Source organism: Macaca nemestrina, chromosome 8 (assembly GCF_043159975.1).
Source record: "Macaca nemestrina isolate mMacNem1 chromosome 8, mMacNem.hap1, whole genome shotgun sequence".
Taxonomy (NCBI): domain Eukaryota; kingdom Metazoa; phylum Chordata; class Mammalia; order Primates; family Cercopithecidae; genus Macaca; species Macaca nemestrina.
In genome coordinates, this window is record NC_092132.1 from 15896940 (window position 1) to 15969028 (window position 72089).

At 39.2% G+C, this 72089-nt stretch overlaps 1 long non-coding RNA gene across 2 annotated transcripts; it reads right to left on the reverse strand.

Moving 5' to 3' along the window:
* Positions 1 to 11981: 11981 nt before the first annotated feature.
* On the reverse strand, positions 11982 to 29679 carry LOC105492803 (uncharacterized). Of its 2 annotated transcripts, none has more exons than XR_011606448.1 (3): positions 29505 to 29679; positions 15134 to 15199; positions 11982 to 12061 (listed from the first exon to the last, which is right to left on the reverse strand). It is a non-coding gene; the product is annotated as an uncharacterized lncRNA (long non-coding RNA). The 2 variants fall into 2 exon arrangements; XR_011606449.1 differs by lacking the exon at positions 11982 to 12061 and adding an exon at positions 13461 to 13539.
* Between the last annotated feature and the right edge of the window lie 42410 nt (positions 29680 to 72089).

Consider the following 72089-nt stretch of genomic DNA (forward strand, 5'->3'; position numbering starts at 1 on the left):
ATAATTTGACTTCCTCTTTTCCTATTTGAATATCTTTATTTTTTCCTCTTGCTTTATTGCCCTGGCCAGGACTTCCAAGACTATGTTGAATAGGAGTGATGAGAGAGGGCATCTTTATCTTGTGCCAGTTTTCAAGGAGCTTGCTTCCACCTTTTGTCTATTCAGTTTGATATTAGCTATATGTTTGTTGTATATGGTTTTTATTATTTTGAGGTATGTTCCTTTAATACTTAGTTTATTGAGAGTTTTAAACATGAGGGAATATTGAATTTTATTGAAGGCCTTTTCTGCATTTATTGAGATAATCGTGTGGTTTTTGTCTTTAGTTCTGTTTATGTGATGAATCACATTTATTGATTTGTGTGTGTTGAACCAACCTTGCATTCCTTAGGATGAAGCCAACTTGATCATGGTGAACAAGCTTTTTGATTAGTTTTTTTTTAATGCCTATGTAAAGACAGTAGGAAGTGCTTACCAAACCTGAGCACAAAGCAAGATGGCAAACCCCAGCCTCATTGAAGTAGATTAGGATCATGTAATGGATTCTGATCTATGGAATTTGAGATGTGAAGTCTACCACTTCCACCCTGGTCATTATTTCCCTGAGTGATCCTTTTTTGCTCCCTTTCCATTTTGCAGCAAACTTGGAAATCATGTCTTAGAGATTAAGGAGCCAAGAGATAAGACAAGCCTGGATTCCTGGGTGATAGGGTGTGGCTGTGTCCCCACCCAAATCTCATCTTGAGTTGTAGCTCCCACAATCCCCACATGTTGTGGAGGGTCACTGTGGGAGGTAATTGAATTATGGAGGTGGGTTTTTTCCATGCTGTTTTCATGATAGTAAATAAGTCTTGTGAGATCTGATGGCTTTATAAGGGGCAGTTTCCCTGCACACATTCTCTTGCCTGCCACCATGTAAGACATGACTTTGCTCCTTCTTCACATTCTGCCACGATTGTGAGGCCTCCCCAGCCATGTGGAACTGTGAGTCCATTAAACTTCTTTTTCTTTATAAATTATCCAGTCTTGGGTATGTCTTTATTAGCAGCGTGATAACAGACAAATACACTGAGTAACTGGGGATTGCAGAGCACTAGCGAAACTACATGGGACTGTGACTTGAATGAGAAAGAAACTTTCACTGTGTTAAAACAAGAAAAATTGAGAGATTGTTTGTTATAGAAGTTAGCATGCTGCAAGTATTTGAATGACTTTTGTCTTATTTTTCATATCTTAATGTCTCAATTTTAATTTTAATCAAAATAATGCATAGATGTAATAGAGGTCAAATACCATTAAACATTTTAAACAATGATATCTTGTGCCACAAATTACTTTTTGGTAGTAATTTTTTTTTTCATTCCCTTCCACAATCTCTCTTTCCCATATCCTACTAACATGTGTTTTCTCCTATTATAAGTATACAAATGGTTTTGCTGCTAAGGCGGAAATGTACAATAAACTTGTCTCCTTACTTGTACAACCTTTTATTCTTCCCTGGTCACTGACTATCTCTAATCCTGTATCATTTTCCCACATTGCCTTGGTTTTCCTATGGTCCTAGTATGATACACATATGATATATAATATACCATGTATGTATATATGTATGTATATACATATATATACACATTTGTGTGTGTGTGTGTATATATATATGTGTGTGTGTGTGTGTGTGTAAACACTTCTTTTCTGAAGGCCAGAACATCCATACTACAGGCCTACTCATAAGCTTAAAACATCAATTAAAAAAGTTATCAAGACCTCTTTCCCTAAGCCCCTTGTTTTTGCAGTAGAATTTGGATTATTTCTCCTTAGGCTAGCTACAGAGATATCTTCCTAAGATTTCTCTACACTTTCAACCTATGTGGGGTCTCCTGTTTTGTGGATCACATGTCTTTCTTTTCTTGCTTGTATTTACCTGTGTACTCCTGCATCCCACTGAATTTCTTTAATATAATCATTTTGAAATTTTTTTAGGCATTTCGTTTTTTTTTTCCTTTGGGATCTATTACTGGAGAATTATTGTGTTCCTTTGGAGTCATCATCTCTTCTTTTTAAAAATGATTCTTCTGTCCTTACATTTATATCTGTGCATTTAATGTAACAGTTGCTTCTTCCAGTTTTATGGGTTGGTTTTTGTAGGGACTTTTTCCTGTAGATGTATCTATAGTATTGGTGGGGTAGGATGCTTTGGCTTTGATTTTGGGTGGGCACAGTAGTATCATCTCTGTATGATTTATTCACTGTAGTCAGTTTCAGTGGTATCTGTAAGTTTCTCAGTGGCCTAGACTACAGTTGTAAATGGAGGCTATGGTGGGTCTTTGCTGGGGAAGAGGACACCAGATGGATGGTCCTCAGACACCAGTGGTGTTGGTAGAGGGCCAGCCTTCTGGTCCTTGAGTCCTTGGGCATCATACTTGGGAGCCAGTGGTGGGTCTGAATGGGTCAGCCCTTGGGCCTCCTGGCAGCATGGTGGGGTGCCAGCAGCAGGCTGGGCATGCAGATACTTGAGCCCCCAGGCAACCTGTGTGGTGTTGGCAGTGGCAATAATGGCTGCAGGACAACCTTTGGGTCTGAGTCACAGGTGGTGGTGGTGGGCTGGAAAGATCAGTTTCAGGGCCTCCCAGAAGGTGCATGTGGGTGCCAGTGTTGGGCAGAGTGGGCATGTTCTTGTGCCCCTGAATGGCATGTGCATGTGCCAGTGGCAGCAGGCATGGTGGACCTATCTTTAGGCTATAGGACAGTACATGCAGGTGGTAGCCATGGGCAGGACAGGCCTGTCCTGCAGTTTCTGGAAGACATGTGTGGGTGCTAGCAGTGGTAGGGTCAGTCCCCAGGACCCAGATGACATGTGTAAATGCTAATGGCAGTGGTGGTGGCAGTGGTTGGGGTGGATCTGTCCTCTGGGGACCTGAGGGGCATGTGCAAGCACTGTCAGTGGCAAATGGGGCAGGTTGATTCCCAGGTCCCGAGGACCTGAATTATTTATTATGACTCGATATTAATTTTGAAGAGCTTTTTATTGTTTTCTGAGTGTTTTCAATTTAGTGGCAAGCTGTTCCTGTTTCAAGGAACCAATATATTGTATAATCTTTTTCCAGATAGTCTATTAGAGTGCCAGAGGTTAGTATTTAGACTTTCAGTTAATTCTCTATTTAAATAATCTTACCCAGTCCTAGTTTTGCCTGATGGTCTGGAGTCCAGAGTGATCCTCTTTGGTTTGGTTATCAGCCTCTGGTCTTCCTTTGCATAAGGTGGGGGGTCCTGAAGGTTCCACCACACTATATTCAGTCTTTCCTCTGGTTTTCCTGTATTTAGAATAGAACTAAAAGACCCAGGCCTTTTATCATTCCTGATGCTTGTGAATGTTGAACCAGAAATTTTACAGGCCAAACTGGCCCACTTATTGGTAGTATTTCTATCTATATACAGTTAGGTTGTAACTTTCTCTAATCTGCGGAGTCAGATAGTATCTGACTCCTCTACTCACCTTCACTTTTTCCAGATCTTAGCTGAAATTGCTGATATGTTGTTTCCTCTCTTGATCAATGTGTCTTGTGTTCCTTTGCTTTCATTTTGTCTGAGTTTTATGAGAAATGAGGGATGTTTGTAGTCTATTGATCATTTTTAACCTAAAGTCCCCCTCAGGAATATAACTTTTTTGATTTACTTTTTAATGCAAAAGGGATCATCCAAAGGGGTTTTTGAAGGCCAGGAATACTTTAGGTTCTTTGTCTTCCGGAATTGCCGAATTGTCCCTCTAAATCAGCCTTTAGGAGCCAATTGGTTTGTCCAAGCCATCTTGAATAAACAAGACTTTTCATAACGTAGACTCTGAGGCAAGGCCAATGTCTGGGCATGTGACCTGTGTAGTATTGCAGGGCATTGCTCTCAGAAACGTTCTGAGCTGGTTTAACATTCTGTTGTCTCTGTCTTAAAACTTCTTTTTTAAACGTAGTGTCCCGTTTTGTTTGCTCGAGGCCCCACAAATTATGAAATTGGCCCTAATCTGAAGTGTAAAATTATGATGTTTAAATATAATTTATAGGATCACGAAGTCTCAGGGCTCTCCAGCTTAAGTTTTCTTTCTGTAAATTGCTTGCCTGTAGCCATGTAACTGCTGGCTCATTTTTTCCTTCCCTCCCTCCCTCCCTCCCTCTTGCCCTCTTTCTTAAAATAAAAAAATACATAACACATATATAATATAATATATAATATATTAAAAGTTGTATTTGTGTATATTTATATAATATATAAAAAGTTATATTTATATATATTTATAGAATATATATTTAAAACTATATATATTATATATATTTACTTTCCAACTTCTAATTCAAGGGATACACGTGCAATTTACATGAGTAAATTGCATGTCATAGGGTTTTGGTGTACAGATAATTTTGTCATCCAGATAACCAGCATAATAGCCAAGAGTATTTTTTCAAGAGCAGTTTTTCAGTGCTCATTTGCAAGGATGGGTAGCTCACTGTCTTCTTAGTGATTCTTTCCTTTCTGGACCTACTTCACTGATAGAAAGTTCTGTCTTATCTCAATATGAAATATTTATCTTTCATTTAATCTATGTTCATTCTGTGTTTTATATAAAAAATTCAGCAAAGTAGATGTGACAAACAAGTATGTATTTCTGTTTTTATTCTAAAAGACATACACATCATGACAATGTTGGAAAATGTTGAAAAGCATAAAATATAATTACTGTTCATTTCTCTATCGAGAAATAACCATTTTTAACCTGTTGGAATATTTCTTTTTTATCTTTTTGTATGTATAGCTAGTAATAGTAACAATGATAAGGATAGTAGCTGATTTATTTAGTGTTTTTAATGTGCTAGAGATTGCACTAGTTGCTTTAAAAGAATTACTGCACTCATTAGACAAACAAATATAATTAGAGAGAAATGGGTTTATTTTGCATAAACATAAAGATTTTAATGTATATGTAGTTCTTTGCTTTTGTTCCACTGAGTATTCTATTGTCAGCACTTTTCAAAAATAAGAAAACATTTTAAGTTTGTTTTTATTTTATTTTTTATAATTTCAACTTTTATTTTAGATTCAAGTGGTACATGTGCAGGTTATTACATGGGTGTTATTGTGTGATGCTGGGGTTTGGGGTACCATCACTTAGGTATAAGCATAGTATCCAACAACTCTTCAACCCTTGCCCCCCTCCCTCCATCCCTTCCTCCCCCTTCTCTTAGTCCCCAGTATCTGTTGTTGTCATCCTTATGCCCATGAGTACCCAATGTTTAGATTCCATTTGTAAGTGAGAACATCTGAAATTTGGGTTTCTGTTCCTGTGTTAATTCAATTAGGATACTGGACTCCAGCTACATCTATGCTGCTGCAAAAACATGAGTTTTTTCTCTTTTTTACAGCTGTATGTATGTGCCATATTTTCTTTTTCTTTTTCTTTTCTTTTTTTTTTTTGAGAGAGAGAGTCTTGCTGTGTTGCCCAGGCTGGAGTTCAGTGCAGTGGCATGATCTCGGCTCATTGCAAGCTCTGCCTCCTGGATTCGTGCCATTCTCCTGTCTCGGCCTCCTAAGTAGCTGGGATTACAGGCACCCGCCACCATGCCTGGCTAATTCTTTGTATTTTTAGTAGAGATGGGGTTTCACCATGTTAGCCAGAATGGTTTCGATCTCCTGACCTCATGATCTGCCCGCCGTGGCCTCCCAAAGTGCTGGGATTACAGGCGTGAGCCACAGGGCCTGGTCCGTATTTTCTTTATTCAATCCACCATCGATGGGCACATAGGTGGATTCCATGTCTTTCCTATTGTGAATCATGTTGCAGTAAACATATGAGTGTGTGTCTTTTTGGTAAAATGATTTCTTTTCTTTTGGATATATGCCCAGTAATGGGATTTCTGGATCAATTGATAGTTCTGTTTGAAGTTCTTTGAGACATCTTCAAACTGTTTCCACGGTGGCTGACCTAATTTACATTCCCACCAAAAGCGTATAAGTGTTTCCTTTTCTCCGTAGCCGTGCCAGCATGGATTGTTTTTTTGACTTTTTAATAATAATTTTTCTGACTGGTGTGAGATGGTTTTGATTTGCATTTCTCTGATGGTTAGTGATGCTGAGCATTTTTTAAATATGTTTGTTAGCCACTCATGTGTCGTCTTTTGAAAGGGTCTATTCTGTCTTTTGCCCACTTTTTAATGGAGTTATTTGTGTTTTTTTCTCATTGAATTGTTTACATTCCTTATAGATTGTAGTTATTAGACCTTTGTTAGATGCATAGTTTGCAAATATTTTTTCTCATTCTGTAGGTTGCCTGTTTATTCTGTTGATGGTTTCATTTGCTGTGCATAAACTCTTTAGTTTGATTAGGTCCCACCTGACAATTTTCATTTTTGTTGCAGTTGCATCAAAAATAAGAAAAAAATTTTAAAAACATAATTACTCTATGGACGGAAAATGATGAAGGGTCATTTCATTTCTTTTACAGAGTGGCAAGATGTGTGACCTTGGGAAAGTCACTTTCTTCTTAAAATTTTAGCTTTTTCTTTTGTAAAATACGTATCTAGTACTTCCCCTTCATCTGCAGTTTGACTTCCTGTAGTCTGAAAATATTAAATGGAAAATTTCAGAAATAAACAACTCTTAGATTTTAAATTGCACATCATTCTGAGTATTGTTATAAATATTCCATTTTATTATTAGAGTTATTGCTGTTAATCTCTTACTGTGCATAATTTATAAAGTAGACTTTATTATAGATGTGTATACATAGAAAAAACAGTATATATAAAGTTTGGTACTGTCGTGGCTTTAGGCATCCACTGGGGGTCTTGGGAGGTATCCCCCACAGATAAGTGGGGCCAACTGTAATCTAATATCTGCCTTGTCTACGTTTCAGGATTATGAGGGTCAACAACAAAAATAAAAACAACAACCTTTGATTGCTACCATTGAAACCCTATTCTGTTTTAGACTTTCACACATGTTGTTATCATTTACTATGATGATTTTACTAATTCAATAAAGCAGGTGAAATACTGCTTTCTATATGAGAAAATTGAGGCTTGAAGGTGTATGTGGCTTGCTGAAGGACATAGAGGAGCAGCTGGTCAGCTGGGTGATAAGCCCAGAGCCCATGTCTTATGGAATTCTGGACATAGGAGAGCTGCCTCCCTTCAAACGGCATGTATTTGCAGCAAACATTTGCTCCATTCATTTCCTAGGATGAACTTTCAAAAGTTTTCGTCCTTTGGACAACCTCTTCTCTTTCATGTTGTTTGGTTCTGGAATATATGTTACCTGTTGCAAGAACTCTGGGGCTGCATTTAAGCAGCATGCATGGAGAGATATATACCTTAAAATGGACTGGTAATTATTCAGGATTTGCAACTTTTAAAAGGCTGAAAAAGGGAGTAAACAAATTTATCCTTCTGCCTCTTTTTTTATCTCTCACCACAACCCCAGTATTCTTGATATCTTCCTCAAAATCCGTCATGAAATACAACTTGATGTCTATTCTTTGTGAGGCTGTGATGGATACAGAGTTTACTCCTAAATCTTCCCCTCTGATTTTACTTTTAAAAGGGCAGAGATCACTTTTCTCTTGAAAAATGAAACCTTCATTCAATACCTTTTACTTAGTCAAGTCCCTGTTATGGCTTTGGTGTCCAAAGTTCTCTTGGAGAATATTGTACGTTCTCACTTTCTCAGCTGGGTCTAGCCTTACTTTGGGCAATAAAATAAAATAAAAAATAAAATAAAATAAAATAAAATAAAATGTAAGACGTCATATAGACCAGTTCTGAACAGAAGGTTTAAGAACGATTGCATGGTCCTTTTGTGCCTTTATTCATTCTACCCATAGACCATCAATTCCCAGGTAAGGGATGCTCCTTCAGCCTTTGTTCTGGAAGGAAGAAAATGAGGATCAGAGGACAGTCCATTGTGATGGGCAGATAACATGGGTCAGAAATAAATCTTTATTGCTCTAACCCACTGAGATGTTTGGGGGCTTATTTGTTACAGTTGCATGGTTTCTACCATGCTGACTGATACAGTGGGTTATGCCTATGACTTTCCTTTTATTCAATCAGAAATGAACAATCATTTGTTATTACTCCAACTCTTCAAATACTTGTGACTGTGCACTGCAGAATGCTGTATGCTATAGCAATGGTTCTTAACCTTGGCTATCCATTAGAATCATCTAAGAAAGTTCTATCTGTTTTGTTTAATGTGAATCCTCTGGCTCCATTTAGGACCAAATGAGTTGGAATTTCAGGGTGTAAGTCCCCAAGCATAGAACTTAAAAAATTCTATCAGAGTTTGTATAATGAAGTCAGGAGTGAGAACTATTGCTCTAGAGGGAAAGAAGTCTGGATTCTTCAGAGATAAAGGCAGTCACTGAAATAAACCATCCACTTGACAGTAAAGTGGTAGATCAGAAAAATTCCAGGGAAAATGAAAAACAATGATGTGACTGACACAAATGAAGAAAGAAAAAGTGAGTGCCTGTCTTTAGGCCAGTTTCGCAGTAAGAAGAAGACAGTCTGAGAGCCACTGAGGCATCTGGCATGGAGTAAGGAAGGTAATGGATTTTATGCCATTGGGGAATAGAGTCTCTCAGAAATTCGTTCTAACCTAAGTTACAAGGAGTTCCGTAACATCGAGAAAGGCCAAAATAATTTCTCCTTTTTACTTGTTCAACCATCATCGTACAGCTAGCATCTACCTATAGGAAATTAGTAGCACAAGGAGAAAAATAGGTTTTCCAACTCCATACATTAACTGTTATTTTAGTATTGTATTATATTAAAGATTAATCATATAATTTTGTATAAAAGTGCAGATTGCAAATTTCCAGAAGTTCTTGTTAGGAAAATGGAGAACAAAATTTTACAAGTAAAAATATACTATGGATATTGCTATGTTTGCAAGTAGGGGTACAAATGCACTAACATTACCATTACCAGTTCATTGAGAACCAAACACTAGGTTAGACATTGTGACATATATAGTGGCTATAAAATTCAAAGTGACTCTACAAGAAGATCAATCAAGTCAGGGAGATAAGATAGCCCTGGAAGATCAAAGTGTATAGCCTTTTACTCTTTAGTAAATTACATCCATCCATCCATCCATCTTTCCTACATTTATTGAGCATTCAATGTTCATTCATTTGATTCTTTTGATCAACACTTATTGAGAGCATACACATGTCAGGCACAAATGCCAGGTTAAAAAAAATTCCCATTATATGCTTATTCCATGAGATATACTGAAAACCAAATAAGATAATGTAGACAGAAAGGCTATATGTGTACTTTTTTTTTTTTTTCTTGAGGTGGAGTCTCACTCTGTTGCCCAGGCTGTAGTGCAATAGCATGCAATCTTGGCTCACTGCAGCCTCTGCCTCCTGGGTTCAAGCAATTCTCTTGCCTCAGCCCCCCAAGTAGTTAAGATTACAGGTGCACACCACCACGCCTAGCTAATTTTTTGTATTTTTTAGTAGAGATAGGGTTTCATCATGTTGGCCAGGCTGGCCTTGAACTTCTGACCTCAGATAATCCACCAGCCTTGGACTCCCAAAGTGCTGGGGTTACAGGCGTGAGCCACCATGCCCAGCCTTATATGTATACTTCAACGAGCTATTTAGACATAAAGGATTGTTATTATCCAGTCTGTAATATCACTGCTCTGTCATCCAATGTTCTGGTATTTTTCAGTTTGTTGACAGGCACAAATATTTCCCAGGACTCCATAGGCCAGCAATTTAAAAACTGGAAACATTCATAAATATACAAGTTGACTAATTAGTCCTTAATTAGTTAGCAGATTGCATATTTTAATCACCCTAAGATATATTGGTTAATGTCATGAAATGAAAATAAAAGTTTGGCTGCATTATATTAGGTCAAAATTTACATAAAGACTTGATTAAAATATTTAATGGCACCTGCCAGTCTGAGGCATGGCTAGCCAGACAGTCAGTGGCATTTATGAGATCTTGCCACTCTTTGGCAGTTTGGGCATCAAATTAACAGGTTATCTCTTAATTCGATCAAGGAAAACTGGAACATTTTAAACACCCATAATATTGCAAGATCTTAAACACCCATAATATTGCAAGATCTTTACTGAGCACTCTATAAAGAAATGTAAGCATTATCAGCCCGTGTTGCATTTGAAGAAACTGAATTTTCTATGCATTTGAATAGCATAGAAAGGTGAAGAAACTAGCCTGAGATCATTCAGATGAAACATAGGTTGACAGCAGTTATGCATGGCCTCAAAACCCTTTATTCTAGGCCTCTGTTTCACCCCAATTGCCTGGATAACTAGACAATAGTTCTGCTGTCATTTTCACTTTTACTATGTTATGATAGATCTGGGAATTGTTACCTTTGTTTGTTTTTAATCCATAGTCTCTGTGGCTTCCCCAACAATACCAGGGGAAGTCTAAAAGAGACGTTGATTGTTTCCACATAAATTCCTTTCCAATGTCTTATAGGAGACTTAGTCATTCTCCCCTTTGAACTCTTATATTTCTTGGTTCATTCCTCTCTAGTAGCATTTCTAGATTTCAGAATGAACATTGACATTAAAGCTCAAGGATGCTTTGTTTTTGAGGTCTTTGAGCTAAAGAAGCTCCATGAAGCTTGAATAACCACTGACCCAACATTAACCCCTAGAAGACAAATCTTATCCTGGTTGATTTGTTATGAATTATCCCTAGAGCTTCTGCCTGAGGGTCCTGGCTTACAAGGTGACTGAACCCCTGTGTTGATTGTTTCCTTGTTTCAGAATCTGGTCCTTGAGTTTTCACATTTGGAAATTTGGCTTATACCTAAAATGCACCACATGTTAACGAGATTCATTGAGAACAATGCAAACACCAAGATGCCCATTTATTAATTTAAAATGAAAAGGAAAAAATGTCTTGACAGCATAAGATTTTTTTGAGTCCTCTGGTGAACATGTTTCTTGCTGAAACCACGGGCAAATAAATCTGAGGATTCCCTAATGCACTTAGGGTATCTTAATGGCTCTTGGTATCAAGGTACATACATTGGATAGACTCTCTTTAAAATGGAGTGATACCTGTTAAGGGGGGTTAAGTTATACTTAACCTTCTAATCAAAAGGCACTTTGTTTAAGACAGAGCTGGAAACTCTCAATTACTGCTGTTGGTGCTTTGTGACCTTGTATTTACACAGAACTGATTCAGGTGGCAAGGAAAGTCAAGACAGGACAATCCTAAATTACTTCTGGCATCTCACACCTTACAAAGTCTGCCTGCCTCTAGGCTGTTGCTTTTCAACCTCCAATTTCGTTAATATTTTGTTTGCTATTGGTCACTGAACTGGTCTTGGATCTCTCAGCTCTTCCCTTGGTTCTCTCTAGGACTATGTATCTGACATACAATTTTAGTTAATATTTTTTCTGACCTTGATTTCAGCCCCAAGAAGCCAACTTCCCTAAAATGGTCCAACTAAGTGGGAGTACCCCTGATTCCACCTTGGTGGAAGAGGTAAAATGTTCATTGTCTTCTCTCTCCCAAGCTTCCTCTCACACAAAATCCATTTTTATTTCAGCATTTTTCTCAGATACATTCACATCTTTGATTTTCTTGCGTTTAAGACTTTCTTGCCTTCAGGTTTTCTTGCAGTTAAGAGGACATGTGAGTAGATTGCCAGGGTCTTCCTTCTGTATTTTCCCTGAGAAATGGTTCAGTTGAACATAGGCTTCTGAAGATATCTGATCTCATTCATTACATGTTGATTTTATTTGGTTATATCTCAGAGTTTAGAGATGCTCTATTTTTTCCTTTATGCCACTTAATAAAAGAATAGTACCCTTGGGGATATTACTTTATAATTTATAAAGTATTTTCATGCCCATTCTCTCATCTCCTCTCAATAGCCCCTGGAAAGGAGATTACTGTGGAGTAAATACCTCATTTCAGTAATTTTTTGGATTTTCCCCTTACATCTGTGCTTTTGTGACTTGGCTGGAAATATCAGAGCAACTGACAGAGGCCACATAGTGTCTCTAGACAAGGAGACTGAGAAAAGACAAAAGAAACATTAAAAAACAAAATTAACAATAAAAACAAAAGCAGACTTTACAGAAGGAAGAAAGCTGGGCAAATGGCCGGGCTGTGCACATGTTGCATCAGCTTCAGAAAGAAATCCTCTTGGCCAAAGCATGTGGATCAGAATCTTTGCCAATGGGCTGCACAAATGAGGATTTGGATGTACAAATGGCATCACCCAGTGAGCTACTGGCATGTTCCTGTACTTTTCATGCTCCTGTAAATTCTCCTCAAAAGGTGAATTATTTTTAACAATCAAAGCCTGGCTTTGATGGTAGCTGCCATGAGGCAGGCCTTAGCCCCTAGGTCTGCACATGGACCCTCCTGCTTGCTCTGATCACTCACACCCACTCACATACCACACCTCAGTCCCCATCCAGCAACTGCTATATCCTCCCATTCCTGTGGCTTCTTTTTCTCTAGGTGGGATTTCTCCCAATTTGGGCCCCTGCTCAGCTGCATCAGTTGGCAATAGCTATTGGGAATGGGTGTTCAGAGCCTCCAGCTGCCTCCCCAAGGCAGCCAGTACTCCACTCTTCTTGAAAGCTCTGCATGTCTGGCTTGTCTTTCTCATTGTGTCTCTCTTTTCTCTTGCTCACAAATATATTACTTAAAAATAAAATTGAACAAACAAAGAACCTCCCTGCTCACATCATGTTCCTTTGATGCCAGGCCTAGCATCCCAGGTGCGGAAGTTTGAGCCTCTCATGATGCAGCAATGAGTGCCCACAGCATGTGGCCTGAGCATTTGTCTTGGCAAATGTCATTGCTTGCTGTGTGTGGTGCTACTGGGGTGTGAGTCTTCTGACTTTCAGCCTCTTGAGGTCTGGGTCCATGTCTGCATGTCTTACTGAATCTGATACTTCTCACAGCACAAGGCAGAGTTCCTGATTCAGGTCATATGTTCTGTATATTTGCTGCATGCATAAAAGAATGAATGAGTTATCTGAGTAACATTGTGCATCTAAGCAAAGTAGGAGCTGTGATATTGAACAAATGACTTGAATGACTGCTTTTTTCTTATGCATTCTTTTATTTGGAAAATATTTTTAAAGCAGAAAATCATGAAGAATAATAAAAACAAAGTGTCTTGCACCCGTTATTTAAAACTGAATTGGTAATGGTTTTTCTTCATATCTGCTTTAGATCTTTAATAAATGAAACATTTCATTTAATAAATGAAATAAATATGACTGTATGTCCTACATCCCTTTCCCGTTGTCTTCCATGTCTCCTCAGAGGTAAGTATTATTAACTCTATATAGAGGTACATAGTATACATAGCCTTCTCTATATGTATTTTATCTTTTCTTATACTTTTATGTACAAATATGTGTATCACCAGTACATAGCAGGAATCAGCAGCTTATGGCCTGTGAGGCAAATCCAGTCCATGACCTGCTTTAGTAAGGATTGCAAGCTAAGAATTGTTGTCACACTTTAAAGAGCTGTAAAACAAACAAACAAACACAAATAATATACTACAGAGTGTGTATGTGGCCCACTAAACCTAAAATATTTACCATTTGTCCTTTATAGAAAAGTTTGCCAAATCTGATATATAATATTAGCTTTGTTTTAAGCTATAAAAATGCATCATATCCTGTAATCATTCTAAAATTTGTTTTAATTTTCAGCCCTATATTTCCTGAATTTTGTCCTTATGTATATATACATTCTGCTTTAGTTCTTTTCATGGCTGCATAGTATTCCATCATATTGATATAACACACTTTAAAATTCATTCGCCTATGTCATTGACAGTTATATTGTTTTTTTCTTTTTTATTATGAAAAAAATGGCAAGAAATAATCTGATACCTTGTGTACATGAAAATTTTTTAAAGAATACATTCTTGGAAATGGAGTTATCAGTTTATAGGGGTTGTACATTCTCAATGTTGCTGGATGGAACCAAACTATTCTTGGCAGGAGTTGTAAATATTTCAACAATGTCTTAGTCTGTTTTGTGCTATTGTAACAGAATACCGAAAACTGGGTATTTTACAATGAACAGCAATTTATTTCTCACAGTTTTGGAGGCTGGGTAGTCCAAGATTGGAGGCCAGCATATGATAAGGGCCTTCTTGCTTTATCATCTCATGATGGAAGAGCAAAGAGAGAGTTGGGAGAGAGACAAAGTGGATCAAATTCATTTTTTTATAAGAAAACCATTCCCTCAATAATGAATCCACTCCCACAATAATGGCATTAATTCATTCCCGAGAGCAGAGCTTTCATGACATAATCACCACTTAAAGACCTCACTTCTCGACACCTCTGCATCGAGGATCAAGTTTTAACACATGAGCCTGGGGGAACACATTCGAACAATAACCTTCCATTTGAGATACATTCTTAATCTCTGCAAGCTTTAGCTCTTCCATTGACCCAGCTAATGGACAGGCTAACCCCTTTCCTAATGACCTTCAGTGCTCTATTTCCTCCATGTAACAGACCAAACATTACAAGTAAAATCTCACTGAAGAGCTGCAAATTGCAGGTAAAATGAGAGTATTGTCGCTTTAAAGAGGTTATGTGCAAGAATATCAAGAAAGGTTCTCTCTAGCCTGAGTAGAAATAACAGAGGCAGAAGGCTCTCTGAGGGACTTTGTCAGGAGGATGCCGAACGGCATTCCACTTCAGAGCAACGTCTAGTGACAGGTGTTCTGCTCTGTGGCAATTTGGCCCACTGCACACTTTCCCCAGGTGCTGTCGGTGATTGCTGTGGTTGGGGACCACTTCCCTCTAGGTTTGCAACTCTAGGGACAAAGACTGACAGAACAGATCCCCAGTGAAGTCAATTGTGATTGCACCAAAGAATCTGTTGAGTATTTACAGTGTAACTCATGCTGACCCATGGGCTGGAGCCAAGGCAGGAGAAAGGAACCCATGATATAAAATCCTTGTTTTGAGTTGTTAGCGGTCTAACTATTGCCTGGTATGAGAACCAATAGGTCCTTAGCTCTGTTGGGATCTCCTTGATTCTTGTAACATAAGAGATCATCTCTCATGTTCTAAACACAAAGTGAAATAAACTCACAGGACTGGGTCCAAGCTGTAGGTCCTTTGGGTATATTTGTTGGTTGCTCTGGCCATTGTTCGTTACCTGAAAAAGGAAAAGATTGGAGCAAAGGCTTTTCCTTACTAAATACATATATTCCTTATTATGTACTGACTTCTTCATTCCCTGCCACTACTGCATATTGAAGGTCTACCACCTCTCATATGGACTATTGCAATAAGCAGCTAATTGGTCTATCTGGCTCCAGTCTCTCCCTGGTCTACAATGCTGCCAGAGGGATGACTCTCACATATGAAACTGAAACTTGCAGAATCCCATTGTCTCCACCTGAAGTCCAAACACATAATGCAGAGAACATAGGTTTGATATCTACCTCTTGGCTCTCTAGAATCAACTCAACCTCTTCTCCTCAGACTCCTGGGCTCTTTGTGGTTTCCGAAAGGCACCATGCTATTACTTCTTTCCTGCTTCTTCTGATACTGCTACTGTTAAGGAGTTGAAATTAGATTAGGGACTGTCTCATATGCATTCTTATGAGCTGAGAACCTGGAAGAATAGTTGGTACCTCGTGGATGCACAAAATATATTTTTAAAATGAATGAATACATGAATGACTTTTCCTGGATAGGTTGGCTCTCCTTGGAGCTTAGGCCAAGTGCATCTTTGCTAAATGAAGCTTTTATTTGGATGGCAGCATCTTGGTGAGAAGCTAATCAAAGGCTAGTCAGTCTTCCCAAAGGAACCTTCCATTAGAAGGGGCTTGAAGGAGAAGTAGAGCTATGTGTGGAGCTGGAGAGGCAGCTACGATGCAGAAGAAGGGGTCAACTGGGAACTCCAGGGCCAAAATCTGCACTAATGAGTGGAGATCTGCAGTGTTTTTTATAATGTGACATTGCTTCTGGGCTAGGTAAGAGGAGGAACAAAGACAGGCTTCTTGGATATTATTCCCAAACCTCTGCCAAAAGTTATTAAGGAAAATGAAATTCTGATCAGGAATTTCATCCCGCATAGCAGGATTTCTTACCTTATATGCTAAAAGTGGGTATCATGAGAGAAGAACTGGCCTAGAAATCAAGAGATGTGAGCGCTAAGCTCACATATCCCAGTGGCTGTCCATGTGATCATGCACCAGTCACCTCTTTCTCTGGATTTCCACTCAGTCATGCCTTAGTTAAAAGGGTGGAACTAGATTGGGATCTACAAGTCTGTGACATCCATGTCCTCTCTCCCCTCTCCCTTGTCTTTGGGGTAGACATTATTAACTGGTGTGGGTCCTGTTCCACTGAGAATTCTTCTAGGAAGCCACTATCAATTGATCACAGATGGCTTCTGAGATGTTCCTAGCCAAGACTCCTCATTGCTGTGGCACCCTGAAAATCTCATGAAAAATAAGAGTTGCATTTGTGGTGGAACAATTGCTCTGATTCTCTTTACCTCTGCTTTGCTAGGATGATGAGCTCTCTCCAAAATGTCACTCAAGTCCCAGATTAGAGTGGCAGAGCAGAGGTAGCTGGCAGCACCACTAGGGACCAGTGGAAGGTCTTTGCTACCAGCTGAAATGCCTGATCTGGGTACAATTGACACACAGCACTAATAGCTAATTTAGAAATTACTTCTACAGCTAGCAGCTATTAATAAAAACAAGTAACACAATATAACACAGAACCAAATCCAACCAACCAAACAAGTAAAGCCAAAACAGCCAAAAAAGTAAAATATAGTCTCTCCAAAATAGATACTTAGCTAAAAATTTGACATTTTAGCCAATATATGAGGGAAAAGGGCATCTTGTATGTAACAGCTTTTATAAGTAGTAATAGGAAGTAACCTGGGTTCTCATTATAATTTTATTTCTCTTTGCTGTTCCTGCATTCAATATGTGCCCCATCATTTACTCTGAAAATTGTTTATGCATCATGAGGCTGCAGAGAGTACAGGCAACAGAGAATAGGCCAATGTTTTAATTAAGACTCATCATTCCCAGGGTAGTAATACTTGTCAATGGAGCACTAGATGTTTTTCTTGCACTTTCACAAATAATTGACCCCTGCAACCACCTGGCAAAAAGTCAGAGTGAAGAGTGTGCATCTGTGTTAGAAAAAAATAGGTTTTCATTTATTTAGGAAAGTTGTTGGGGGCTTACTATGTGCTGGGCTCTGGGAATGCCTATATGAGTGAGATGAAAGCCTAATGATCACAGCCTAGTTGGGAGGGGAATAATTGAAATTCAGTTGGTACTCAGTGGTACGTATGACTGAGCTGGCCAACATCAGTTAAGACTAGTTAGAATCCCTGCTACACCATTTATTAAGTCTTTCCAATATCCCACCTGCAGATAAGCCACCAATAGTTACCTAACCACATAGTAATAACTGCTGAAAAGGAAAAGACAGTGCGATCTGAGAGCAGGATGCTCAATTCGGGGAAAGTTTCCAGAGGAAATGAGGCAGAGTAGGATTTTAGAGGATGGGAAGGGATTCATCAGTTTGTCAAGGGGGAAAGGACATTCTTAGAAAAGACAGAATATACAAAGACTGTATACAGGGTCTTAGAGCACCCTTGAGGAACTGCATGTAGTTTACTGTAGCCATATTAAAAGGCACATTAAAAAATATAAGTAATGGTCATGAGGGCAGGGGTCATGCCTCTTGTGTTGCATAGCCACCTCATGCCATGCATTGAGTATAGTTGTTACTGACTAAATCTTGATTGAATGGATGACTGAATGCAGTAAGTGATGGTAGGAGAAGCAGCCAGGGAGATCAGGCATCAGGTTTTGAAGAGTCCCACTAGCCATTTTAAATAATTTATTTAATACTTCATCCTGCAGGTAACAGGAAGCATTTGAAAGTTATTAATGGGTTGGTGAAACTGGAGGCAGTGAACAGTTAGGAAACGGTGCAAAAGATAATAAGTGAGTGGTGATAGTGGCATGATCTTCAATACTATCCTCAACCTTAAGACCTTTGCTCCTGCCTTAGCTTAGTTTGAATTCACAGGCAGATCTGGCTGGTTTATGTCCCCATCCTCTACCCACTTAGTTCCCTCTAACTGAAATGCTTTCTCTGTTTTACCACTGTCATTAACGTGGTGAACTTCTTACTCTTCTCTCATAACTGAGCTCACATTTCTTGTCCCCTTATAAGACATTTATGAACTGTTGCTTCATTTCCCAGCTCCAACTCTCCCGGTGGAACTGAGGATTTCCTTGAGTCCTTATGGTACCCAATACAGCATTGTGCCCTGGCATCAATTCAAAGCTAGAGTTTATTTTTTTCTAGATTCTTCACTTCATGACAAGCCTTAGAAGTTAGGGGCAATGTCATATCCACATTTGTTATCCATTTCGTTACAAAGAACAGCACTTGGCCATGGCAACTGCTTAGTAATGAGTCTGGCTATCTAATTCTCTTTCTCTCTCTCTCTATCTACATCAACATCATCATCATTATCTATATTGGAAGTAAAGAAAGAAAATTCTTAAGTTGGTAATTGGGATATTTTCACTGGAGATTGTCTGTGAAAATCTCTCCAGCTGCTAATGGTGAGCCTAGAAAGCAAGGGATTGGTGCAATCTAGTTAAATTTTATAATAAACTGAGAAAAGTATACCTCTTCCTTATACTTTAATCCACATTGTTAGCCTGTTTTATATGTGCCATCAAAAGAGGCTTCTTTTGGATCAAGAGCACATCATGAAAAAATCTGCAAGCCTGGAGATTATATTGAATGTCAGAAGAAACCCAGCAAGGATTTTTATTACTTAGTTCAGAAGAAACTTAGCTGGGTGATCCTGTGTCGTTCAAAATTATTTCTTCATGCCACCTAGAAAGCAGTGAATCAAGTGGATTAAGAAAGGAGACTTGAGCCTCTTTTATTTCATAGTCCTTCTCACACGTCCATTCCTCTCCACATTTTCCCTTCTACTCCAACGATTTAGTAGGGCATTTTCTAAGATTCTTCTCTTTTGAAAAAAGATAGAAATTCAAGACATATAACGTGCCATTTCCCTTGGCATCATGTAGACAGCAGTAATTGATCATAGAAATCTTTCTTTTCTTTCTTTCTTTCTTTTTTTTTTGAGATGGAGTCTCCCTCTGTCGCCCAGGCTGGAGTGCAGTGGTGCAATCTGGGCCCACTGCAAACTCCACCTCCCAGGTTCACACCATTCTCCTGCCTCAGACTCCCAAGTGGCTGGGTCTACAGGTGCCTGCCACCACACCCGGCTAATTTTTTGTGTTTTTAGTAGAGATTGGGTTTCACCATGTTAGTCAGGATGGTCTCCATCTCCTGACCTGGTGATCCACCTGACTAGGCCTCCCAAAGTGCCGGGATTACAGGTGTGAGCCACCCTACTCGGCCTAATCTGATTAGAACCTAAAATCTTTTATAGCCACCATAATCAGTCATAAGTTGCAAATCCAGGCACGGTAACACTCTGGGGAAGACAACACTCACCACTCACACCACTCCACATACCACTCACATCACACACACCACACATATCACCTCATATACTACATACACTATTCACACCAAACACACATGCACACAAACACAAGTACACAACACACACCAATACGTTACCAATGGGCAGTACACACATACCACACATTAGACACACACTGGGTCCACTGCCAATGAGCAATAATATTTTAAAAGGAATCTTTTTTGTAAGTGGTAGATCTCAACAGTGGGCTTAAAGTATTCAGTAAACCGTACTGTAAATAGATGTGTTCTCATCCAAGCTTTGCTGATCTGTTAATAGAGCAAAGGCAGACTAAATTAAGATAATTCTTAAGGGCCCTAGAATTTATGAAATGGTAAACAAGTATTGGCTTCTATTTAAAATCACCAGCTGCATTGGCCCCCAAACAAGAGTCAGTCTGTTCTTTGAAGTTTTGAATCCTGGCATTCTCCTCTTCTCCTCTTTGGCTATGACTGTCCTAGATGGCATCTTCTTCCAATAGAAGACTGTGTTGTTTGTGTTGAAAATGTGTTGTTTAGTGTAGCCACCTTAATCAATGATCCTAGCTAGACCTTCTAGATAACTTGCTGCAGCTTCTGTGTCAGCACTTGCTGCTCCACCTTGCACTTTTGTGTTACAGAGATGCCTTCTTTCCTTAAAACCTAATGAACCAACCTCTGCCAGCTTCGTACTTTTCTTCTGCAGCTTCCTCACCTCTCTCATCCTTTATAGAATTGAAGGGTTAGGGCCTTGCTCTAGATTAGGCTTAAGGGACTGCTGTGGCTAGTTTGATCTTCTATCCAGACCAGTATAACTTTCTTCATATCAGTAGTAAGGCTCTTTCACTTTCTTGTTATCTGTATGTTCACTGGAGTAGCACTTTACATTTAGTTAAAATATTTTTCATTTGCATTCACAACTGTTAACTGCTTGGTGTAAGAGGTCTGGCTTTCAGCTTATCTTGGCATTCAACGTGGCTTCCTTACTAAGCTTAATCATTTCTAGCTTTTGCTTTAAAGTGAGACACTTGTGACTTCCTTTCACTTGAACACTTAGTGGCCATTGTAGGGTTATTAATTGGCCTAATTTGGGCTCATTCATTGAGCAGAAGAAACATTTTCAGGACTCTGAGCTTTTGCTCTACTTATTCCTAGATTTGGAATACCCTCTCCCTTAGCTTGAAATTATTTTCATCCTTCAAGACCCAAATATGAATTTTCATGTGAAAATGTTACCGTTTCCTCTGCTTTGCATATCCTACTTATTATGATATCACTTGACAGTTAGTTGCAGGTGTCTCTGTCAGCCTTCCTGGACTTGAAACTCCTTGCTGGCAGAGGCCATGTTTCATTTAGCTCAATAAGTTCAGAGACCAGGTCAGGACTGGAATGTGTAAGTGCCTATTAAATGCTTGTGGGGGATAATGGCTTAGTGGCAACTGTCATGAAGTGTGAGCCTCCCTTCTGTTTTCCCCCAGGAAGGCATCAGTCAATTGTTCTTATTCTCTTGCCAGAATGGCAAATGCGAACACACGTTGAGAGGATATTCTAGAGAACAGCATGGAAAATGCCGTAGGGCTGTCACCCCTGTCTTTTCTGAATGAGGTGGTTCCACATGTAAGTAAAGTGTCTTCTGTTGTTTCTTTGCAAACATGATAAATATAGGTAATTTCACAAAATCAAGGCAGTAGAGACCATTTGACTTAAGAGCTGGGCAATCATCTGTACATCTGCTACTGCTGTTTTCCATTTGCTATCAGCCAGAGAAAAAGCCTTTGTCCTTTGAGATGGGCTAACCTTAACTGATGATATAAGTGAAATTTATATCTCAATACACTTTTTTACTTTAGAAAATTCTGAGAGTCTTCCCTTACAAATTACAATATTCAGTCCCTGTCTGGGTGTTATAGAGGATCCAGTAAAGGTGAAGCTATAAACCTTGCCTCACTGATCAGATATGAAAATAATAATAGGAAAAAAATTAATAAGAAAGAAAATATAATAGGTTATGAAGAGTGTTTCCCACAAAGCCTCTTCCCCTGATCCTACCTGAGAGAAGATGAAAAGCAGGAAATTGAACTATTTCCTCCAGAAAACAGAGCCAAGAGTTTGAAATCACGTCTTAAATTCAAGTTTTGGACAAAATACTTAATATCTGTATAATCCATGGCAACATGTTTAACTTTTTCCTGTGTTATTTTACTCACTGGAAACCTGTAATAGTAAACTTCCTTCAGAGGGCAGATAGAAGGATTAATGAGAAAATATATGAAAGATGCCCAGAATGATGACTGACTTCTAGTAAGTGTGCAACAAAATTCAGTCCTTTTTTCTTACCGGATTTTGTGAAGTTTGCAACACTTTGTAAAATATAAAGTGCTCTACAATATTAGTTATTTTTCCTATATATTTGATGTACAGGATCAAGATCAACTACTTATGTTTACTTAAAAAGACACCAAACAAATGAATGGGTCATTATGGAGTTTCTATTCAATTTAATATGAAGGAATACAGAATAGATCCCTGGAAATCTTTCCCTCATTTTTGCCCAGTTCTAAAGCTGTTTGCTTTAGAACAATCAAGAATTACTGTCAACATTGAAACATAAAGAGGAAGAAACTTCAAAATATTACCTTAATGTGCTAGGCATTGAATTAGTATTGATTTGGTGCTTTAAACATGGTACTCATTAGGGGGATTGTACACACTAGTAAAGAGACAAATTAAAGCAAGTAACTATTTTGATAAGAAATTGCACAGGTGAAGTACAAAATTTAATCCTAAGGTACCATAAGTATAGAAACAGATTGGCAAATGAAAGAAGCAGGCACCCACTTTAGATTCCATCATGTACTATGACAGTGAGCTTTCACCTTACCTCATTTAATCTTCATGGCAATATTATGGGGCAGGTGTTAGTGTCTTTTGTAGAGCATTAGGGTAATGTGTTGGTTTTCTTTCATTCATGTGGTTAGTAAGAGACAAGATAAGATACAACCCCACGAGCTCTGACTTTTGGGGGCACTTAGACTGAGATCTCATTCAATCATGTTCCCATGCAACGAGGGGCTGTCCTCCTGCAGATAATCTGATCGTATGCCTGTCCAGGTAAAACTCAGAATGCAGAGCACGCCAGAGTCAAATGTTAGTAAAAAAGTGCTTCTACATCCAAACACTTTCTGATCATTACTTAATGACGAATACTCAGCTTTGGAATGTGAATCTCTGTTTAAGTGTATTCTCACTTGATTCTCCTCTAAAACTCAGAAGCAGCAGAGTGTGTGTTGTGAGGGGAAAAGAGGAAAGTGGTGTACACAAGTGTCCGTTCATGCACCTGTGTGTGTGTTGGGGTGATGTTGGAGTTGTGTGTGTGTGTGTGTGTGTTTTGCAGGGTATGAGGTTGGGATTGGGAACTAGGAGTTAGTGTGGGGACGTTTGGATTCCCACTTGTGGCAGAATTCTTGCTACCAGTGGAGGAACTCTAAGACATTGTCTATGCCTTGCCCACTCTCACTCCACTACCTGTTCATAAAATCTTAATGACAACTCATTTCAGGAGCTGTAACTAAGATCCTTTAAGTCAAAGAACTTTAGTGAACTTATATGGCTTTGAGAGGTAAAATGAGTAAACGTGATGCTACTTTTTGATCCTCAAAACTGAGATGTAAGACTCAGGGAAAATCTGAAAGGAGGAGGGCATTCCACAGGTCGAATCTCGTATGATATACATCCAACAGGATGCAGGGCTGGCACCTCCCAAACCGAGAAGCCTCTCTTTACCATAAATTGTGAACCCTAGAGTCTACCAATTTACTGGCATTGGTTGTATTAGTTTCCTATGTTGTGTAACAAACTACCACCCATCGATAGGCTTAAAACAACACCCATTTATTATCTGCAGTTTCTTTGGGTCAGGGGTCTGGGCATGGCTTAATTGGCAGTGTAACCTTATGAGTTTGAGCAGTTATGCCTAAGGCTGTAATCAAGGTGTTGGTTAGGCTTTGTTCTCATTTGGATCTTGGGATCCTCCTCTAAGCTCATGCAGGTTGTTGACAGAATTCAGTTCCTTGTGGTTATAAGAGTGAGGTGCTCAGCTCCTAAATGCCACTCCTCTCCATAGGTGGTTCTCAGTATACCTTTTTCAAAGCCAGTAGGAGATCCTCTTTCCTGCTTTGAGTCTGTTCTTTCAGAGAAGGCTTGAAACCCCCTTCAAAGAACTCACCGGCTATCCTGGAAGACCCAACCAAGATAACCTTCTTGATGAACTCAAGGATAATTGGTTAGGGATGTTAATTACATTTGCAAAATTCTACTTCCTTTGCTATATTCTAACTGGTGAGGAGCAAACCATAGGTTCTGCCCTCCTTCACAAAGGAAGGAAATTATACAAAGTGTAGATACAAGGGGACAGAAATCTCAGAATTCTACCTGCCATACCGGTGGATTTCAAAACAAGCTGTATGTGTTCAAGTTACCTATGACCCATCAGGAGTTGGGGACAAATGTTAGAAGCTCAATTTATAATGACTGTTTATCTCATTCATTTAAATCTTGTGTGATATATGATAAATATAATCTATTAGAAAAGTAGAAGATGCATGAAATTTATAAATAAATACATCTCTTGAGAATTGTGCTTTTTAATTTGTTTCTTACTGATGGGGAGAACAATAGAATATTGTCTGGAAGCCAACTGGAGAATAAGTTTTAAGAAGGAACAGTAATAAGTCACACCAAATCTTCTGATAAGTAAAATGAAGACTGAGAATTGTTCATCTGATTTGGTATGATGGGATTATTGGTGAGTTTATCAGGAATAATTTTATTAGATTGGTGAGGATGGATTTTTTTGGAGTAATTTAAAAAGTTAATTGCAAGTAAGAGAGTATAGCCAACAAGTATAGACAAAATTTGGAGTCATTTTTTCTATAAAGTGGTTCAGAGATATATGCAAGAGCAGGTAGAGGGGTACAGGTTGAAGGTAATGTTTTTCTGAGAGAATGATTAATTACAGAATGATTGTGTGCTGATGAGAGTGATTCAGTAGAGGAAGAAAGAGAGAGAAGATAATTGCAGGAGAAAGATTGTAAGAAGGTGAGAGGCATGGAGCCTGCTACATAAGAAAATTTTTACTCTGCAAGAGGGGGAAGAGGATAGGAACAGGGAGCATCCCTCCCTTGCAACAGTAGGAAGTCAGAGCATCAAGGTACGTGTGCCAATATTTTAGCTGATTCAGTGACAGGGCGCTAGGAATATTCTCCTTTAGTCACTAAGAAAAATGATAAAAAGAGTGTCTGAGAAAGTAGCTCACATAAATAAGTGGCAGTTATGAGCCAAGATCAAAGAGTAACAGGAACTTGGATGTTTGATAAGAGAGGAGAACTTGTTAAATAGTCTGAGGGGAAGTTAGAGAGTGAATTAACAGAGAGCTATATTAGATTTGCCAGGCAGTATTTAGGGGTCCAGTGAGCCTTGCCCTGAATTGAAGGTTAGCCAAGTCAGTGGAGTTATGTTTCCTTCCAGTCAGCTGCCCAGTTGCAGGGATGAAGTCAGGTGGGATAACAGGGTAACAGGTTGGGGGTTTTGCCAGATAAGCACAGTGGAGAGTTGGTGGGAATTTTGTGGTAAATAATAGAATTGTGGTAGAGGCTCATGTCTTCTTCCTGTGCACATGCCAAACGCCACCTCCTAGGGTGTTTGGCTCTAGTTTGGGTCCTTGGGATATGAGAAAACGTGACATGTTTCTGGACCAAGGCAGTTAATAGTTATGCAACTTTTTGACACCATTTCTGTTTGCAGGTGAAAGCGTTTAGGGTTTGTATGTTACAACAGCTAGTGTTACTTTAATACAGGAGTTAAAGTAGTATCCAGTGGGATTATAATGTGCACCACTAACGTGGTGGCCAACTTGTCCCAGGTTGCCCAAGGCTTTAAAGTTTTGACACTGAAAGTCTTGCATCCTGGGAAACTCCTCAGTCCCAGGCAAACTGGGATGGTTGGTCACCCTAGCCACTGACACTAACTTTAGGAGAAGGGAAGAAAGGACAGGAAAGGGTTCATTTGTCATTTAAAATTTGTACAAATAATTGCAGTTTTCAGGAGGAAGCAAGAATGGTTCAAATGGCAATGAGGACTAGAGAAAGCAATCAGAAAAGAAGGAACAATCAGAGATTAGAATGCTTGAGGGCACTATATTTGAGTAAATGCAGTTATTAGCAATGACAAGACCCAGAGCATGGAAGTAGAGAGCTGAGATGTCACAGAAGAAAATATCCTTGGAAGAGAAGATAGAAACAGAAACACAAGAGAGAGCCATGGCGTTAAGTGGATGGTGGGGGTGGTATTAATAAATAATTATAACAGAAGAATTAGTGGTGGAGAGAAAGAGTTCCAGGAGCTAAAACCTTCCACAGATGAGAGAAAGAGACTAGAGGGGCAGTATGCACTTATAACAAGGAGGAGTGATGGGAAGTTTAACCTGAGACATGTGTTTCAGTGGAACTGGGATTTTATAGAAAGGAGGGAGGATCCTTGATCTGAAAATGTCAATAATGGGCAAGGTGGGCTCCTACACCACCTCTGGCTCAGTGCATGAGGGGCATGTTAAGGCAATTAGCCATGTTCTCAGAGGCTAACAGGGAAGCACTGTCTTCAGTTAGGGCAAGAAGAGGTTGAAATTAAAGAGGATTTTGCTGATGTCAAACTATGAGTCCTAGTGCATAGTGGTAGAGTGTAGAAAATGGGGCTAGGTGAGAGACAAAATCAGATTAGGGAATGTGCAACTGTTTCGGGATAAGAGTCAGGTGATGAGAGAAGACTGAAATTGTGGCCTTTTTGTGGGAGCTCAGGATAACAGAATGTAAAGAGGAAAGAGTTAATCTTGAGGATCTCTTAGGGGTGGTAGATAAAAGAACAAAGAATGCTATGGCCACTCTTACATTCACCTGCAAGCTATACAGGCTGCAGTGAGGGAGGAGAGAACTTGCCAGTGAATTGAGGAGCTTCATGACCTTCCCTTGAATGATGGGGAAGAGCTAGTTGAGGCTGACGATATGGGGCTTCCTTAAATTTTGGAGTGGGCAGGTCCTAAAATGTTCCTTACTACCACAAAGACATTCTGTCTACCCTGGGTGCTCCTCTCTACTTCTCTTCTTCTTCCCTCTCATATTCTTCCCTATCCTTTCCATTTGGAAGAAAAAAGCCAAACAAACTCCCATTTTCCTCTGACAATGCTCAGCTTTGGTGTTCCTTTTTTCCAAAGACTTAATCTATGTTTTGAATTCACAGTAGGTAAAGGACTTAGATTAAATGTTTTGTTGTTGTTGTTTTGTGTTTTTTGATAATAGCTTTATTGAGATATAATTCACATCCATACCATTCTCTCAAAGTGTACAATTCAATGCTTATATTAGTATATTCACAGCATTTGCAACCATCACTGTAGTCTCATTTTAGAACACTTAGAACAGGTTGCCTTTCTTTCCATATGCTGTCGAGTTGATTAAGTGGGTGAAGTCTTTTAGGCATAATTATATATGATAATTATTACACACTTTATTTTTGTTTGATGTCATTTTAAATCAACATTACATAAAAATATTGTTCAGCTATTATGGTTTACAGATGTCATAAAAATTATATAGTTTTTGAATATTCCCTTCTCATATCACCCTGGTAAAATATTTTCCAGTGGTGACTGGTGTTCATACTTTCCCTTGCTTGAATACATTTCACAAGTGAAATGAAGATGTTTGTGTGTTGTGCGTAGTATCCTGCTGCTACATTAAGACCTATAGCGCTATAGTGCAGAAATTACTGCTTAGGTTTTGCTTGGAGTAGGATACTTTGACTTTATTTTGAGCAAAGTTACAAGTACTTAGAAGGCCAGATTTTCTGTCACTTTTTAGAAAAAGCTGAGAATAAAAGAAAAACAGAACTCATATCCAGTGTCCTGAGGACAAGAATTTCAGAGTCACTGCCAAGTTTAGTTACTCAAGTCATAGAAGCCTTGGGCATGGGCATCCTGCAATGACCAACAGTGAGAAGCCCACCTGAGCCACTGAACCTGCTTCCTCTCACCCCCTTTCCCTTTCCTTGCGATGAAAAGAGCCAATCTTGGTAGCCAGATTCTGGCTCCATCACCCACAAGCTTTGTGATCTTGTATAACCTCTCTCTTTGAGACTGCTTACTCAAAAGAAAATGGGAATCCAGGCATGGTGGCTCACTCCTGTAATCTCAGCACTTTGGGAGGCTGAGGAAGGTGGATCACTTGAGGCCAGGAGTTCGAGACCAGCCTGGCCACAACAGTGAAACCCTGTCTCTAACAAAAATACAAAACAATAGCCGGGTGTGATGGTGCATGCCTGTAGTCTCAGCTACTCAGGAGGCTGAGGTAGGAGGATTGCTTGAACCCAGGAGGCAAAGGTGGAGGTTGCAGTGAGCCAAGTTCCCACCACTACACTCCTGGGTGGCAGAGCAAGACTGCATCTCAAGAAAAATAAATAAATAAAATAAATAAATCAGAAAATGGGAATAATAACGAAATGTCTTATGCAAAGATTATAGATACCGTACCTAGCGTAACTGCTTCTCCAACACAGCAAGCAATAGATTAGGTCTTCCTTCATTCCACCAGCAAGTCAACATTTAATAAGCAGCATATACATAAGCCAAAACTAGTTAGTATTCAAAAAAGGTAGATTGTAGTTAATGTGAAGCAACAAGGAACATATTGTGTGGGTTTTTTTCTTTTAACTTAAGTTTATTTAGGATAAGACAGTTTGTAATTGAAAGTCACAGTTCTTAAAGAAAGTGTAAAACTTGGCTGTATGAATTGGTTCATTTTTCCCAAGGGTCATAATAGTAAAAATTTTTTTGGTAGGATGGGACTGGGAGCATAGATTTAAAAATAATGAGAGGAAACAACATCTTTAACAACATAACTATCTGTTTGAAGTTCAATGCATTCTTATCATTTAAGTAAAATGCTCTATTTCACATTGAAAATCATATTTTGTTATGTGGTTTAAGGTTTTGAATGTGCTCATTTGTAACCTGTCACCAATTTCTATTTCATTCTTTTCCCAATTATTCTGTGAAATTCTTTAGTGAGAACCTGTATCTTACATCTAGAGTTTATGATTCTTTTGGAAAAATTAAGTCTACTAAGTAAGAAATATATCTAATGCAACAAGACACCAAAGAAATTGACTTGATGTTATCTAGTTTAATAATCCAAGTCTTAATGCACCTTCTGATGGTAACAGGATGGTTCTTTTAGCAAATTTCTTGCCAGTGTCCTTTGATGGCAAATTCAGTGAAGTCTCAAACATGTGGGAAATGAAAAAAACACTTGAAATTAAAGAGCTGAGCCTGATGGGATTGTTGGCCTCTCTCATGTAACTTCTCAGAGTATATTTGAAGGGGGCCTCTGATCATTAACGGAAATTACAATGGTAGAGGAACCCAAGCCAGGTGAAATATACAGAACTTAGGCAAGCTGTGCTCGTGTGTGTATGCATGTGTGTCTTCTTGCACCTGTCTACCAGAGCCAGATGGAGCCTTCTGTGAACAGACTTCTTCAGCCACAGAAAAGTGCTGGGGATCTCTCTGGAGTTTGCCCTAGCGCTGGTTCCCATTTTTGAACACCTTTGAAATATTAGGGTATTTTTGTCCTGAAAAAACACCTGCTACAATTGCATAAATGAGTAGTTTGGGGTCCTTTAATGAAGGGTGGGTGCAGAAAGTGAATTTGCTTCATTCTGGAGCGTAGCATTCCATGCCATTTTTGTTTTCTTTTGCTTTAGGAAGGCCTGAGGAGGGAAGACACAGAGTCATGCTGACTAAACCAGATCACCTAGAATTACCAAATGGAGAGATAAAAAGAATCACCCACAAATTTGTAATCATATTTACTCACTTTTCAAAGGTTTCTCCAACTTTTTGAGTCAGGACGAATCATCTTTTATTTAATTTCTTTAAAAAAAAGAAGTAGAAAGAGATGATGAAAGAAAAGACTCTAGTTTCTTATTTGAAGGCACAGTAATTATTGTCCGTTGTCAAGGAAACTTTCCTCCTCCTGACAAGTCAACCAGTATCACTTAAGCCTTTGTTCTAACAAAAACGGGCTTCCCTCTATTGAGTACACATCAGATATATGCTTTTTCTTAATGTAAATATTAATAGATGGCCAATTGTTTCCATCCTTCAGAGTTCTCTATTTAAACATTCTCTGCTGAATTTGTTTATTCCACTGTAAAACCATGGCAACCACATTGAAAAATGTTTTCCTGTTTTTCAGAGTGTTGGACTATTAGAACATTAGGAATCACTAGAAATAAACAATACAACTTAGAACCAAGTCTTAACTCTATGTCAGGAAGATGAAGTATGACCAAGCAGCTGTGTAGCAAGTTCCAGGGACCACAGCAGAGTAGGCTCTGTTGGCTGGGCACGGTGGCTCACGCCTGTAATCCCAGCACTTTGGGAGGCCGAGGCAGGCGAATCATGAGGTCAGGAGATCGAGACCATCCTGGCTAACACGGTGAAACCCTGTCTCTACTAAAAATACAGAAAAATTAGCCGGGCGTGGTGGCGGGCGCCTGTAATCCCAGCTACTTGGGAGACTGAGGCAGGAGAAGGCATGAACCCGGGAGGCGGAGCTTGCAGTGAGCCGAGATCGCACCACTGCACTCCAGTCTGGGCGACAGAACCATAGGGAGACTCCAACTCAAAAAAAAAAAAAAAAAAAAAAAAGAATAGGCTCTGTTGTCGCTACCTGGCTCTGTCCCTGGATGTGCCCAGTCACACCCCTTTTCTGGGGTTCATTTTGCTATTCAGTAAAATAGGGAGGCTGGACTACAGTTTAAAGGGCTTTCTGGTGTTTCAGAAAAAGGTTCTCATGAAGATCTCTATGTAGATTATTGAATGCAACCTGAGAAAAAACAATGTTAGGCAGCGGATACTTGGTTCTTTGGTCCATCTGGGCTACTATAGCAAAAGTAGTATACCTGGATGGCTTATAATCAACAGAATTTTTTTTTTTTAATTGTGGAGGCTGGGAAGTCCAAGATCAAAGTGCCAGCAGATTTGGTATCTGGTGTTTTCTGGTTCATAAATGGCTGTCTTTTCGCAGCATACTCACAAGTCAGAAGGGGAAACAGAGCTCTCTGGGGTATCTTCTATAAGGGCGCTAATCCCATTCATGCGGGCTCTACCCTCATGACCTAATCACCTCCCAAATGTCTCACCTCCTAATACCATCATATTGGGGTTTGGGATGTCAATATATGAATTTTGAGGGGACAATATAGTCAGTCCGTGGTACTTGGGGACCATATTGAGGGAGTTCACAGAACAGGGCATGGGTTTTATCTTAAGTATTATCTAGTTGCAAAATGCAGTACTTAGGATATTATAAAACAGAATTATCGATTTTACAGATCCATTATATTTTAGGGAGTTGTCTCCTAACTATATCCCTTTCTCCTGGAGAGTAGCACAGTTCTTTGGACTACAAGATGTCTAGGAGAGATACCAAGGCTCCCCCACGCTGCCTTTCTCCTCTTTCCTCTTTCTTGCTCCTCAGCACTATGAGCATAGGAGGGCCATATGTAACACCCCTGGCTTCCTTGGCTTGGAGAAGCTAGAGAAGGACGCATTTTACTCTTGCAGAATTTGGCTTCAATCCTCTTGTGGGGATTGAGGTAGAATCCAGACCTAATCATTCAAATAGCATTTGCTGCCTTCGTCCTAGCTTCAGCCTCCTTTGTCTCTATTTCTATTCTTGCCTGGGGCTCCCTTGAAAGCAAACAAAGGCTGTAAAAATGTGTCTAGAAATATCTTCTTTATTATTTTTTTCTAAGGAATATATTTAGGTCATTTTACTATTCTTCTCGGCCTTCAGGGACAAGTATATATATATATTGCTTTACCAAGCCACCTACTCCGTTTATGTGAAGTGAGGTGAGATCTGGACTTTGCAAGATTTGCAACAACTGAAAGGTATTCAAGCTAGTTTATGGCAAAGCCAGACACTACACTGATGGAATCAAAGAGTCCCAAGAACTGAAATGTCAAAGCTTTGGAACACTTTTCATCACACCTCTCTTAGAGTGCCCATTTCTTCAACTCTAGCATAAGCAGATTGTGTTATATGCTCTGTCAGGTTCCACTCAGTTTCCACCTTTTGTTGATTTATCTTAATCAACATATCTTAAATAATGATAAATCAACTTATTTTAATGATACATCAAGAAAAGCAATATGATTTAAGATATATTTAGTGTGTCTGCCTTTTAAAGGACTAGTATAAATATCTCTGGAATATTTAAAATCCCTGAAGACATTGGCTCAAAGTATTATTGTTTTCTCTAATTCACTAAGACTAGGGAGCAAAGTGTACTTGTGGTATTTTCGAACCTGACTGGTTGTGAAATCACAAAATGATGGTCAAAACTGTTTTTTACCCTTACCTATGCCTCTATTTCTGGCTTCTCAATGACAGAGCATAATCCCAAGAAACCAAAAGGGAATAAAACAATCCACTTGATGAAAATGACGCCATCACTCTGAATGTTCAAGGGTCTTTAATAAAGCTTGTGGCTGAAAACCAAGCCCAAAACTAGGTTTCCTAGTTTTTCTTCTAAATATAAACTTCAGGATCTGACTTGAGACTATTTGGATGTGGAACCTAGAGTCTGTGTGTTACCCGTAGGCATGGGGGGCTCCAGCATGGCTCATGCCCATAGTCTTTGGTAGAATAAAGTAGAAAAGAGTAATGAGTATGAGGCAGAGGGAGAGACTATGGTGAAGTGGAAAAGAAGTGCCCTTCTTTATGGCATTGGGGGAATGAGGGATGAGAGTCCCCCTACTCTTCAACTTTGAATTTACTAGACCTGGACTTGAGTGCCTGTTCCACCACTTAAGAATTAAATAAGGTAATGTGTATTACTGCTCAGCTAAGGAACAGGAATATGGTAAGTTCTCAACACATGATACCTGTTTTTATTATTATTTAGGCAAGTTGTGTTACAGCCCAGGGTTTCTGCAATCTCGCCTCAAAATGAGGTGATTCAATATTCACTCATGTCCTTCCTAAATCTAAAACAACTAGATCTCCTGCTGTGTGATAGAATTCCCAAACTTACTTGACCACAGAATATTTTAAAACCTATGAAGTACTAATAGAATCAACAGTCATTCTTGAGGATATATATTTTCGATGAGTAATAAACACTAAAATACGTTGAAACGTGTTGAAAGGATGTGTTATGTAATCCATGATGATCATGTACACAGTGCTTTTGGCAGTTCCTTCTGTCACACAGCAGGGGATCTCAGGCAATTTCTTTTATTCTTTGGAAACCACATTATTTCTTATAGTACCATGTCACATAATTATATATGTGTATTTAGATTCTTGTGCTCTTAAAATTGATTATATATTAGAAGAAAAACTTGCTAGTGTCAATTTTATTTTGTGGAACATCTATTAACAGCATGTTCCACAGAAACTAGTTGGCCAAACCTCACATCCTGCTTCAGCTTAAGTGGTGTCTTTCAAAGTTTTTGACAGAAACTCACAGCAAGAAATTTATTTTACCTTGCGATCTAGTGCACACATACATACAAATATATATAATCGAAACAAAGTATTTCATGGTATAGTATCCTCTTCTAAAGCCAGACAGCCGATTTTTTATTCTATTCTGTTCTATTCTATTCTATTCCATTCTATTCATCTTATCTAAAGTAATGGTGATCAAAGCCCACTGCAGTGATTTCCAAGTCCAGTGATGGGAAGTGCTCTCAGTTTGAAAAAGACCTAGGGATTAAGCTAGGAAATGCACCAGGTTTGTGGTGCTCCTTTTCCCAGGTGGAGGTACTTCTTACATTACACTTCAAGTGTATTTGAAATGGAAGCTTCTCTAACCTCCAAAGAGCCTATGAAGGAGCACATTACCTAGGAAAGGTCATATTGCCTGGGTTGAAGAGAGGCAGCTGCTGACTTCCAAGCTTAGGAGAAGGAAGAATATAAGGGAGCTCACAGTTCCCTTGAACAAAGGTCTAAGGATAGTGGCCGCAGTTTTGGAGGCCATGCCTATACCTCTGGGGCCAAGGTGAACTGCTGGGGGTCTCCCCTTCAACAAGACTGTATTAGTCTATTTTCACACTGCTGATAAAGACATACCCGAGACTGGGTAATTTGTAAAGAAAAAGAGGTTTAATGGACTCACAGTTTCACATGGCTGGAGAGGCCTCACAATCATGGTGGAAGGTAAAAGGCATGTCTTACATGGCAGCAGGCAAGAGAGAGAATGAGAATCAAGTGAATGGTGTTTCCCCTTATAAAACCATCAGATCTCATGGGACTTATTTACTACCATGAGAACAGGATGGGGAAAACTGCCCCCATGATTCAATTATCTCCCACCATGTCTCTCCCACAACACATGGGTATTATGGGAGCTACAATTAAAGATGAGATTTGGGTGGGGACACAGCCAAACCATATGAAAGACTCACAGGTCTTTTCACAGGCTGGTTATTCCCCCACCCAACCTCATCTTATTGACTCCTCCTCTGGCAACCAGACTGCAACTCTCCTTTGCCCAAACCTGTCCATGTGCTCATGTCTCAGCTTGAAAACCTTCCTTTCTTGGTTCCCTTTTAATGTCAAACATCCAATTCCTACTGATTTGTCCTATTTTCCCCAAAACTTTTCTCACCAACACTCCAATACCAACCTCAACCCCTATTCCCAAAACAGAAATAAATGTTTCATCTCAACCCATAACATCCTTTCTTACTTTCCCCATTGTAACACATGTTTTATTGTATTTGAACTGTTTAGTTATTTTATTTTCCACTACACCGTACTTTTCTATAGGGCAGGGACCTGCCTCTTTGTTATTGTTTTATCCACCATTCCTAGCACATCCCTTGGCCAATTATCCTATCCCAAATATTTGTTGAATAAGTGAAATCATGAGTAAAACATACCTATTTTATAAATTGCTAACTGTGGGCTTATAGTGTGAACCACGTGCGTTCATGTATATTATCTCATTCAACCATTATAAACAAAATGGGTGAGAGGGAGGGAAGATACGATTATTTACTGCTTATAGATGAAGAAATTGAGGTTCAGAGGTGTGAGGAGGCTCTGTTGTGGTTGCACAGCTGTCTGGTGAAGGGCAAGCATCAAGGCTTAGGATTCTAAGTACACCACAGTTCATATGCATAGAGGACAACCATCCAGTCCCATTCCTACTCATGGCCCTTAAAGTCGCAAATGCAAGTCTCACTGGTTTGTCCTCATTTTTGGAAGTTTCTGTTAAATATGTGAGTAAAAGGCTTAACACAGGCACAAAAGCTTGGGTTCAAGACTCGGCCCATTTTATCGATAATGCAAACTGTACTCCCTGAGAAATTGAGAAGACGTTGAACAAAGTAGAAGGATTTCAGAAATAGAATTTCTCCTTCGAGTTTGGTTAACCCTGACATCTGATTGCATAGAATTCAAAACAAGAGTTACCTGCAAACATTTAGGAGATGAAGTGTGTTCGTGTTGACACACATCCTGCATCAGAAAAGTTCAGATACATAAAGAGATGCTTTTGTGTAATTCATGTTATTTACTGGAGCGATTTTACTGGCCCTTTGAACATCACTGTGCTCACCATTATAAATATGCATTCAGCTCCTTTCCAAACCACTAGTCATTTGCCCAGCGGGCCATAAAAGCAATGTATCATGTAACCATGTATTGGGATGAAATTTCAAAAGCTCTCCATTTAGGCAGCAGGCCTTAGTGGGTTTTGGGAGCTGTAACATTATCCATTTAATTATACATTTGGACACACTGAAAAAAAACCTGTATTATTTACACAATTGCCTGTAATATTCACTCCAAGCTGTTAGACCTGAGTCAGAAACCATTAGAATGCTAATCAAGAAAAGAGTATGAAATATATTTCCTTGGTGCAACTGCAGCAAGTTTTGTAGACACTTTTATTTCAGCCACGTTTTGCTTCCCCCCAGCTTTTCCATCTGAAGGGGGCCTTCCATAGCTCTTGTGGGGGTGCTAGATTGCTAATTTGGGAACACAGTACAATCTGTCAATATTGGCTCTATTTCTCAAAGACGATATCTCGTATAAGGCATAGTACCTTATATTTGAGGAGAGACAAATTGTTGGAATGAAAGAGTTATTATGCTCAGGGGAAAAGGTTGCTCAAAGAGATCATCCTCCCAGGGATAGACATTGCATTAAATATTATCATTAAGATTAACTACCTGAGAGATGGAGAGAATGTCTCTTTCTGGATCTCAAGTATTTTAGAGTATGGTACATGCGGAAAAATCCCATGTGCCAATATACTTTTTGTTTTCAACTTTTATTTGTTGAAAACAAAAAGTGCAGATTTGTTACATGGAAATACTGTGTGATGCTGAGGTTTGGAGTATGGCTCCCATCATCCGAGTAGTGAGTATAGCACATGACAGGTAGGTTATCAACCCGCTCCCACCATCTAGTATTCCACAGTGTCTATCATTTCCCTCTTTATGTCCATGTGTGCTCAATGTTTAGCTCCTACTTTTGCCGGTATTTTTGAGCAGCTATACAGTTCCTGGGTTCTATGGGTGCTGACTACACAGGGTTGAATAAGAAATAATTCCCATTTTATAGAAACGCAGCCTTTAGAGGGGAAACACATAGCTAATTAGAAAATAATACAGATTGATAAATACTCTGATAGAAGAACTGAGACACCAGTGGCATTGCCCATACCCTAGGTCTTTGGATGAAGCTCTGCTGCCCCAGAATCTGTTCAGGACCTCACAGATCAGCTTCTGTTCTCCCTTGCTTGCACTCCAGCAAATTGGTATCTTGGGTTTATACCCCTAGATGTGGCATATTGTTACTTCTCTATATCAGACTTCAGTCTTCCTCTAACTCTTCTTTCCCTCGGAGTATTCAGCTTTGTCTTGTCTGTACTTCTCCTGAGGAGGATTCCATATCTTAAGTTTGTGAGGGCTTGTGGCTACAGAAACATATACACAAACATATATAATCTAGTATCGTGTGAGTCCAGATAACTCAAACTACTTGCACTTTGATTTTACTTGATCTCATCTAAGCAATAATAGTTTTGAATGGCTTTGAGTGGCCAGGCATTTGCATAATAGACTGTTCCTTTGTTTTGGATTTTGTCACTACTCATTGCTTTAAACTGTTACATAATGAAATTGGTATTTTGCATATTTTCTTGATGAGAAACCGTTCCACTGACATGTAACATTTAGGTAGCCTGATTCATCAAACACAATGTTCTTCTGTGATTATCCTTGGAATGTGAAAGGAGAACTAGACCATGAACAAAATAACATCAGAAACCCTTCTTCCTACCTTTACTGCTACTTGGATTGTCACGGTGCTGAGAGACACAGCAATAGAGCTCTCAGCAAAATGCACTGAATTTGGAAGATGTTGACTCGTGATGTGTTACAAAAAGGTAATAAGACTTTGGTAGAACCTACTACACATTTTATTCAGTTTAACATTAATAAAGGGAAATTTGCTGTTTTATATTAAATGTAGCGCTTGAGGAAATCTGGGTCAATCATGGATCTGTCCTTCATGGAAACTTCTATAACTTAAGTGGTTCCTTGCCAACACTAAAATTTGCTTTTATGGAGACTTTAGTCGATCAATCGAATCAAGCCTATCAATGGACCATTAAATGAATTCTACCTTCTTACTATTAAATTGATCCTACCGTTCCAAAACTGTGTGATATGGGAATAATTAAAGAACTTTGCTAAGGGCCAAGCACAGTGGCTCATGCCTGTAATCCCAGCATTTTGGGAGGCCAAGGAGGGAGGATCACCTGAGGTCAGGAGTTCGAGTCCAGCCTGGCCAACAAGGTGAAGCCCTGTCTCTATTTAAAATACAAAAATTAGCCAGGTGTGGTGGCACAGGCCTGTAATTCCAGCTACTCAGAAGGCTGAGGCAGGAGAATCACTTAAACCCGGGAGGTGGAGGTTGCAGTGAGCTGAGATTGTGCCACTGCACTCCAGCCTGGGCAACAGAGCAAGACTCCATCTCAAAAAAACAAAACAAAACAAAAAAGAACTTTGCTGACTGTTTTCTCCTCTATATCATAGGAATAGTAACAACCACCTTGCAAGGTAGAATTGAGGGGGTAAGCTCAGTAAAGTTACAAGTCTAGTTCTTGTATATAGCAGATTTGAAAATATGACACTTATAATTATGCTTCACTCATCAGTCCTAGGTTCACAAAATTCTATTGCTAACTATAGGAGATAGTTTTGCTATCAAACATTTTCCTCTTAACTCTGTGCCAAAGGAAGGAAGGAAGGAAAGAAAAAAGCAGGGAGAGAGAAAGAGAGAGAAAGGAGGAAGGTGTTAGACAACAATAAGAAGAGACTGTATTTCAGCATGCAAAAAGTCACATTTCTTTGCACAGAAATCTGTTCCGCCTTTCTTTGGTGCTCAGCTCACAGGCCAGGCTGCTGCAGGGATCGGAACCCCAGTATTTACTGGAGCAATCCTCACTCCAGCAGGCAGTTGCTCCAGTCCAGGAATTTTATGACAGGAAATATAAAGTGCTGGATCTGGGTGCTTAGGGTCCTGGGTAGAATTATTTATTCTTTAAAAAAAAAAAAAAGAAAAAGACTGACAATCAGCTAAGGACTATTAAGCTTCATGGCCTTGATCTTATCATATTGCATCTACTCTTACCAGTTCTTAATCACTACAATGTAATAACACTTCTAAAATTTATTGAGACAATTAGAAGCAAACAGTTCTTTTGACCCTCAGTTCTTTCAAAGGCACATGATGCTACAAAAGAAAGTAGTGTCTTGAGACTGAAGTGCTTTTCAAGGTGTTTGCAGTTTAATGTTCATTATAGATCCCAGTGTGCCATAAGGAAAAGAGAGCTGGATATAGGACCAAGAAACTAGAATTCTGGTCTCAGCTTTCCCATTCATTTGTGAGGTGATCCTGAGGCTGCAGAGTGGCTCCCTCGGCTTTAATATGGTCATATGTAAAATGGGAATGAATCTGAGGTCCTTTCTATCTCTAAAATCCTTTGTTTAGAAAGAAAGGAAATAACTCTATTGGGTTATTGAAGAAAATGCTTTTCCTGAGATCATTGCCTGCTCTGTTAATCTTATCCTTAACAGGACACCGTTGTGTCTACGGCACCAGCTGGATGAGCAGTTGAACATGTGAATTCTCTCGTTCGCACCAAGTCACAGCTGACTGGATAGCAAGGCTAAGCATCTGATTGAAAAGCGGTCCATAGATTTGGAGGCTGTGACTGGCATGACCTCAGTCTAACTGAGGGACCAAGGCAATGGGAATCCTCAATAGGGAGTCCATGATTAGGAAAATAATAGTCAGGATCGACCCAATTGGAAGCTGAACCCAGAGGCCCCTCGGTTGACTCAGGACTGGGACAGACAGTGTGGTCCCCAGATGAGCTGAAGTTATGACAGGGCTGGCTGGTTGCAAGGGTCTAACAGACAGGCAGAAGTCAATAAAGATGTTATAATTGGGATTTTCTGAGATCCTTGAGACACACATATACAGACATACACACACATACACACACATACACACACACACACACAGAATGAGAGAGAGAGAGAGAGGGACAGAGAGAGACAGAGATAGATAGAGAACCCTTCAGGGCCTAATTCTAGCCCATTTAATATAGCTTCTCTTTAGAAAAGGCTTTGCTTGTTGTATATGGAGAACAAAGAGGAGCACAAGTTTAGGAGTACAGATTCTAAAATTATTCTGCCTGAAATTAGATTCCAACTATGTGACCTTGGGTAAGTTACTTAGCCTTTCTGGGCCTCAGTTTTCCCACAAGTATAATGAAGCTGTAGTAGACAATACCATGTCCTGAGGGACTGTAGACAGAATTTTAGCATAATCCCTGCTACAAAATACTTGCTTAATAATTTTGTAGCCATTATTACAGTGTTGTTTTATTCATTATATTTATATGCATCCCTACAATAAACCTCCTTTTCCTGAGGTGACATGAATAGGTTTCCCTTCGTTGCAATTAGCAAAGTCTTCACCAAAATGATCCCCTATTCTTCCAGTGCATGGTCTTCCTCTCCCTCTCCTTCTTTCTCTCCCCACTTTGCTCCCTCTCTCTTACTTAGAATATCTTTTCCTGTTTAGTCAGAAGAAATGATCCTTATACTTCAAAGCTCATCTCTATCCCTCCTTCTCCACAAGGCCTTCACTGATTACTATATTCTGATTTTTGTCTCTTCTGAGCTCTGTCTGCATCTATATAAGACTTTGTATAGCCATATCCAAGACAGTGATTCCAACTACCATAGCACCTAATTGTGTCCTATTTTGAATTGTGCTATTCTTGATATTTCATATTTGAATCATTTTCTTCTCCCAACAAAACATAAGGGTTTTGATGGTAAGAGCTATGATTTGCATTTATTTATTTCCCAAAGTGTTTAACACTAGGAACTACCAAAGAAATTTAGCAAATTTATATAATTGGCTAAATCTGTGTAAACCATGCAGCCTTCCTCCACAAAGTAGTTCTGCCATTCCATTTATCACCTTTGGCTGGCCTGTCCAGCAATTGTACAATATTTATTTAATAGTGGAAGACATAAAAGTAAACAAGTTTAAAGAGGCTCAGTGCATTTGGGTCTTCTGATATATCTGAAGCTAATAAACTGTTTGACCTTGGGTAAATCATGTCTACTTTCTGAACTTCAATTTTAACATGTGCTAATTGAAGCTGATAAATGTTTTGACCTCTACTGTTTCTGCCAAATTGATCTAATAGTCAGTAAAGATTATGGATGATTTCCTAGAACTCACTCTTTTGCAAAACTCTTTAATAGAGTTTATTGGTGCTTGGAGCTGTAGTGTTGTCCCAGAGGCAATGGTGGTCGAGAGAGGTCTTTAGAGTCACACAGACTTGCATTTGAATTTTAGCTACGCCTCCCTACCAGCTGATCTTTAGCAAGTCATTAACCTCTCTGATCCTAAAGAATAAAGCCTATCTCAGACTATTAGTATGAGGATCAGAAGTGGTATATGTTAAGTATAAGCACTCATAATATGGTGGTCAAGGTCACAGCTGGTACTATAACCCTGATTTATTTCTCAAACCCATGACTAAATACCAGCTGAGCATTGTCTCGATTGTGTTGAGGAAGTTTTCTCTTTTTAGCTGGTTGCATTGGTGAAGGGAAGATATAGCTTCTCTTTAGAAAAGGCTTTGCTCATTGTATATGGAGAGTAGGGAATACTGGGTACACGGCAGCATGGGGAGAGGGAAACTCAGGCAGAGTCTAGACACAGGCAGATGGAAAGACATCATCAGGAGCCTAAGTCTTTGCATACAGCCTTTACTGAGTGAAAACCCTCCGTTGTGGTCACCATCAAAGGCCTCAGAGAGGACTCTCACAGGGTCCTTCCTCTTCTGGAGGTCAGTTTATACAAATCAATGAGCTAAGAACAACCTTTGATCTTGAGTAGATTTTACAACTCTATAAGCCTCTATTTCCCCATAAACAGAATGAGAATGATAATAATGCTTGCCTTGTTAGAGCTTAAGTAATATAATGCATGTGGCTTATAGGAAAACGTTAAGAAATGTGATCCTTTATTATTATCATTATTCATGTAATATGAAAGCTATAGATGAAAAGGGATGTCTAACCACCCAGTGGAGTCACAGGTACAAAGCTGGCTAGATGGGGCCAAATGCTTTTGAAAAGGCATCCCAGGCAGGGTAAAGCCATGCAAAGGTTTGGAGGGATGGAGTAGCATAGTGTGTGGAGGGATCTCTAAGTATTTCAAATGCTGGCGCTCAGGATATGTGTGCAAACGTGGAGGAAAAAAAGAAAAAATGTGGCAGAATCAGGTCTATGTCTTTGGTTGTCAAATCTTTCAAATCACACCCATAACTTGAAAATGCCTCCTGGCATTTCAACTTCTCGAGCTGCCCCGATGTTCCAGGTTCCATGGGTCACTAAAGCACTCCGAGACTCAGTCTGCCCGACACTAAACATGCTCTGCTGCTTTGTGGGTTTGAACTCAATGATAAGAGGATCTGCTGATTTTATGTGCCATGGAAGTACATATATCCTTAATTAAATGTTGCTCATGACACCAAATATAATATTAAAAACAAACCTGCATCTCACCATTTAGATATTTCAAATGATATAATAGGTATAGATATTTGAAATGGTAGTAATCATGATATTTATAATAGCAATAATCTTTTAAGCATTTACCATGTGCCACAGAAATTAATACTTTACATATTTGGTCCCACTTAATCAACTTTATGAGATAAATATTAATATTATTTTAAAATTATTTTTACTTTATAGATGAGATCATTGAGCCTTAGAATGGTTAAGAAAACTGCCTACAGTTACAAAATTCATAAATAATGCATTTGGGATTTGAATCTGGGTCAACATGAGTCTTTTAGTTTGGAAACGCTAAGGAAGCAACAAAATTGGGGAACCTGGATGTTACGAAAGAACATACAGAAACTATGAGAAAATATATACAGAAATAGTATCAGGGTGGCACATTCACAAGCAGGTATTTGTAAAATGACTGATTTTTAGTAACTGTTAGCTTGAATAACTTCCCTCATGTGTATTTTTCTCTGAACCATCACCCCTTCATATCCTTCATATTGGCTTTAGAATATACCCATAGAAATAAGGAAGGAAAGAGAGTTCTGCTATACTCACAACAACCATTTAAGATAGACACCTAATTCCTATGTTGCCTAGGAGAAAACTGAGACCTAGAATAGGAACTTCTTAGGGTCAACACTTGGCCAGCGGCTGAACTAGCATCTGTATGCTGACTCCAACACTCTCCACTGCAGTGTACTGCTTCCTTATCCCAGCACATTGGGAAGCCGAGGCGGGCGGATCATGAGTTCGAGATCGTGACCACCCTGGCCAACATGGGGAAACCCTGTCTCTCCTAAAAACACAAACATTAGCTGGGCATGGTGGCACTCGCCTGTAGTCCCAGCTACTCGGGAGGCTGAGGCAGGAGAATCTCTTGAGCCTGGTAGGCAGAGGTTGCAGTGAGCCGAGATTGAGCCACTGCACTCCAGCCTGGCCACAGAGTGAGACTCCGTCTCAATGAAAAAAAAAAAAAAAAAAGGAAAGCTGTCATTCTCACAAATGGCCCCATTCTTATGGTCAAGCACCTCTGTTTCTCCAATTCCCAAATTTTCCTTTGAAAGTAATACTGTCTGTGTTATACTGAAAGCTGATACCACCTTTCTCAAATGGTGGAATTCAATTCATTACTAATGCTTAAAACTCAATTCAGGTATGCTCAGTTACCAACCCGGGTGCTGAAGTGAGACACCTATAATCATCGCTTTATTGTTTGTTCATTTTATGGGGCCCTATCCTCCCTCCTTCCCCTCCCTGTTGCCATCAGGAATTCACATTGTGGGGGCTCTTTTGCGGCAGCGCGGGCAGGCATCTCAATTTGCAAACATCTGGCTGGTTTCAATCAATGAGGCTCTAAACACACGGCTCCTGGGGCTACAGTGGAAGTTGCAGGGATTGCTGAATTCAGGATGCAGAGCCCTTCAAAAGCAAACAGGCAGCCTCTGAATTCCTTTGTTCATGAAAACCTGGATCTATGCAACCGAGGCTGGGGTGGACAGAGGGAAAAATTAAAACACAGCCTAACCCAGCTAACAGCATCAACAGGGAGCTTAGTAATGGAGGAAAAGTCTATTACTTTTCTCATAACCAAAATTCTGGTTAGTGACTGTAGAGAACAGAATCCAGAGATTTGCAGAGCAATCAAAGTAAGTATTGGATGTTCAAAGCAGGGGAAACATGTCTGTTCTTAAAGAGAAGACATGTTCTTCTTTTTAATAATAATAATAATAAGTTCTTTTATTTGAGAAGTGCCTTATAGTTAACAAAATGTTACCACATATGTGGGAAGACATAAACAGCAGAGATCTTCTAGCCAAACTACTGGGTTCAAATCCAGCTTTTCTCAATTATAAGCTGAGTAAACTTGGGCAAGTCACTTAACCTGTTGGCATCTCATTTTCCTGGGGATGATAAATTCTTACTGTTAAGGTTTTTGTTCAGATTAAATAAAATATATAAAGTGCCTGGAGCGTACCTGTTACATAGTAAATGCTACGTTAATGTGTGCTACTATTATTTCATTTGTTCTATACAAAAGTTCTGCCAAGAAGATAGAGTAGATATTATCTGCATTGGTAAAGTGGAATATGTAAGCCCAAAGTGGTTAAGAAGTTTATCTAAGATCATACTATCCTAGCAATAAGTTGTAGAGCTATGGTTCAAACCCAGCTTTGGCACTTCTCTTCATTCATTCATTCATTCATTCATCAATTTTTCCCCTTCATTCAATGTGATTTCTTTCCATGTGCCAGCCCCACTGTTAGGGACGCAGAGATTAATCTTGACATAGATGTTTCCTAAAAGATGACAGAGGGTAATGATTACTTCAAAATATCCAATGAAAATATTGGCTTAGGGAAAGCTGGAAGTGAGTTTGGTGATGGAGATGGGGGGAAACTGTCAATTAACATTAGGCTTTCCAGGAAGTTACTAAGCTAGGTGTTCTCAAAATTCTCAAACTGGAAGTCATGAAGTCTTACTGTTCTCTGGGAAACACCATAGAATATTGACCTGTTCAATTAATGAATGGGACACTATCAAATTCATATTGTACATGGGAAGTCTAGAGGTTAAAATTTCAGGCTCAGGAGTTGAACTCTTTGAATTTAAAATCCATCCCATCTCTCACTGACTGTGTGACTTTGAGTATTAATTAACCTCTCTTAATCTCTGTTTATAGCTCTATCAAATGAGAATAACGGACTTCCCACCGAGGGTTAAATGAGATAACGCAGAACTTCCCAATCCATTTTGATGAGAACACCTATTAACACTCTGCACATAGCTTGAAAGACACCAGTATGGGAAATGACCCCATTGCAGTCATAGGTAAAAACAATGTGGTGTTCATAAATCTTTGAAACCTGTTACTGTATATACTAAAACTGTGTATCTAATGAATCTTTTCCACAGGTGTTTATTGATTGCTTATTATTTGCTGTTCCAGGCACTGCAGCAAGTGATTGAGATGGAGAAGGCCCACCCTCTACTAGAACTTATATCTTAGTGAAGGGACAGATAGTAAACACACATAATAATTTAAAACAATAATACATTCAATGAAGGCTGGAAAATAATGCTGACACTACTACTACTACTACTGCTACTACTGCTACTACTACAGCTACAATACTAGTGACAGTGATCATTACTGCCAACACGAGAGAGCCAACTATATAAAAGGCAGCAGTGTGATCCATATTCATTCACTTAACACAAGTCTTTTTTCGTGGAGCACTTATTAACATCTCTCAGACTAGTTTTCTGTGGGTTATGGTTTGGAAAGCATTGCTATTCATTTCAAGCCGACAACTTTCAGGTGCAGCTTTTGACATGCCTGCCCCTGATATTTATAGGGCCAAGGATAAGAGTACAAATAGGGGCCCCCATACTGTATGTCCAAATAGTTTTTTTTTTTTAATTTATTTATTATTATTGTACTTTAAGTTGTAGGGTACATGTGCATAACGTGCAGGTTTGTTACATATGTATACTTGTGCCATGTTGGTGTGCTGCATCCATCAACTCATCATTTACATCAGGTATAACTCCCAATGCAATCCCTCCCCCCTCCCCCCTCCCCATGATAGGCCCCTGTGTGTGATGTTCCCCTTCCTGAGTCCAAGTGATCTCATTGTTCAGTTCCCACCTATGAGTGAGAACATGCGGTGTTTGGTTTTCTGTTCTTGTGATAGTTTGCTAAGAATGATGGTTTCCAGCTGCATCCATGTCCCTACAAAGGACGCAAACTCATCCTTTTTGATGGCTGCATAGTATTCCATGGTGTATATGTGCCACATTTTCTTAATCCAATCTGTCACTGATGGACATTTGGGTTGATTCCAAGTCTTTGCTATTGTGAATAGTGCTGCAATAAACATACGTGTGCATGTGTCTTTATAGCAGCATAATTTATAATCCTTTGGGTATATACCCAGTAATGGGATGGCTGGGTCATATGGTACATCTAGTTCTAGATCCTTGAGGAATCGCCATACTGTTTTCCATAATGGTTGAACTAGTTTACAATCCCACCAACAGTGTAAAAGTGTTCCTATTTCTCCACATCCTCTCCAGCACCTGTTGTTTCCTGACTTTTTAATGATCGCCATTCTAACTGGTGTGAGATGGTATCTCATTGTGGTTTTGATTTGCATTTCTCTGATGGCCAGTGATGATGAGCACTTTTTCATGTGTCTGTTGGCTGTATGAATGTCTTCTTTTGAGAAATGTCTGTTCATATCCTTTGCCCACTTTTTGATGGGGTTGTTTGTTTTTTTCTTGTAAATTTGTTTGAGTTCTTTGTAGGTTCTGGATATTAGCCCTTTGTCAGATGAGTAGATTGCAAAAATTTTCTCCCATTCTGTAGGTTGCCTGTTCACTCTGATGGTAGTTTCTTTTGCTGTGCAGAAGCTCTTTAATTTAATGAGATCCCATTTGTCAATTTTGGCTTTTGCTGCCGTTGCTTTTGGTGTTTTAGACATGAAGTCTTTGCCCATGCCTATGTCCTGAATGGTACTACCTAGGTTTTCCTCTAGGATTTTTATGGTATTAGGTCTAACATTTAAGTCTCTAATCCATCTTGAATTAATTTTCGTATAAGGAGTAAGGAAAGGATCCAGTTTCAGCTTTCTACTTATGGCTAGCCCATTTTCCCAGCACCATTTATTAAATAGGGAATCCTTTCCCCATTTCTTGTTTCTCTCAGGTTTGTCAAAGATCAGATGGCTGTAGATGTGTGGTATTATTTCTGAGGACTCTGTTCTGTTCCATTGGTCTATATCTCTGTTTTGGTACCAGTACCATGCTGTTTTGGTTACTGTAGCCTTGTAGTATAGTTTGAAGTCAGGTAGCGTGATGCCTCCAGCTTTGTTCTTTTGACTTAGGATTGTCTTGGAGATGCGGGCTCTTTTTTGGTTCCATATGAACTTTAAAGCAGTTTTTTCCAATTCTGTGAAGAAAGTCATTGGTAGCTTGATGGGGATGGCATTGAATCTATAAATTACCTTGGGCAGTATGGCCATTTTCACGATATTGATTCTTCCTATCCATGAGCATGGTATGTTCTTCCATTTGTTTGTGTCCTCTTTTATTTCACTGAGCAGTGGTTTGTAGTTCTCCTTGAAGAGGTCCTTTACATCCCTTGTAAGTTGGATTCCTAGGTATTTGATTCTCTTTGAAGCAATTGTGAATGGAAGTTCATTCCTGATTTGGCTCTCTGTTTGTCTGTTACTGGTGTATAAGAATGCTTGTGATTTTTGCACATTAATTTTGTATCCTGAGACTTTGCTGAAGTTGCTTATCAGCTTAAGGAGATTTTGGGCTGAGACAATGGGGTTTTCTAAATATACAATCATGTCATCTGCAAACAGGGACAGTTTGACTTCTTCTTTTCCTAACTGAATACCCTTGATTTCTTTCTCTTGCCTAATTGCCCTAGCCAGAACTTCCAACACTATGTTGAATAGGAGTGGTGAGAGAGGGCATCCCTGTCTTGTGCCAGTTTTCAAAGGGAAATTTTCCAGTTTTTGCCCATTCAGTATGATATTGGCTGTGGGTTTGTCATAAATAGCTCTTATTATTTTGAGGTACGTTCCATCAATACCGAATTTATTGAGCATTTTTAGCACGAAGGGCTGTTGAATTTTGTCAAAAGCCTTTTCTGCATCTATTGAGATAATCATGTGGTTCTTGTCTTTGGTTCTGTTTATATGCTGGATTATGTTTATTGATTTGTGAATGTTGAACCAGCCTTGCATCCCAGGGATGAAGCCCACTTGATCATGGTGGATAAGCTTTTTGATGTGTTGCTGAATCCGGTTTGCCAGTATTTTATTGAGGATTTTTGCATCGATGTTCCTCAGGGATATTGGTCTAAAATTCTCTTTTTTTTGTTGTGTCTCTGCCAGGCTTTGGTATCAGGATGATGTTGGCCTCATAAAATGAGTTAGGGAGGATTCCCTCTTTTTCTATTGATTGGAATAGTTTCAGAAGGAATGGTACCAACTCCTCCTTGTACCTCTGGTAGAATTCAGCTGTGAATCCATCTGGTCCTGGACTTTTTTTGGTTGGTAGGTTATTAATTATTGCCTCAATTTCAGAGCCTGCTATTGGTCTATTCAGGGATTCAACTTCTTCCTGGTTTAGTCTTGGAAGAGTGTAAGTGTCCAGGAAATTATCCATTTCTTCTAGATTTTCCAGTTTATTTGCGTAGAGGTGTTTATAGTATTCTCTGATGGTAGTTTGTATTTCTGTGGGGTCGGTGGTGATATCCCCTTTATCATTTTTAATTGCGTCGATTTGATTCTTCTCTCTTTTCTTCTTTATTAGTCTTGCTAGTGGTCTGTCAATTTTGTTGATCTCTTCAAAAAACCAACTCCTGGATTCATTGATTTTTTGGAGAGTTTTTTGTGTCTCTATCTCCTTCAGTTCTGCTCTGATCTTAGTTATTTCTAGCCTTCTGCTAGCTTTCGAATGTGTTTGCTCTTGCTTCTCTAGTTCTTTTAATTGCGATGTTAGAGTGTCAATTTTAGATCTTTCCTGCTTTCTCTTGTGGGCATTTAGTGCTATAAATTTCCCTTTACACACTGCTTTAAATGTGTCCCAGAGATTCTGGTATGTTGTATCTTTGTTCTCATTGGTTTCAAAGAACATCTTTATTTCTGCCTTCATTTTGTTATGTACCCAGTAGTCATTCAGGAGCAGGTTGTTCAGTTTCCACGTAGTTGAGTGGTTTTGATTGAGTTTCTTAGTCCTGAGTTCTAGTTTGATTGCACTGTGGTCTGAGAGACAGTTTGTTATAATTTCTGTTCTTGTACATTTGCTGAGGAGTGCTTTACTTCCGATTACGTGGTCGATTTTGGAGCAAGTACGATGTGGTGCTGAGAAGAATGTATATTCTGTTGATTTGGGGTGGAGAGTTCTATAGATGTCTATTAGGTCTGCTTGCTGCAGAGATGAGTTCAATTCCTGGATATCCTTGTTAACTTTCTGTCTCGTTGATCTGTCTAATGTTGACAGTGGAGTGTTGAAGTCTCCCATTATTATTGTATGGGAGTCTAAGTCTCTTCGTAAGTCTCTAAGGACTTGCTTGATGAATCTGGGTGCTCCTGTATTGGGTGCATATATATTTAGGATAGTTAGCTCTTCCTGTTGAATTGATCCCTTTACCATTATGTAATGGCCTTCTTTGTCTCTTTTGATCTTTGATGGTTTAAAGTCTGTTTTATCAGAGACTAGTATTGCAACCCCCGCTTTTTTTTGTTCTCCATTTGCTTGGTAAATCTTCCTCCATCCCTTTATTTTGAGCCTATGTATGTCTCTGCGTGTGAGATGGGTCTCCTGAATACAGCAGACTGATGGGTCTTGACTCTTTATCCAGTTTGCCAGTCTGTGTCTTTTAATTGGAGCATTTAGTCCATTTACATTTAAGGTTAAGATTGTTATGTGTGAACTTGATCCTGCCATTATGATATTAACTGGTTATTTTGCTCGTTAGTCGATGCAGTTTCTTCCTAGCCTCGATGGTCTTTACATTTTGGCATGTTTTTGCAATGGCTGGTACCGGTTGTTCCTTTCCATGTTTAGTGCTTCCTTCAGGGTCTCTTGTAAGGCAGGCCTAGTGGTGACAAAATCTCTAAGCATTTGCTTATCTGTAAAGGATTTTATTTCCCCTTCACTTATGAAACTTAGTTTGGCTGGATATGAAATTCTGGGTTGAAAATTCTTTTCTTTAAGAATGTTGAATATTGGCCCCCACTCTCTTCTGGTTTGGAGAGTTTCTGCCGAGAGATCTGCTGTTAGTCTGATGGGCTTCCCTTTGTGGGTAACCCGACCTTTCTCTCTGGCTGCCCTTAAGATTTTTTCCTTCATTTCAACTTTGGTGAATCTGGCAATTATGTGTCTTGGAGTTGCTCTTCTCGAGGAGTATCTTTGTGGCGTTCTCTGTATTTCCTGGATTTGAATGTTGGCCTGCCCTACTAGGTTGGGGAAGTTCTCCTGGATGATATCCTGTAGAGTGTTTTCCAACTTGGTTCCATTTTCCCCCTCACTTTCAGGCACCCCAATCAGACGTAGATTTGGTCTTTTTACATAATCCCATACTTCTTGCAGGCTTTGTTCATTTCTTTTTGTTCTTTTTTCTTTTGGTTTCTCTTCTCGCTTCATTTCATTCATTTGATCCTCAATCGCAGATACTCTTTCTTCCAGTTGATCGAGTCGGTTACTGAAGCTTGTGCATTTGTCACGTATTTCTCGTGTCATGGTTTTCATCTCTTTCATTTCGTTTATGACCTTCTCTGCATTAATTACTCTAGCCATCAATTCTTCCACTTTTTTTTCAAGATTTTTTGTTTCTTTGCACTGGGTACGTAATTCCTCCTTTAGCTCTGAGAAATTTGATGGACTGAAGCCTTCTTCTCTCATCTCATCAAAGTCATTCTCCGTCCAGCTTTGATCCGTTGCTGGCGATGAGCTGCACTCCTTTGCCGGGGGAGATGCGCTCTTATTTTTTGAATTTCCAGCTTTTCTGCCCTGCTTTTTCCCCATCTTTGTGGTTTTATCTGCCTCTGGTCTTTGATGATGGTGATGTACTGATGGGGTTTTGGTGTAGGTGTCCTTCCTGTTTGATAGTTTTCCTTCTAACAGTCAGGACCCTCAGCTGTAGGTCTGTTGGAGATTGCTTGAGGTCCACTCCAGACCCTGTTTGCCTGGGTATCAGCAGCAGAGGCTGCAGAAGATAGAATATTTCTGAACAGCGAGTGTACCTGTCTGATTCTTGCTTTGGAAGCTTCCTCTCAGGGGTGTACTCCACCCTGTGAGGTGTGGGGTGTCAGACTGCCCCTAGTGGGGGATGTCTCCCAGTTAGACTACTCAGGGGTCAGGGACCCACTTGAGCAGGGAGTCTGTCCCTTCTCAGATCTCAACCTCCGTGTTGGGAGATCCACTGCTCTCTTCAAAGCTGTCAGACAGAGTCGTTTGCGTCTGCAGAGGTTTCGGCTGTGTTTGCTATTGCCCTGTCCCCAGAGGTGGAGTCTACAGAGACAGGCAGGTTTCCTTGAGCTGCTGTGAGCTCCACCCAGTTCGAGCTTCCCAGCAGCTTTGTTTACCTACTTAAGCCTCAGCAATGGCGGGCGCCCCTCCCCCAGCCTCGCTGCTGCCTTGCCGGTAGATCACAGACTGCTGTGCTAGCAATGAGGGAGGCTCCGTGGGTGTGGGACCCTCCCGGCCAGGTGTGGGATATGATCTCCTGGTGTGCCTGTTTGCTTAAAGCACAGTACTGGGGTGGGAGTTACCCGATTTTCCAGGTGTTGTGTGTCTCAGTTCCCCTGGCTATGAAAAGGGATTCCCTTCCCCCTTGCGCTTCCCAGGTGAGGCAATGCCTCGCCCTGCTTCAGCTCTCACTGGTCGGGCTGCAGCAGCTGACCAGCACCGATCGTCCGGCACTCCCCAGTGAGATGAACCCAGTACCTCAGTTGAAAATGCAGAAATCACCGGTCTTCTGTGTCGCTCGCGCTGGGAGTTGGAGACTGGAGCTGCTCCTATTCGGCCATCTTGCTCCGCCCTCATCGTCCAAATAGTTAAACATTACAAAGTAGGCAAATAAACCTAAATTAAATCTATCCTCTTACTTTGACAAATATAATGTTGTAACAATCTGAAAGGTCAAGTTTAGATTTAGAATTCTCAAACTCTTGGCTTTGTGTCCTGGAAGGTGGTGACATGGAGTTAATTGGCCCCCGAGAGCCACTCTTCTATTTCCACCCAGCTGTCCCACGCCATGAGTATTTGCATGAAAGAGAGTACCCCAGTTCACCCCCTCAAACAGTTGGACTTTGGACACCCTGTGGTGTGGGTCTCGGGAAGTATGAACCAGGAATTCCAGCATTCTAAGTACCCAGCAAACAAAGAAACATAGTTCAGGTATGAAGACCTAGTTATCTTTAAGGCACTTCAAATCCTGACATGACAGAATTCAGTTTCTAATGCTGGGATTTGAATGATCTGAAACCTGGAAAATATTGATATTTTGCTCTGCACGTAAAAGATGTTTTGTCTAGAAAGAAGTGTGTCTTGTGGGAAATTCTAAACAATGGCATAGGAAAACACAGAATTGGCAAGAAATATAGACGTGTCTTGATGATAATATTATTAATTAATCACATAAGGCTTTAGAATCCAAACAAATGTCAAATCCAGAGCAGGTAAGAGTAACCAAGTTCAGAATTATGAGCAAAACAGATCTCTTCTTTGGGTTTTGGTTTCCCATCTGAACATTGCAAATTGGTCTTCCAGAGATTTTTCTCTCCCATAAAAAGCAGGGATATTTACTAAGGGGAAAGGTATGAACAATGCCATGTTTAGCAGGAGCAATAATTACCTCTTATGTTCCAGTCCTTTACAGTTGAGGCAAAAGGTTTTTGAATGTATTATCTAGTTGAATTTCCATCCCCAGCTTGCGATGCTGGTGTTCTTTTCTCCATTTGCCATTGGAGAAACTGCAGCTAAGAGAAGATAAGTGAATAACCACAATCTTTCAACCTCTGAGTGACAGAGCCAGGTCTCAATACCCATATAACAGCCTTGAATTTTAATGTGGGTGTGCAGGTTTGAAAACACTGCATTTGGGAAAGACGGTCTTGCAGGTGTGAAATCCATTTTTTTTTTCCTGAAGGAAGAGGAAGATAAAAAACAGCAAGCAGAATCACGTCTCTTATGACTCATTAGTCAACTTAAGGAGGACCTTTATTGCAGATGGGGAAGCATTACTGCAGCTGCTACCAGTCTGATACACATGGATGCATGTGCCCTCGTGGCAGCATTTTCTCCCTTTGCCCCAGACACCCAGACTCTGGAATGATGCAGCCAGCAGGACATTTTCCCTGCACAGATGTTGTAAAATGCATAAAAGTTCAGAGTATGTCTCTGAACACTGCTTCTGTTTCCACCCCCTAAACAGATTGTGCCTGCAGCCTGGCTTGTTGCCCACAGCGGTCTACCTGCCACACTGGGAAAGATCGAGCAGAGACAGAGAAGAAAAGGAGGCTCCATTTTTCAGACTGCTCTCCCGCAGGCTCATGTTTTGTGTTCATGCCAGGCAGAGAACACAAAATGTTCCAATAAATAAGTATCAAAGGTTAGCGGTGAAAATGAAGGAGGAGGCGGCATTGCATGAAAAACTAAACATGGAAAATACTACACAGAAAGAGAACCAAAATGTAGGTTCACTGGAAATGATAGACAATATGTTAAAACAAGTGGAGAGAAGAGAACTGAAATAATTAGATGGAAACACCCAATTTAGGGATAAGATATTTCTATGTTCAGCCACGAATGATGGCCAGCAATGAGGAATCCGTGTGTTCTCCACACACTGTGCTCCTAGGAAGTCAACTCACGTGGACCACGATATCAATCTCTGCTTGGGTCAATTAATTAAACTTCCTAAGCCTTAGTTTCTTTGCCTGGAAAATAGGAATAGTTATACCTACCACACAACCACTTTGTAATGAATATGTAGGAAATTATATGCAAATTGGCCTAGGTTGGTGTTTGGAACATAGTAGGTTTTTAACTGGAATATAGTAGCCACCATTATTAGTCTCATCATATTAATTTATATTTCCATATTCAGCCCTTAACCCAGGACTTCAGTAAATGTTGATTTCTCAAATTTGTTAAAATTCACTTGTTTATTCTAATATTTTACTCTAGGTTTCTTAGAATATTCTATATAATATTATTATGTGGAATATGTTATGTAAGCTTCATCTTTTCTGTAAATATAGTTTTACTTTTTTGTTTCTAATTTTTATGTCAATTACTACTTTTTCTAGGCTTATTGAATTGGCTAGGAGTCCAGTACAGTGTTGAATACATGTGGCAAGAGTGGACATCTTGCCTTGTTCCTGGTCCCATAGAGAAAATATCCAGTACTTCACCATAAATGTGTGTTAATTATAGAGTTTATTAGATTGAGGACGTTCCCTTTTCTTTCAAGTTAGTCTTTTTATTTTAAACATTTAGTGAAGTTTTGTCAAATGTGTTCATCTATTGGAATAATTATACAGTATCTCTTTTTTATTCTGTTAATATGGTGATTGACATTTCAATCTGATGTCTACCTAGAATCCCTAGAATAATCTCAATTTGGCTGTGATGTATTGTGCTTTTATATATTACTGAATTCTATATGCCAGTATTATTAAAAATGTCTGTCTTTAGGTGCATGAGAAATATTTGACTATAGATTTTTTCATGTATTTGTTTTGATTTTGTTTTGAATGCCATTTTGTAAAAGAGCATTAAAGTGTTAGTATGAAAGTACTTACCCTCTATTTCATGAATAAGTTTTTTTTAAGACTATTATTATTGCTTCCTTAAATGGTTTATAGAATGTGCTTCTTTGGAGTTTCATTTGCATGATTTTTTTTTTTTTTTTGACGGACTCTCACTCTGTTGCCTAGGCTAGAGTACAGTGGCACTATCTTGGCTCACTGCAACCTCCACCTCCTGGGTTCAAGTAATTCTCCCATCTCAGGCTTTCAGCCTCCCAAGTAACTGGAAATACAGGTGTGTGCTGGCTAATTTTTGTATTTTTTTTGTAGAGACAGGGTTTCACCATGTTGGCCAGGCTGGTCTCGAACTCCTGACCTCAAGTGATCCATCTGCCTTGGCCTCCCAAAGTGCTGGGATTACAGGTGTGAGCCACTTGCACCCGGACTGCATGAATATTTTAAATTAATAATTAAATTTCCTTAATTAATATGAACTATTCAGCTTTTATACTTTCTTTTTGTGTTTATTTAGGTAATTTATATATTGAAGTATTTTTTTTGTTTTGTTAAAATTGTAAAATTCGTTGGTATAGAGTAGTTCATAATAATCCATCATTATTCTCTTTACATCTCCACAATCTTTATTGATAGTCCCTCTTTTATTCTGATGCAGGCAATTTGTTTACCCTTTCTTTTACTTGACGAATCTAGCTAGCGATTAGTCATTTTTCTCAATCCTTTCAAAGAAGCCAGTTTTTGTTTTCATGAGTTTGTTTTTTGTTTCACTGATTTCTACTCTAATGTTTGCTATCACCTTCTTCATTTACTTTGAATTTAACATGCTCTTCTTTTTTTTGTTGTTTTTGTTTTTATTTGAGATGGTGTCTCACTCTGTCACCAGGCTGGAGTGTAGTGGCGCTATCTTGGCTCACTGCAACCTCCACCTCCCTGGTTCAAGTGATTCTCCTGCCTCAGCCTCTGGAGTAGCTGGGACTACAGGCGTGCGCCACCACACTCAGCTAATTTTTGTATTTTTAGTAGAGATGGGGTTTCACCATGTTGGCCAGGATGGTCTCAATCTCTTGACCTCATGATCCACCGGCCTCAGCCTCCCAAAGTGCTGGGATTACAGGCGTGAGCCACTGTGCCGGGCAATATGCTCTTCTTTATCCAGCTGCTTAGTGTGTGAACTTAGAGAATTAATTTTAGTCCTTTCTTCTTTTAATACTACCACTTAAAGCTAATGTTTTCCCTTGAAGCATTGCTTTAGCTGCATCTCAAAACATTTGACATATTTTTTTCCTTCAGCTAGAAATAGCTTCCTATGTCCCTTATGCCTTCTATAGTAGATGGCTTATTCAGCCATCTACTATAGATTTCACACCTGCAAGACCGTCTTTCCCAAATGCAGTGTTTTCAAACCAGCCATGTGTTGTTTCTACACATGGGAATTTTCAACATATCTTTCTGAAAATAATTTCTATTTTAATTTCATTGTGGTCAGAGAGCATACTCTGATTTCAGTTGTTTAAAACTTATTGAGGCTTCTTTATGGCTGAGGATATCATGGTAAAAAAATATATATATTTTGCTGTTTGGTGGCATGTTCTGTAAATGTCAATCCTGTTTAGTTCTATGACAGTATTGTTCAAATCTTCTGTGTTGTACTTGTTCTATCAATTACTGAGAGATGAATGTTGAAATCTCCAACTAAAATTGTGGATTTGTCTCTCCTCCATTCAGATTGGTCAGCTTTCGCTGTATTTAAAGATTTGTAACTAGGTGCATATACGTTTTTATGTCTTCTTAATGAATTAAACCTGAGATAGTTGGGGAATGGTTTGTTCCCACCAAAACTCGTGTTGAAATTTTAATTACCAATGTTGTTGTTTTGGGAGGTGAGGCCTCAAGGGAGATGTTGGGTCATGGGAGCAGATCCCTCATGAGTGTCCTGGTGCCATTCTCATGGTCCTCATGGTCCTCATGGTCCTCATGGTCCTCATGGTCGTGAGTCTTTTTTTTTTTTTTTTTTTTTTTTGGCTTTTTCTGAAGTTTTAATGAGTTTGGGAATATAAAGGACTTGGTCCCATGTCTGGCACACGGCAGGTGTTTGATAAATGGCAGCAATTTCATGTCACTGTGGTATACCTGTCCTTGCATGTTCAGCATGGGGAACAGGGATAGCATAGATCATTGAAATGTTACATAAGACCCTCAAAAGAGCATTTCCATCAAATGTTTCCATCTTTCCCCAGGTCTCTGTTGTGTGTGTGTGTGTGTGTTTATTTATTTATTTATTTATTTATTTATTTATTTTTGAGATGGAGTCTTGTTCTGTCGCCCAGGCTGGAGTGCAGTGGAGTGATCTCAGCTTACTACAACCTCCGTCTCCAGGGTTCAAGCAACTCTCCTGCCTCAGCCTCCCAAGTAGCTGGGACTACAGGCGTGCACCACCACGCCTGGCTAATTTTTGCAATTTTAGTAGAGACAGGGTTTTACCATATTGGTCAGGCTGGTCTGGAACTCTTGACATCAGGTGATCCACTCACCTCAGCCTCCCAAAGTGCTGGGATTACAGGCATGAGCTACTGCTCCCGGCTGTGAGTTCTTATTCTTCCCTGGATTAGATCTCTTGGGAATGGATTAGTTCCTCTGAGAGACGGTTTTTACAAAATGAAGTTTCCCGTCCTGTTTGATCTCTCCTCACATGTGTGTGCTTCCCCTTTGGCCTTCTCTGCCATGTAATACTGCAGCATGAAAAGCCCCACCAGAAGTAGATGCCACGGCCATGTTTCTTATATTGCCTAGATTGCAGAGCTGTGAGCTCAATAAACTTTTTTTTTCTAATAAATTACCCAGCCTCAGATATTCTGTTATAGTAATAGTAAACAAACTAAGACAGTCTCCTTTATGACTATAAAATGCTTCTCTTTATCCCTAGTAATACTCATTCTGAATTCTACTTTGTCTTATTTTATGTAACCATTCTGCTTTCTTACAATTGGGGTTTGAATAATTTCCCCTTTTCAATCTTTTTAAAATAGCTGGGTCTTTGTATTTAAAATGGGTTGGGTCATGTAGACTGCATATTTGTTCAGTCTGATAATTTTTGTCTTTTATCAGTTTTGATCATTTACATTTGGTGTGATTATCAATATGTTTGGGTTTTCATCTACCCATTGCTATTTTAAAAATTATCTCATGTTTTCTTCACCCTTTTCCTTTTGCAACTTCTTTTAATTAATTATTTTCAATATTTTGCATTATTTCACATATTGGCATATTAACTTTGTTTTATTTTTATTTTTATTTTTTATTTTTATTTTTTGAGACGGAGTCTTGCTCTGTCGCCCAGGCTGGAGTGCGGTGGCCGGATCTCAGCTCACTGCAAGCTCTGCCTCCCGGGTTCACGCCATTCTCCTGCCTCAGCCTCCAGAATAGCTGGGACTACAGGCGCCCGCCACCTCGCCCGGCTAGTTTTTTGTATTTTTTTTTAGTAGAGACGGGGTTTCACCGGGTTAGCCAGGATGGTCTCGATCTCCTGACCTCGTGATCCGCCCGTCTCGGCCTCCCAAAGTGCTGGGATTACAGGCTTGAGCCACTGCGCCCGGCCTAACTTTGTTGTAATAGCTGATGTATGGTTTACAGTGTGTATCTTTACATTTATCACAGTATTTCTTTAAGTAATACTTACACTACTATGTTTAATATAAGAACCTTCTAATTGAATACTTCCTTTCCCCCTTTAGTCATTTGTGCTCTTTTTTTAAATCATGTTTTAATTCTATATATAGTATAAACCCCAAAGTATAGTGTCCTAATATTTTTCTTTAACTAATTATATTTCCAGTAAATTAAAAATATCATTTATATTTATCCATATATTTACCATTTCTAGCACCCTATTCTTTTCTGCTGATCTAACCTTCTACGTTTCATGCACATTTTTTCTAAAGAACTTTCATAAGTGTTTTTTATATGCCACATCTGCTGGCAATAAATTCTCTCAACCTGTGTTTGTCTGAAAATATCTTTTTTTGTCCTAAGTTTTCAAAAATACTTTTTTTCTGATACAGAATTGTTGGTTTCCTGTGTTTTCCTTTTGGCACTATAAGGCTTTAAGCCATTTTCTCTAGCTTACATATATTCAGACGGGAAGTCTTCACTCATTTTTATCTTTCTTTCTCTGTACGTAACATGTGTTTTCTTCTGCAGAAGATTTTTGAGTTTTGAGCATAACATTTAGCTATTTGATTTTAGTTTGTCATAGTGTGGGTTTTCATTTTCTTTGTCTTTTGAAATTCTTAACCTGTGGTTTTATACTTTTCAAGAAATTTGAATATTTTTCAGCCATTATTTTTCTCAAAGACTTTATCTGCCCCTTCTCTCACTTTTTAGGGTGCACAACATACATATTAGGTCATGTTGCCTTATTTTGCCCCACAGATTACTAAAGCCCTGTTCATTTTCTTCAATCTTCTATCTGTACTTTATTGTGAATAGTATTTGTAGCTATACCTTCACATTAGCTGACAATTTATTCTTCAGCACCTAATCTGCTGTTAATCTCAGTGAGTAAAATTTTCATTTCAAAGCTTGTAGTTTTCATTTTTCAAAGTTCCACTTGGCATCTTTTAATATCTTCCATTTATTTCTCTATTGTATTCTTAGTTTCTTTTAAATCCTTGAGCATATTGAATGTATTTTTAATAGCAACTTTAGTCTCTGTGTGCTGTTTCTGTCATCTCTGCATTTTCTGGGTCGGCTTCTACTGATTAATTTTTCTCTTGATTATGGTCCATTTTCATGCTTCTTTGTATGCCTGGCAATTTTTGAGAGGATATTAAACATTGTATATTTTGTGGTATTGAGTGCTGAATTTTTTGCTGTCTTCTTTCAAAGGGTGTTTGGCTTTGTTCTGCTAGTGGTTAAGTTACTGAAAGATCAACTCTATCCTTTAGTGATTTAATTTAAAACTATCATGGGATAGCTTTTATTTTGGTTATTTTGGTGCTATTACTAAGTTATATCCTTCTGTGATAATTTCCAAATGCCCATGGTTTTTCTTGAGGACTCTCCACTGGTTAGAAGTTGGACATATCCTAGCCCTATGTAATATTATTCAGCTTATAGCTTCCTTGTTGTTCTTTGCCTGGTTTCTTGTAGTCTTAGTGAACATACATATGCCATTGTATCTAGTAGTTAACTCAAGGGAACATTTATGGTCATGTGTAGTACTTTGTAAATTTTGCCTGCCTTTCCAGTTGTCTACATTCTTAATTACAGCCACCTAAACCTCTTTGAACTCCAGTATTAGTCTCTTTAGCCTAGTGAGAATGCCATTGTCTTTTTGGGTACCTTTACTTTATGGTCTGGAAAATACATCCAGGTAGAAATTTGGGACAACTGTAGCACTCATATCTTTGTTTCTTTCCTCATAAGGATCACAGTCCTGTGTTTCTTACTGCAAAATGCAGAAAAAATTTTTTTTCATGTTTTTCCTTGTTTTCTACTAATTTAAGTCAGGAGGGTAGTAGGTCTGGTTTCAGTCATCCATCATGACTGCAAGGGAAAGTTGATGTACTCCCTTTTAAAAGAGTTACTGACATAATCAAATCAAATGATTCAATTAGATGCTGAAATGAGAGCACAAGCTAATGGTCAAGAGCTTTCTATTCTATCTCTGTCACAAGTTGCAGTTTCATACCTCACCATTTCAGAGTGATGCCCTTCTTTACTTATTGTATTCAGGTCAAGTCCATGGGCAGTTGCCAATTGAATTGCTATCAGTTATCTTCCACAATTGTTCAGATTCAAGTTATTTTGTCCTTTGCATTCAGACTTAATGCACTTCATCTATAGCAGCTAAGTTTAAGTACATAGACGTCTCTGTTCCAAACAGCCTGTTAAATTCTCTCAGTGTTAGAATTTTCTGCCTATTTTGCTATTTCCTCTACTAAACTATGATCTCATGGAAAAAGTTACAACTATAATATTATTTGTATTCATAGTATTTAGTATAGTACTTGACTCATGGTATGCCTTCCAATACCTATTAGTAGAATAAACACAAATACCCTTAAGAACATTTTGGTGTGATGTATTAGGAGGATATAGATACCAAGGAATTCAAGTTATCTCGAGTCATTGCCCTTCATCTTTGCCTTTTTTCTTAAGTACATAAAGTACAGATATGTATAGCTTTCTACATATAAATCTGCATATATTTCCTAACTCTGTTTACCTTCAAATTCAACAATTACAATTTGAGTTTTAGGTATTTGATCAAAATTCATTCCATGTACTATACTTGGGAAATCTTATCCGAGCCCCTACTATATACACCGATGAATTCAAAATCCTTGTCTCCATCTCTTATGTCTGGACTCTTGAGTTCCAGACTAGAAATTTCCGCTCGAATATGCACAGGTACCTCAATTTTAGTTATGTCCAAAATAAAACTGTTCATTTCCCCCTGAATTCTGTTTTCTCTTCCTGTGTCTTCTATATGCTTTTCAGATAAAGTCCAAAGCCCTTACCGTGGCATACAAAATCCTCCAACATCTAGCCCCTGATGGCTTTAGCTTTTGCTGAAACACTGATCCTCTCAACTCTCTATCACATTTCACAACTTCAGTTATTATATTTATTCGTTTATTCCTTTACTTATTATTCTTTCAACCTACTGTGGTAGACACCGTCTGGCTTCTTCAGATTCATTCTTTACCCTTCTCACCTGCTGTGTGCCCAGGATGCTGCCGTGTATGGGTTATACTAACAGTATTCTTCGCTCTGGTATCTGATTGAGTTTGGTCTGTAAAGAGTCTGGAGAGGAGGTCAAGAGTGGGAGGTACTACCCATCCCCTCCAAATTCATGTGTTGAACCCCTACCCTCCAGTGTGATTGCATTTGGAGATGGGGCTTTTTAAACCTCTCTGAATGAGTCAGAATTGACTGGTTTATGTTGCATTACAGTAGTGGAAACTGATACATCTTCAGGATTGAAGAACTTACTTTTTTTCAGCATCTAGGAGTGTCTCAGCTGTCAGTACTTTCCAGGAATTCTACCTGGCTGAAGACAGCCACTTCAACTAAGATCACAACTACTTCCTGGGGGCAGCCTTCATCCAATGACTCACTGATTAGTGGGTATAAAGGCCCAGCTCCCTGTTCTCAATTTGAAACAACTCTAAGGGGCCGTTGCAGCTTCAGAGCTTCCCACAGAGTCAGCTGAGTCCTTGTGGTGGGCGCACTACAGCCCATCTACTCTCACTGCTCAGTTCCGCCTCTTTCTCTTGCCCTACGTGTGTTTATTTTGAGAGCATTCCTCGATGAACGTTCTGTATGCCCATCAGGACAGTCTCAGACATTGTTTCTAGGGAAGCATATCTGCAACAGCTGAAGTAACAAATAACTCCCAAATCGTAGTTGTTTAACTAAACAAATCTATCTACATGGTTCAGCAGGGGGATTTTCTCCACATGGCCACTTGGTAATTTAGGCTAATCAAGGCTCTGTCTCGTCCAGTGGTATATGGAACAAGCAGACTCCAGTCGTATGTCCCTGCCACAGCTGGAGGATCAGGTATCAGCTTTTTTATACCTTGGCCTGAAGATGAATGATAACTCTTGCACTCACGGCCCATTGGCCATCACCAGTTGGTAACTGTGAAGGAACAGGTGGGTGAGTACCATAGTTCTGCCATACTCTGCAAGCCTCAATTTCCTCTGTAAAATAGAAATAATCTTACTTAAAAGTGTAGCTGTGGCTGGGTGTGGTGGCTCACACCTGTAATGCCAGCACTTTCGGAGGCCGAGGCGGGCGGATCACCTGAGGTCAGAAGTTTGAGACCAGCCTGATCAACATGGTGAAGCCTTGTCTATACTAAAAATACAAAAATTAGCTGAGTCTGGTGGCAGGTGCCTGTAATCCTAGCTACTAGGGAGGTTGAGGCATGAAAATTGCTTGAACCTGGGAGGTGGGGGTTGCAGTGAGCCAAGATCGTGCCACTGCACTCCAGCCTAGGTGACAAAGTGAGGCTTTTTCTCAAAACAAAAAAAAAAGTGTTGTTGTGAGGGTTAAATGAGTACCATATAAAAGAAGCATTTAAGTCTCTGGGAAGCAATCTGTTTAAGTGAAGGTAGGTATCTTACCACCTTCTCTCATCCTGAGGGTCATTCTGAACTCTCTTGATATTAGATGGCAACCACTTTCCTACTTTCTTTCCATATCGTCACTTGGAATTAAATAGGAAAAGTTGGTAATGTGAAAAGCCACAGAAAATAGATTTAGTTGGTCTCTGCCTTAGATAGAAAGAAAAAAAGGCCTAGAACCAAAAGAGATTCCAAGAATGACTGCAGTTACCAAGACAAGTTGGAAAAATGGTTATAAGAACTTAAGTGGCCAGGTTGAGCTAGAAAGACTAGGACAGGTTTTCACTGTGGAAGACTGTTCCCTTGTGACAGGTGTGACAAATTGGCAGAGGCAAAGGGTCAGGGGCAGTATTTTATTTTTATTTATTTTTGCCACATTTCAGCTATTTTTAAAGTAATATTTAATACTTTCAAGAGTTTTGCCATGTTAGCCTTTCTACCTAATGATTACTAATTATTTATAAAAACCTTATATTTTTCTAAAGCACTGTGAAAGGGAGACCAGAATTATTCACTGCATGTCATAATAAATAAACGAATTCAAAATATGGAAAAAGTCATTATATTCTAAATAAAAAATGATTCCTACTGGAAGGCTTTGAACTTTGAGCACATTTTGTGTTTGTTAACAAATGCAGATAATAGGCTGGGCGTGGTGTCTTACGCCTGTAATACCAGCAGTTTGGGAAGCCAAAGTGGGTGGATCACTTGAGGTCAGGAGTTTGAGACCAGCCTGGCCAACATGGTGAAACCGCAGCTCTACTAAAAGTACAAAAATTAGCTGGGTTTGGTGGCAGGTGTCTGTAATCCCAGCTACTCGGGAGGCTGAGTCAGGAGAATCGGTTGAACCTGGGAGGCAGAAGTTGCAGTCAGCTGAGATCGTATCACTGCACTCTAGCCTGGGTGATAGGGTGAGACTTTGTCTCAAAAAAAAATGCGGATAATAGAAGGGTAAGAGCATTAGCACCTCTCTGATTATTCCTTCTTGAGAATAAGGAGCATCGAAAGAGGAGTAATATTCTCACTGGGTTATTGATGATAACTTCCTCTGGTCCTGGTGTTTTTGTGCCTCCTAAAATCAACATCCCAAATTTTGAGAAACTCAGAATCACGTGATGTGAACCCGCTTCCATCGATGGCATTTGGAGCCTCAGTAGAAAAGTGGTGCTTTATCGATAGAAACCTCCTTCCTACATGTCTCTCCGTATCACTTGGAATTACATAGGAAAACTTGGTACTGTGAAAAGCCACAGAAAATAGGCTTAGTAGTTCACCTGGGTTGAGCAGACAGAAGCAATGGCTCCTCAAGAACTTGGATCTGAGGCCACAGAACCCTGAGAACATGGTCACCCCTGCTTCCCGGAGAGCACACTCTCAAAGCTTGGCTGGAACTGGACAGGTTTTATCCTGCTCTCTCAGGACTTCGAGAGAGAAGAGGAGGAGGAAACAAATCCAGTGTGTAAGTACTCCCATTAGTTAAGTTGCCTTAGGGAGTTTCAGTAGAAATGTGAAAACATTACAGGCCTAAAGGACTTGGTATTCTTACTTTTTCTCTAAAATGTAAATGGCTTTACTTTTTATTTTGACTATAGACAAGTTAAAAAAAAAAAAGAAAAACAATTGTTAAAATGTTGCAAGTTATGTTGATTTAAAAAGTGAGAAAATAGGCTGGGTGTAGTGTCTCACACCTATAATCCCGCACTTTGGGTGGCTGAGGCGAGAGGATCGCTTGAACCTAGGAGTTCGAGACCAGCCTGAGCAACATGGAGAGACTTGTCTCTACAAAAAAGACAAAAATTAACTGGGTGTGCTGCCACACACCTCTAGTCCTCGCTAGTCTGGAGACTGAGGCCGGTGAATTAATTGAGCCCAGGAGTTAGAGACCAGCCTGGGCAAAATAGGGAGACCCTGTTTCTACAAAAAATAAATTTAAAAAGTTAGCCAGGCATGGTGGCACAGGCCTGTGGTCCCAGCTACTTAGGAGGCTGAGGCAGGTGGATCAATTGAGCCTGGGAGTTCAAGGCTGCAGTAAGCCCTGATCACAACAGTGCACTCCAGCCTAGGTGACAGAGTGAGACTCTGTCTCAAAAAACAAACAAACAAACAAACAAAAAAAAACAAAAAAACAAACTATTAAACCTGCAGAGCTCTGCTGCCCTGAGGTATTAGTTCCCTAGTCTTCTTTGTCTCTTCAGATGATTTCACCAAGCCATAGGCACCATGAGATTAGGGACCAGATTGGTATTGTTCATTGCTTTCTCTTCAATGGTTACAATAGTGCCTTGCACAAAGTAGATTATAAGTACACTGTTTTTGTTAAATAAATGACTATATGTATGCTTAAATTCTGTTTTACAAAAATGAGATATCATATCTAGAAAGTTGTAACCTAATATTTTCCACTTAATGTATCATGTAGTTTTAACCATATCAATAAATAAGTATTTGCATAATTTTTTAGGCACTATAGAGTAGCTGACTTTTTGCCTTAATGGACATATCATACTTTATTAAAACAATCCTTCATTTATACATAGTTAAGTTCTCACCATTTTTTAATTTTTACAAATAATATTGCAATGAATATTTCTGAAAATACTTTTGCTGCTTTCTGATTATTTTCTTGGTATAAATTCCTAGAAGTGTAATTACAGAATATAAATTACATATTCTTATAGATTTTAATTCATGTTGCCAAATAGGTCCCCCAAATAGATTGGGCCGATTTACTTTTCCACCGGCCACATATGAAAACATGTTTCCTCAACAACTTTGATAAAATGCACGCATTGCCAACATTTTACATCATGTATTTCCATGACTGCTGATAAAAAAGAACTTTCTTTTTTATCTGCTATTCTTTTTTCTCTTCCTTTTTGTTATTTGCATTTCTTCCTTTTGTAGTTACTTTTGCATCCATTAACCTTGTTTGAATCCATCTCTATATCTTTTCTTACTGATTTTTAAGAGCTTTCTATACATTCAGAACATTAATAGTTGTGTTATACAATGCAAATATTTCCCATCTTTCCATCACTTGCTTTTTGATGTCGTTCATGACAATGGTAATGGTAATGGTTGTTATGCTACTAAGTTTAATTAGTTTTGCTGTTGGTGGTGGTGGTGTTGGTGTTACTGCTTGTGGCATTGTTGGTTTTGGTTGTAGTGGTACCAGGGCTGTTGCTTTTAGTAGCGATGGCGATGCTGTGTCATTTAACCTTACAGAAGTTTAAATTCTACCAGTATTTCCTGTTATAGTTTCTGCCTTTGGTGTCATGTGCAAAAAAAAGACCATTGCTATAGCAAAGCTATGTCTTTAATAAATGTATTTTGTTCTATCTTATGATTATACATATAGATACACACAGATTTTAATCTTAATTTATCTGAAATTAATTTGATACAAAATGTGTACTAGTGTCAAAGGATCATAAGAACATCATGAACTATCTTAGATTGAAAGACAAAGCTGAATTTATTGCTCACCATCAGGGAGAACTATGCTGCTAAATCAGTGTCCCCAGCAGGAGGGCAGCAGATCTTACAGAGGGTGGTGGGGAAGTGTGTAGGTCAGTGGCTGGAGGATTTCTAGGCATGTAAGTATTCTGGAACTGCAGAAAAGATGTTGTGTGGAACTGCTGTTGAAAGACTGACATTCAGAGGTGTGTTTCTTAGAGTGAGTCAATTGCTGATAAACTGTTTTTCCAAAATAAGAGATGGTCACTGACTGGTCGGCTTATAAAAAGCAGGTTCACTAAGGGGAATTGTTGATCAACTGAAGAAGTTTAAAAGCACTTCTGGTAGTCACCTGTTACTGTGACTGTGAAAAATCAGTCTTTTCCTAGGATTGTGGGCACTTTTACCATTCTCAGTGGGGATCAATTTTTCCCCAAGTGATATGAATGGAAGAGAAGATTTTGATTATGTTTTAATATGTTTATTTTCCTGCAATGTGATTTTCTTGAGAGCAGGAACCTTATGTCCTCTTTTCTTTACTCCCAGTGTCAAATAGAGGGCTGGAACATAAAAATGTTTAATAAGGTGAATTATGGGAGCCAGGCTCTCAAGCACTAGCCCAGGCTATAGCCATAAATGACCATTTAAGTGACAACGTATTCATGTGCTCTTTGAATTTTGGCACTGCGAATATCTTAAAGGTTATCAATAACCACTTCTTCACATCCCCAATGACACTCATGTTCATATTTTAGAAGGCAGGCAAAATTGATAAAAATCAGAAACATTCATAATAATGATTGATTTTTATCAATTTTGCCTGCCTTCTAAAATTATTATGCCAATTAATATTATTTAGTATTTGCCATGTCAGTCAATATTATGTCCTTTACATGGGCTACTTCATGGAATCTTAACCAGAATTCCTTGAAGTATCTGTTATTATTAACTTCATTTTACAGGTAAGGAAATTGAGGTTGAGAAAAGTAATCAATGAGTTACAGGAGGGTTGGGGTGAGGAATGGATGAAACCAGTATTCATTTAACATACATAATATAACAAAAATTTTCAAAATATGCAGGCCTATTTTTCTTTCTTTTTTTTTTTTTTTTTTCTTTTTTTTGTTGAGACAGAGTCTCGCTCTGTTGCCCAGGCTGGAGTACAGTGGCCGGATCTCAGCTCACTGCAAGCTCCACCTCTTGGGTTTATGCCATTCTCCTGCCTCAGCCTCCCAAGTAGCTGGGACTACAGGCGCCCGCCACCTCGTCCGGCTAGTTTTTTGTATTTTGGTAGAGACGGGTTTTCACCGTGTTAGCCAGGATGGTCTCGATCTCCTGACCTTGTGATCCACCCGTCTCGGCTTCCCAAAGTGCTGGGATTACAGGCTTGAGCCATCTCGCCCGGCCCTATTTTTCAGATTGGATTATCTCATATTGACCTTCTATAATTGGGAAGAGAATGATTTTAGAGAAGACCAGAGATCTATGTTAGTTGACACTGTTTGTTAGCCATACATCCATTACATAATTTAGTCTTCACGGAAGCTCTGTTAGGTGGCTGTTATTACATTTTATCTTTTATAAACGTGGAATCCAAGGGCTAGAGAAATCGAATTGCCAAAAGTTGCACAGTTAGTAAATGGCTGAGATAGACTTTTAAACACTGGTGTGATGCTGTTTAATTTCAGTGACTAGATGATGCTGTCCACACCTCTTCTTCCTATGTCTAAAAAAAGTGACCTAGGTATACTCTAATTTTTGATGAGCTGACTTTATAAGCTATATCAGTTATGAGAATTATAGGAATGTATCCAAATATCTTATTCTCTTCCTTTTTGGAAATTTAGCCGGTAATCTGAGTTTGGCTAATTCACACAAGATTTGCCACTAATCAAAAATCCATTTCTGTGTAAACTGATCTCTCATATTGCTACTTTGTTCGCTGTAAGGAGAGTAATGGATTTTTCAATTCATTGTTACATTATTTTCTAATCCACTTATGGTCTTAGGAGTAATTAATTACTGAATGTGAGAGTAGAAAGGTGTGATGAGCTTTCATAAGCAGCTCAGGAGAATGGGAGCAATGCCATCATCTAACAGAGCTAGAATGAGAGAAGAAACAGAGAGTCTCATGGCTTGGGGGGGTCTCCACATTTTCCCTTCAGTCCTTTAAGTAATTTCCAATTGACTCTTTCTTGATGACTGTCGAGTTTATTCCAATAAATGTAGTATTTTTCCAGATGGCATTGTGCAGTCACAAAAATGACACTAAAAGGTAGTGTCCATTACCTTCAATATAATGGTTTCTACTAATTTCAGGTAAAAAGTTTTTAATAATTTCAGATAAAAAGTTTTTACTATGTAACACCTCTGCTTTGTAGGATTTAAATTACTCTGGCAAGACTAAATAAGGCTTATTCTTATGAGGTCTTTTAGAACAACAGTGATAGTTAAGTTTAAGAAGACAAATAAATGAAAATATCATTAGAGGCAAATATAGGCTATCTATTTAAAAATTATTACAGAATGACTTTTGTTTTCCATTTAGACTCTATCACCCAGAATGAACAAACTCAACAAATGTTTGTTGACTGACTGAAGCAATGATAGTAAGGTACTCTTAGTTCTTTTCCTGGTTCAGTAAGGTCTCTCCACTTGTGAAGATACTTGGTGCTTTCATCTGGAAAAAGAAATGGTTGATTAACATTTATTTATTATCTATTAATATTGCTACCATTTTCAGACATTTCTGGGTAAAGGAAAACAAAGATGAACAGAACAGATTCCTGCTCATAGGTCTTAGAGTTTAGTTATAGAGACAGCCATGTAAGCAAGTAAAGAAACTGACACAGTAACTTCTATGGTAGACACGTAAACACATTGCAAAGTGAAGGAGATGCCTTACTGCCTGAGAACCAGGTCAGACAATCTTTCTAGAGGAAGTGATATTTGAGTTAACTATAACAAAGAGATATAAAATTCAAAGATTCTTCAAGCCTTTGATGGACACTGGAAATAGGGAGAACTAGGAGAATGTGTAAAGAAGCAAAAAGGAAAAAGAGATTTGTGGTAAAAGGAGAAGAGCTTTCTAGAATGTCAGTAAAATGTGCCATCTATCTCTAATAGGTGAGTTATTCATATTTATCGAGGGCCAATATTGGTAAGCCATTCTGCTAAGCACTGAGGATCCTAAAACTTAAAGAGATACAGCTGGTTTCTGCTCTCACAAAGCTTCTCATATTTCCAGGTGGAGAGCAACAAATTAAGCAAGTAATTCCATTAGACCGGGCTGAAAACCATGGTAGGGAAGTACAAGGTGCTCTGGGAATGCATAGCCCAGAGAATCTACCTAACTGAATGAAGAGGAGGGGACACTTAAAAGTTAAAAGGGGCCGGGCACAGTGGCTCATGCCCATAATCCCAGCACTTTGGGAGGCTGAGGTAGGTGGATCACCCAAGGTCAGGAGTTTGAGACCAGCCTGGCCAACATGGTGAAACCCTGTCTCTACTAAAAATACAAAAAAAAAAAAATTAGCCAAGTGTGATGGCAGGCACTTGTAATTCCAGCTATTCGGGAGGCTAAGGCAGGAAAATTGCTTGAACCCTGGAGATGGAGGTTGCAGTGAGCTGAGATTGCGCCACTTCACTCCAGCCTGGGCGACAAGAGCAAGACTCAGTCTCAAAAAAATAAAATAACATACAAAATAAAAGATAAAAGGCTGAGACCTGAAGATGAGTGGGAGCCAGCCAGGCAGAAGCGGCAGCATAAAGTGAGAGGAGATGTGTATGTTCAAGAAACTGGAAGATCCAGTCTACAAAATCTTAGACTTTTTTTTTTTTTCCTTCAGGAACTTTTTTTTTTTTTTTTTTTAACTTTTAAGTTCAAGGGTGCATATGCAGGTTTATTGCGGCACTATTCATAATAGCAAAGACATGAAATCTTAAAAGCAAAGCATGAGAAAAATGAGGCTAAGGAGATAAAATGGTCAGATCATAAAAGGTATTATTAGCCACACTTTTAGTCATAGGGAACATTACTGCAAAGAGCTATAGATGTCAAGGAAACCATTTAATGGCATTGAGTAGGGAAAGAAAGTAATTTTGCACTTGCATCTTCTAGAGTGGCTGCATTTTTGTGTGTAGTTTCAGGAACTAAATTATGGTGGAGGTTACAGGACACAGATTCTGGCCTTGGAGGGTCAGGAACCTTGGTGTCACTACCACATTGCAATTGAAATGAGCTTTCAAAATGCCTTTACATTCATGATCTCTTGCAGTTCTGTGAGAAAGTCAAGCGAGAGCATTAGTATCCCATTGGACTGAGGAAGAAGTTGCATTTCTGGCTGATTCAGACACATGGCCACAATTAAGTGCTGTGTTGGTTTTGTAGTTGAGGTATCCCCAGACCTCTGGCCTTATGCTGTGGTGCATTGCCTTTTCCACTGCATTTACTGTGTGGGTTTTCAAAGGCTCATGCAAAGCCAAGCATTTCCATGAAAAATGGATTCCTTTCTTTATATCAGCCCTCAAAATGGCACGATCTTTCATCTCTGACTGCCCAGGCTTTTCTTAATAATACTTCTACCACATTACCAATTATAGCAATTTGGGGAGTGGGCAGTTTCTCTAGGTAGTGTGATATAAGGGGCTCCGATAAGGTTTCTATCCTCAGAAGTCTTTCCAAATTTGCCTGCCATAATTATGAAACATTTTTCCGTTACATCTTTATTTGTTTGAATGATAGTAGCAATGTCTACAAAAGGAGTCATATCATCAGCTTGTTCCCCCTACCATCCAAGCTGGGGATGCTTGCTCCACCCATGTCAGGAGTTGGAAGATCAAAGACTTGCAGAAAATTATAGTTTTAAAAATGAGAGAGCTGGAAAGAATTGTAGGCATCTTATTGTTTGATTTCCCTATTTTATAGCTAAAGAAATTGAAGGTCTGAAAAAAAAGAAGTGACATATATTACTGGACCTGGGTAATGACTACATCCCTGGTACTCCGACCCCCAGACCTTGTTGTCCCAAATACCATGCTAGGCTTATTGTATCAGCTAGCACTCAGTATGTGCCAGGCTCTGTCCTAAGTGCCTAAGATATATGAAATCATTAAATTCTCATAACAAACATAACGAGGGAGATAGTATTATTACTTTATACATAACATAAAAAATCTTAAGCAAAAAACATTGAGTTTCTGAAACCTACAGGGCAGGCAAATGTCAGAACTGGGATACGACCCTAAGCAGGCTGTCTTTACAAGCCAGGCTCTGAACTACTACAGCAGAATAGAACTACTTTTGAGTAGAAGTCAGGCATGTATGTTGGGGGCAGAGGAGACTACAGAAAGTGGGAGAACAAGAGAAATAAAAGAAATGTCCAAAATACAATCTGGGATGACTTTATAATTTCATAAAGAGGTCCTGTTTGGTCAATACATTTGAGTGACCAAGAGCATTTTGACACTCAATACATTCTTGCTTGTGCCTTGGAGGCAGAACAAAGCTCGTATGTTGATCACAGGACTAAACATAAACCAAATGTGTGCCACAGTTGCTGGAAAAATTAAAACATTCTTAGGCAAAATTATTATAATAGAGTTGGAGTGTACAGATTAAGGCAGGTGATAATTTCAATCATTTTCTCTAAGATAGACCACACTGGATGTGTTGTTTTAAGTGTAGGATGTCTTATTTCCAAGTTTGTGTTGGTCAAGTGGCACCAGTTTGAGAAGCCTAAACAATATGAGAGCAAGATCTGAGCCCAATACCAACCAGGAATGGGGAAGAAATTGTGAATGTTTAACATGGAAAAAAGAAGACTTGGAAGAGGTGTGAGGCTCATTACACATTCTTGAAGAACAGTTGCACAGTCAAAGAATAAATGCTTCCTGCCTTGCTCCAAAAGGACTAAGACATCATATTTCACTCTAATAATTGGAGCTGTTGCAAGAAAATAGAATAGGATGAGTCACAAAACAGTAAGGTAGTAAGTGTCATATCTGTTGGTGGACTCAGCTGGAGTTAGATAAATCTCCCAGGAATTATTTCAGGGACTGGGGAATGGAGAGACGGGGGAGATAAAGTACTCTTGGCCTACACGATCACCAGTCTCTGTGAAATTTTTCGTTAGGGAAATATTTTGCAAGTGTGATCTATTCAAAATTTCTTCTCAGTTATTGAGTGTATGTTATTGTAAACCAAAGATACCTAACATAGGGGAGCTTTGCTTTCCAGCATGGAAACCATGATGCCTAGTTTCATATGATGCAGATAATAACCACCACTTAACTCCCAGACACAAGGCAGCTTCTGTAGATGATTGGGTTTCACTTTTGTGAGTGACAAAAAAGAAAGGAAGGAAGAAAAAC